We start from the raw sequence: 72,089 nt of genomic DNA, 5'->3' as shown, positions 1-72,089 counted from the left end.
AAGGACCCCTCTACCCCACAATTCCTGTGATCCTTCATCAGGGATGACTTTACCTTAGGCAGGAAAAACAACTTGGCAGGTGGGCCGTGGCACCAAGTGACACATTTGAGTACCGAGAAGAGAAACAGGTGAAGGTTAGTAACAAATTATAACTATCACGTTACTTATGTTTTAGTGCTAATGACTAACAACAGAGATGCAGTCTGTACAGTTAATCAGCAGCTCTAGTCAGGGTGTGCTAAACTGAAGTAGTGAGTCTTCAGCCGGGATTTAAAAGCTGAGACCGAAGGGGCATCTCTTATAGTAGCAGGCAGACCACTCCACAGTTTAGGGGCCCTGTAACTAAAAGCTTGACCTCCCACTGTTATTTTATTAATCCTTGGAATCAGTTAGCAGACCGGCATCTTGAGATCTTAATGTGCGCTCAGGTTTGTAAGTCATGATAAGTTCAGACAAGTAAGCTGGACCTCGGCCATTTAATGCTTTATATGTTAAAAGGAGGATTTTGAAATCTGACCTAAACTTAACTGGGAGCCAGTGTAAGGATTTAAGAACTGGAGTTATGTGTTCGTATTTTCTTTTTCTTGTAATAATTCTTGCAGCAGCATTTTGGATTAACTGGAGGCTGTATAAAGAACAGTTTGAACATCTAATGAACACCGCATTGCAGTAGTCAATTCTACTAGAAATAAATGAATGAATTAGTTTCTCAGAATCCTGTTTATTTACAAAGTGCCTTAATTTCCCAACATTTTTTAAGATGGAAGAAACATGATTTGGACAACTTTGTAATATGCACTTTAAATGACATGCTAGCGTCAAAGAGAACTCCTAGATTGTGGGCTGATTAAGTAAAATTAATTGGGATTCCAACTGTGTTAAATGATGACCGAATATTGTTGTGATCAGCAACAATTAACATCTCTGTTTTATCGGTGTTTAAAGACAAGTAGTTATCATCCATCCACTCCTTTAATTCGCTAACACAACTAATTAAAGACAACATTGGAGAAACTTCATTTGGTCTAAAAGAAAGGTAAAACTGGGTGTCATCTGCATACGAGTGAAAATTAACATTATGTTTCCTAATGAGAGATCCCAGTGGAAGCATGTAAAGTGAATACAGTAAAGGTCCGAGTACTGAGTCCTGCAGGACACCATATTGAACTTCTGTGTATAATGATGGGGAGAGGAGCTACAACTGCGCCACCGTGCCATAAAAGTTTATTAGCTATTATTAATTTAATTAGCTATTATTGATTTATGTGACTTATCTTAGGTATTAATGATTTCCACTGATTTCTGTTATTCCCCAAATTCATCTAGCCAGGAATCTTTTACGTCTTTTTAGCCCCAAAGGGGGGACATATTTAGAATACACACGTTTTATACAGACTGGGAATAGAATTACAGTATGAAACTGGTCCTTGCAGTTTTAGTGGGGCTTTACAAGTCCCAAAGGAGGGGAGTGTGGAAGAATAATTTCCGGGTAACATAGCATTCATCTTAAAGAAATAGCATAAAGGGTTAATATATGTCATAAACCTGTTCAGATACACCAGGAAACCAGATGAAGTTCAAGTTAACAACAAAATGTACACGGAAATATAAGAACTGGTTTAGGAAAAATACTGAGATGGTCAAGTAAATAAAGAATGTGCCAGAAGAAAGGTTGATGTGATATACAAAATGTACTGAAGGATGACTAAGAGATGACTGAGAAATCAGCAGATGTCCTATAAACGGGTATGGACAGTTGTGATATGCACAGACATTTCAAGGGTGGTGGTGTATCTTAAAAGTATATGAAGAACCAGAATCCATATTACTAACCGAGAATGCTAAACCGGATGATGGACGCAGACACATCCGGCCATGGGCCGTGGCTGCAAAAAGACGTACTGCGCAGGCGCAAGAAAGGGCCGCGAGAGGCGGATGAGGGGCCACGAGAGGCGGACAAGACCACAGAAAAAAGGAGTGAGCAAAGAAACAAGAGGACAAAGAAATGAGACGCCGCAAGCACAGAAAAAGGGAAAAGGCAAAGAAAAATGTAGTCAAAGGCAGGCACCGCACGAAACCCATTGCACACGAAACTAGCACACAAAAAAAAAGAAGACGCTCGCGCACAACGGCAAGGCTCCCCCCCTACAGGCACCGGACGGGATACACACCAAGAGGGGGATTTAACAAGCCCCTGGAACACAAAAAAAAAGAACACAAAACCACCCCACAAACCCTACAAGCAACGGACGGGATACACACCAAGAGGTGTATTCAACAAGCCCCTGGAACACAAAACGAAAAAAGACGTGCGCGCAACAACAATCCTCACCCCCCCCCCCCCCCCCCAAATCAATAAGAAGTGACACCCAAAGCCACATATCTAAAGGAAACGTCCATATTAAACATACGTCATCTCAAAACCTTCACACTAGGCAGCATAGGTGGATCTCATTAAAAATAAAGCACTATTAACCGTTCAACTGGAGAAAAGGCTCCATATTAACAGTGAGTGCGATCCTCCTTATTACTTATCCATATTTCGCACGCTGAGGAACAAACAAGTCATGCATACACGGTCACGGGTACAAAACGATTCGGATCGGATAATGGGACCAAACATACGAACACGAATGAAACCAAAACAATACACGGCGGCGCATACATCTCAAAGTGCTGCATCGAAACAAGCACGATTTCAAAAGAAAGAGCTCGCGACTCAGACATACAAAAAAGGGAGCAAAGCAACGCGCATATGACCGGCCAGAAAACAAGCAAGCGGGACTCAAAAAGCAGAAAGCTCAACTGACCGACATACAAAACCGGACAACGCACGATACAAACAATGCACGACGTAGAGTGAAACGGACTTTGCGCAAAGCGGAGGCGAATCAATTAAAAATCAAAAATAGCGCGTCACAAATAATGGACATGCAACAACGCGGCACTCAAACGCCACAAGCAAAACATGCCCGTCGCAGACATCAACGCCAGACGTCTGCTAAACGCTTACGCCAGTTGGCTGACAACGCTTTCAATAATGAGTCCACTATTGAGGAAAATTCATTGGGATTAATGAATGTCATTTGCAATCATTGTCATTCACTTAACTTCACAGAAGAAACAACTGGCAATACAAATAATGAATTTACACGTTGTTGTCAAAAGGGGCAGATTAGAAAGCCTCCTTTACATTCATATCCTGAATATCTACAGAAGCTTCTAACTAACGATGTGCCTGAAAGTAAAAACTTTATGAATTGCATTAGATCCTACAATAGTTCATTTGCTTTTCCATCTACCGGAGAACATAACAGGACACCAAAAGGCAATGGCCCATACTGCTTTCGCATATGTGGTTAAAACAACGCACTATATTATGTCCAAAAAAATATTAATGTTAATCACATTATTAAACAGGTCATTTCATTAATTCCTGGAGAGACACGGCTCTTTCTAAGCTCTGACAAAGTTGACTCTGATGACGACAATGAACATCTGAATTTCCCCTTAGAATATTTGAACACTATTAACCCGGACGGATGACCACAACACAACCTTACCCTTAAAAACGGAACAATAATCATGCTATTAGGAAACCTTAACACTAAATAGGGTTTATGCAATGGCACACGGTTAGTCGTCGACACCATAACACACAATGTTATTCAAGCAACAGTTCTTTCAGATTCACATGCTAACAATACTGTTCTCATTCTTGGAATTGACCTTATGAGTTCTGACCTGGAATTATCTTTTACATTGAAACACCGACAGTTCCCTATTAAACCTGCATTGGCCATGACCATCAACAAATCACAAGGACAAACCATGGACAAAGTTGGGATCTGCCTCTCTGAACCCGTTTTTGGACATGGACATCTTTATGTTGCCTTCTCATGTGTTCGACGTTCATCTCACATTAAACTTAAAGTTAAAAATGATCCATGCCAAGGAAGACTCATTCAAAGACATGACACCATCTTTACTACTAATGTTGTATACAGAGAAATATTCCAATAAAACATTACTCTATGCCAAACACTCTATTTTGTATTTATATAGGCATCATCCAAACCTGCACACTATTCTATATCTAATTCATACATTTCACTCTTTATCATGCCCCAACGCCAGGGGTTGGCGAGCGAAGCGAGCAGGGGGCGGAGCCCCCTAGTATAATAATAATAGACTTTTATTTTATATAAACCATTTGGGTGTAAACCAATGAACCAACCAGAGTGTATGCATTGATTGACACTATTTGTTAATTCTTTTCTTTCTAGTGCCATACTTCTTTTCAGTAAGGAATGTTAGAGCAAAGAGTAGAGGTTTGATATGCGTCCTGTAACCATTTTTGTGTAAAGATGCATTCTCAGACGGCCTTTCCTCAACCAGTCTCATCTCTGTTTGTTTTATTTCATTCTGTCTGTTATTAGATGCAACTGAGAAGGCAAATTTCATGTTTTCTTGTGTAAATACGACTAAATTAAGCAACCTTGAACCTTGGAATTGTCTGATGTATTCCCTACTCACCTTCAGGCCTTAGAGGATGCAATGCTTTACATCCAGGTTTCATCCTTATCATTACAGGATTAGCTGATTTTACAAGCCCTGCGTCAGTTTCATGTTTTGACCAAAGTCTTATTGGGATGTTTTCTTCCATTTCTTTCATTATTTGTTCCAGTTTTTGCTCTACTACTTACATTGTTGCTTGTGTCAAGGCTGATACCTCTACAGGTTTTGGTAGACCTTTCATTACAGTAGTACACCGGATTTTTATGTACCGATTATCTCCTGACCAGTAAAAATGTGTGGGTTGTCTGTTTCTCTATTAAACCACTTTAGATGATTTCATCCTAAGGCCCAGTTCTTTTTCTTTATTTCTTGGGGATAAATGCAGTGTCACATGTGCTATTGATTCTGGAACCCTGCATCGCTTACAAGTCACCTCATTTTGGTCGTTCTGCATAGCAGCACCTTGCTTTCCTATCACTATATATTGTGAAACAAGCTGTACAGGTAGAGAACCTCCTGTAGCCCAGTAAGCCAGTCATTTTCTAGTTTCCGGTCACACTCTGAATCCTAATTCATTGCACAGTGATATACTAAAGTGTGTTTTCCAGCCTTATGCAGAACAACTCTAAGAATCAATCCCGATTTTTCCCACAACTCAGACAAATCTATTCATTTCTCATTTCTTACACACAGAAGCTCCTCCAGTGTTCATTACCATTTGTTGTTGAACACCTCTGGGGTAAACACGATTCTCATATTTCATTTACACAAAGCATTCCTCACTAAGAAATATATGGGGAATTGTCCGTGATAAGTATGAGGATTTTAACAACTAATCCTTGTGTGCTGAGGTGCACTGTTGCCATTAAAGGAATCAAATGCAGTTGTCCTGAGAATCCTACTGTCTCAACATATTTGACAAACATGGGAAGGTGGTTTGTGTCCTTCTTTTTGACACAAGTGTATGTGGCTCCTGTATCTCTCATCACAAGGATGTTTCTCCCTTCAATTCCAGTGTTTGTCATTAGGTCTTTATCTGAGCACTCTGTTAACATTGGGTGCTGTCCTTCTCCAGTAGGACACTCTGGGCAGCTCTAGATTTCTTGATTGAACCCAAACCATGGGCTGGATGGTTGCTGCTGGTACTGATTTTATTGTCTCCTGTTTCTAGCTAATTGATTAGAGCCTTGTGGTGGTGGGTTTACTGGACAATTCTTTTCTTTATATCTGTACGATACTTTTCCACAGTGTGAGTGACATGGTCACAGAATTCTCTGTGTTTTAGAGTTCAGTCCCACTGTATCTTCCAGTTTACTTTTTACTGGAGCAGGCAGCACTTCAGGTATTGTCATTCTAAACACTGTACAGCCATTTGAGGGTCTCCTTCTGGATCTTTTTTGGCTTTCAGTTTCCATCTCTGGAGTAGCTTGTGGACATAAGCAGCTGGATTCTCAGACTCCCCCATTGTTTCTGCTTGTAGTGTTTTCATGCCAAACTTCTGCTTCTTTGCCCTAATTTATACTTAGAACAATTTCCTCTTCATCATTTCTCTCTTGATCACTTTCATCGATATCTTCTCTTGGTATTGAAACCTTTTGAAATGTCTTACTCCTTCCTGAAGGTCCTTCTCATCCACACTCCCGTCTCTGTACTCTCTCCTGACATTTTGTCCCACACTCATCTAATGCCCTTCTAACTTCTACATAAATGATTCCCCCTTTATTGAGTTCTTCTTCCATTCTCTTATCTTTTTCTCCATCTTGTTCTTGCCTAAATGTCTTTGTGCTGACTCCCTCGTCTAATTCTTACCTGCTTTCCTCATCATCCATTGGTATTTCTCCTTTAAATCCCACCCTTCTCGTTATTCCTGGATACTCATGTACCTCGTATGCGGGTGGTGCGGGGGGTACAGTCGCTGCCTCTCATCTATTCCTTCCCTACTCATCTAGGCAGCTGTCTGATCGCACTTTGGTCTCTACTTCTATTTAGACCTACCTGTTTCAACAATTTGAACAGACCTAACTCTATGTGTCTAACTCTTCCTCTTTTGGCTTATGATTCTTAATAAACGCTTTCATCTCCTCAGACGGTGCTGCATCAAATGAACCTTCCTTTGGCCAATTTGCATTACATATTTTAGTCCTTTCATACCCTTTTGTTGACACTATTCAAATCCTTTCCTACACACAGGACACTTACTGTATTTCCTGATATTTCTACAGGGATTTCTTTTTCTGTCATCACTAAGCAGTTGTTTTTCTTTTTTTATGCAGATCCCTACCTGGGTTCGGTTCTATTTAAGAAGAGTCTTCCTTAACATTGTGTCTTTTATATCAACTGGTCCTTTTCTGCACTGTGCAGAGAAAGTGGGGGCCTGACACAAGGGTAACACCTACTCAACCAATATTGGAGACTCATTTCTTCCTGATAACGTCGATACAATACAATTTATTTTTGTATGGCCCAAAATCACACACTAGAAGTGCCACACTGGGCTTTAACAGGCCCTGCCTTTTGACAGCCAAAGCTTTGACTGTCTAAGAAGATAAAACTCCCAAAAAAAAACTAGTAGGGAAGAAAATGGAAGAAACCTCGGGAAAGGCAATTCAAAGAGAGACCCCTTTCCAGGTCGGTTGGGTGTGCAGTGGGTGTCTAAGAGAAGGGGGTCAATACAATACAATACACTGAACAAAACACAAGTAATCCTCAATGAAGCATAATAGTAAAATAATCACCTAATATAAATTCTTTGCACAATTTGAGTTAAGGGTTAAGGCTTCACACCTTATACACATGTTGTAAATGTAAGAAGGACGGTCCTTGGGTGTGTGTGTGAACTGTTAACATTTGAATCTGATGATTGTATATAGCGCCGAACTGACCTCTCTGTACTATTCTGTCCTCTGCATCTCCCAGAGTTCAAAAGAAACAGCACCATGCAGCAACATGTGGACACTGGCCAAGATCGGAACAAAAAACAACCAAACGCGGTCACTGACTACAACCGCATGAAGGTATGCAAATGAATATAATGTTGCATTAGTGCAACAACATTTTCCAAAATGTACAATACGGGTCATAAAGTGAATTATTCCAAATGTCATATAATACCGAAGTCTCTCTTTATTGTCAGTGCGGCTTTGACATAATGGATCAGAAGGTGCATACTAATTCAGCGTGAGCAGGAACACTCAAGAATAAAACTGAATAAAAAAAAATTCTCAGTCACGCACACCACTCACATCCATGTCCACAGTTTCCCAGTCCCAGTCTCGTTCGCACACAAGATTTGACACGGTTTTCAAATAAAGAGGGGGTATAACAAAACAAGTTTGTTTGTTATACCATGTCTTTAACTGAAAACAGCATCAGATCGGTGTGTGGGAGCATGACCGTGAGTGAGACAATAAAACTGAAAAAAAACTTCTAACTTTGACAAGTACTGTAAATTTATAGACGCAAATCAAATGTATGTTTGTATTGTATGATATTAACAATAACAGCAGATCACTACTCAAAATAGTAAATTTGTGAAGCAGCTGATATCGAAACTGTGACCTCTTGATTGGGAGTCAGCAGTTCTTAGCATTGCACCACACAAGCTGTCGTATCAACCGCCTACCGTAACCTGCTTTTTTTTTTCTTCGGTTATATTCTTGAATAAAAGTGCACTTGTTCTGTTACACTTATACCTTTTGTGAAAGTGTTTATTTCATATTTGTATTTCAGGCTTCACACATTATACAATTCATGTCTACATTTTGTCAATTGTTACTAAAACATGAAAAACATTTCTATGTTAACGGCGTTTTTACAGAGATTGTTGACGACACTGAGCACACATGAAATGCATGTACTGTATTCCAAATGACGATGTACTTTTCTACCCTTAAAGCTCCAGCACTTTACTCGAAGATAAACTCTGAGCACTGAGAAACTTCTTTGCGAATTGAACTGCGGCGCTGGGTAGGATGATGAGATACCAGGCTGCTTGCTGCTTATTGACACATTTACAAGACAAAAGACGCTGACAGAGAGGTGAGAAAGGATTTAAGCTGGGCCGGATTTACGAGTTTTCTTGTAGGCTCTGGTAATTCTAGTGTTAATATGTAGACCCTTATCATCTTAACCAGTCAGCTACAGCCACAAATAACTTCATATACAGTACATGTCGATTCTCACATTATTCCTAACACCATCTTTTTAATAGGGGATTTCAGCGTATTCTCCCATCGATGTTATCACCGCTTCTTACGAGGGGTGTTTGGGCTTCCCCATCAGTTTATATTCACTTTCTAAAGGGGTGTTCATTACTCATTTGCCTCAGTTTAACCTTGATAATGACTTTGGTGGCTCCTCTAAGATGAGGCAAAAACCTCATGTGCCTAAGCTTCAAACAATATTTAGTTAACCCTTTAGTTACATATAGTCCTTGTCTTTGCTTAATTATCAATAAGTATATACTTGTATTAGATTGTACAAATTATATATTGATTAACAGTTCTCTACAAGCTACAGTAGCTAACAACAGATAGACTGCATAAACAACAACTCTTGTTTGAGTGGCAAAGAGAAAAAGACGCATTGGACATCTCCTCTCGAGTTTACCACAAGGCACATGGGAGACTCAGACATCAACTGGAAGAAGGTTGGTTTAAGATGGCTTAATGAGGTAACAGTTGAGCTTTTTGGCCATCACACTTAATGTCAGGTTTGTTATAAACCAAGCATTGAAGCACACATTCACCACCATGAAGAATGAGGATGGCAGCATCAGGTGCTGGGGATGTTTCTCTGCCGCAGACCCAAGAAGGTTTATGATGACAGATGGAAAAATGAATACATCAGAATACAGAGAAATCCTGCAGGAAAACCGGATGCAACCTGCAAGAAACCTGTGCCATGAGAGAAAATTTGTTTTTTTCCAGAAAGACTACACAGCAATGGTTTCAGAACAGCAATGTTCATACCCAGGAGTGGCCACGTCAGAGTCCAGGTCTCAAGTCACTTGACAATTTGTGGTTGGACTTGAAAAAGACTGTTCACTCACAGTCTCCATGACACCTGATAAAACCTGAGCAGTTTAGTGATAAAGAATGGAGGGGAAATGTTCAAAACTGAAAGAGACAGAGAGACCTGTGCACATAGAGTCAAGGATGTCATGGTGGCCAAGGGGGCATTCACTAAATACTGACATGAAGGGCATGAGAACTGATGTCACCACTGATTCTGTGTTTTATATTTGTCATGAATTTAGATCACCTTGCAGAGATCTGTTTTCACTTTGACATGAAAGAGTCTTTCTCTATTGATCAGCGTCCATAAAGCCAAATATAATCGTAAATTCTTTAAACTGTAAAAATATCAAGGTATTGAAATGACCAAAGATCTATGTAAAACACCACATCACTTCATCCAAGAAAGGGAGGAGAGAATGGAACATTTGGCAGTGCAGGAGACAACATGAAATGAAAAATGTCAGCGAGCAAAAGTTACTGCAGCAATTCAAATATGTAAAGTGTGACATATCTCCTAGCACAGAGAAGTTCATTCTCTCAAAGTCAGAATACAAATAAGGGCTCTGGTAAAGGAAGGCAAACAAACTTTATTAAGCAATTCAGATTTATTCTGCACAAACAATCACAGAGCACAGCATCTCAAGTTAAGAATAAAATGGAAATCAACACAGCAAAACATGACAATGCAAGATCATTTGTGAGACGGATACCTAGAACAAATCTGCAAAAGTATAAATACATACTGGACTATAAAATAAAAACCACTGAAGATCAAAGTATAATGAGAATTAAAATTACAGAGTTCAGCACCTGAGACACAAGCAAAAGAAAAAAGAAAAACCATCAATATGAATAGAAATAAAAATATCAACTCAAGTGACAGAATGGAAAGAAGAACATCACTCTTAAAAAAGTCAAATCATCAGTAGTTGGCTTAAGAGAGTTCATAAGTTATAAAACTTGTGTTAAGACATTAATAATACAGAATAGACGTCAAGTCATGTGGTAGTAAATGCTCTTCACGATGGCAGCTCTGATTCAGATAAAAGCTCAGTGATGTTCAGTTTTTGCTCCCTTCCTGTTGTTCTCAATTTTTGTATTTTTGTCATAACGAATGCCTTCAGATCTTTAGACTAAATGTAACATTAGATGACAGGAATCAGAGTAAACGTATCACACCATTTATAAGTTTCTGCCTGACTATGATATTGAAGTAATAAAGTAAGCCCACAGCTGTATCTCCATGTGTAAGAGAATTGTCTCTCTAGCGAGTCACACAAACAGCTGATCAAAGATAACTGATAACAAGACACAGCCAGCCTTACTGAATCTAAACCTCGCCATATGTTGTCACTTACCATGACAGTGAAGTTGTCACCGTAAGGTTTCCAGAAGATCACTGAGTCTTGAGATCGAAGGAAATCTCAGAAGAGATGAAGAAAAACACAAGTGAAATCAGGAAAGTGTTAGCCATTGCTAAGGCTTTGTGACTCCACTGCACCACAGTGATGGCCATCATCTCAAAGACATTCAGAAAAGAGCAACATCTACATAGGAAATGCTGGTCGGCCAAAACGGTGCAGCAATGCCTGAGTCAAGAAGTCTCAGAGGATTCCAGAAGAAACATCCAAAGACCCTCAGGCTTGTCTACCCTCCTCTAAGGTCAGAGATCATGACTCTGTGCTGTGAAAGTTGAAGATTAAAAGCAAGACTCATGGGAAATCAGTAAGACAAACTCTGCTATCCAAGAGCAGGTTTGGTGCTCGTCTCATAACTGCACAGAGTCAGCTCGATCATCTTCACACCTCTTGTAATAAAGACAGAGATGGCACAGGTCCACTAGGTCTGCAGTAAAGTAACACAACATTCAACAATAAGAACTTCATACCTACAATAAAACATGGGGGCAGCAGTGTGATGAAGAGGGGGCTTTGCTGCTGCCTCAGTGTGTGAAGACTTGCCATTTTGAAAGAACCTGAATATTCTGAAGGAGAACAGCCAGTCCTCTGTCCATGACCTGAAGCCAAGTTGTAGTTGGATGACGCAGCAGGTCAATGCTCCACCACAAAAAAGAAAACCTACAGCTGAATGGCTCAGAGGACACCGAGAGTTTCAGAGCCTCGTCAAACTGCTAACTTGTACTAATAGAAGTGCTGAAGTGAACAGTTTAGGCTCGTAAACTCTGTAAATGTATCTGAATGAAAGCAAAGACCAGTGGGCTATCACTCCTCAACAGTAACGTTAAAGTGTAATCTCAAATTATAAATTACAGAGTGTTAAGTTCTTATTACTGCTGCTAACGTTGCACCAACCAAGTACTGAAACTCTGGGGACAATGACACCATCACATCGGTCACTGAGGTGTTGGATAAGAACTTTGTTCATTGAATTAAGAAAGCAGAGATTTAAAAACTGAATTATGTCTTTCCTCAGCTTTCCTTTTTCTAAGATTGCATTTTTATAAACGTCAGAGGCCATGAATTGTGTAAAATATACAAAAACAGAAAATACTAGGAAGGGGGTAAATACTTCATCACATCACTCAAGACAAACACAGGTTAGTGACATATCTTCATTTACTAAATGCTGAAAGGAATTGCATTGCTTGTTAAACGAATAGAAAATTGTTTTATAAAAGTCAGAACCATGCATTTCTTCTCATATATAAATGAAGCTTTATCATTTCATCAGTTATCTATAACCACCTTGTGCAGTTCAGGGTCCGGGGGTCTATTCAGTCAGAGCAACACTGAGATTACAATAAGATGGCAGCTTTCATTTCCTCCCAGTCCTGTATGTAGAGTATGCTGTCACTCACTACCTCTGTCACCTACATGACAAAGTGAGGTGACCGTCTGGACTCGGCTCAGACCAGCAGCTCTATGATTTACTGATGAAGTGATCCTTATGATTCCTGAAGACAGCGGCTCTGGCAGGTGGCTGGAACTCTTGATAGGAGTTTAAATACGATGAGGAAACGGAGCAGACTCACAGATCCATTGATAGTTGACTTCACATGGAGCTGTATATATTTTCATTAGCTTTTTTTCTTTGTTCGGACAGCCTCTACATGAAACTGTATATGTTTCCTTTTCATCATGTTCTATCACCGGACAGTCTAGTATGAAGTAATTTCTGCCTCTGAAATACAAGAGGAGCTGTGAGAGTTTCTCCTGACCTGACTGACCTCATAGCCTCACACACATCACCTGACTTCAGACATTAAACAGATGAAAGGCCACCAGGCTGTGCAGCACAGAGGATTGTAAGTCAGCAGTGTGGCTAATAAATTGAAATTCAATACTCACTGGACACAGGCAGGCTGGGCCTGACTTAGCCATGGTGGGTGAATTAAACTAAATTATAAAGGACACTCATAATAGAAACCATACTGGACGATGACCCCCACACCCACCCCACCCTGAGTCAGGGTTGTCATTGTTGAAGATTGTATTTCAGCTGACAAACTCTTCATTCGTGTATTCTGAAGCAAATGAAACAACTTTACTTTTAAAGATATATACTGTATAAGGTACTGTATATTAGCACAAGGTCTCTGAACATTAGCAGACACACTTTTGATGGTTTCTTAGATATTCCACTACATTAAATTAGTAATACTGCGTTCAAAAACCACTTAATCTTTGTAAAATGAATGAATACGTCAAAGCCTTCATTGTGATTTGTGTAACTTGACCGTTTTTTTCCGTGTTGATTGACGTGACTTTGAGGCTGACGTCTAGAAATGCTGCCATTGCTTCCTGCTTTCTGCCTGAATACACTTCTGCTAATCTGCAGTAGCCGTCCTCAGACACACGACTCACTAGTTCACTTTATCAGGCCTCTGATGACTCTGAAGACTTGGCCTTTTCTATTCTACTAAAGCCTCATGGCCTCGTTAGCCTTTATTACAGAGTGGCAACTGCTCTTCCCTGAGCGGCCATCAGTGCTGCGGTGTCTCTTGTGACCCTTAACCAAGCTGATGACCTAATTTAAGAGCTCATTAGACACTACGGCTAAAAATCGTTTGAACTAAACTAATACAGTACATATAAATACCATTTAACATTTGTTGACAATTCAGTTTAAAAATTAAGACATTTGAACTCATCACCTAAAAGATCTATTGGTCCCTCCATTTTCTAAACCCACTTCATCCTGAACAGGCGCCCAAGGCAGGAACAATCCCTGAACAGGGAGCCAGTCCATCGCAGACAGAGAGACACACACTGCAGGGCCAATTTAGCATCGCCAATCCACTGAATGTGTGTGTTTGTGGAGCACCAGGAGGAAACCCAAATGGAGAGAACATGTGAACTCAAAGCAGGGAGGACTGGGGAACCGTTGTCTTCTTACAGCAGCGAGGCAGAGCTACCACTGTGCCACCATGACATCCAAATAAAGAACCACATTTGCGTAACTGTATCTTCCCTTACTAGCAGATGAAAATCTGTCACTAGGTGTCCTTTAGAGAGATAGTGTTCACCCTGAACTTGGCTTGGGAGGAGATTCCAGACCAGACTGGTAGAGATAGGTGGGTCAAGGTCACAAGGCGTAAGGTAAAGGGTGCACACTATCCAGGGAGATCAACCCCAGAATTAGAAGTGTCAAACTGTTATCAAGTCCTTGCAGAGCTGGACGGTGTCTCTGATGATTCTGAGGTGGTAGGCAGAGATAAGGAGCCCCAACAGGCCATCCCAAAACCAGTTCCCAAAAAGAGAGAGGTAGTGATAGTTGTGGGACTCAATCATTAGGGGGATTGAAGCGCACATGTCCTCCAGAGAGAGAGAGTCTCTCACGGTGTGTTGCCTTCTGAGTGCACAGGTGGGGGACCTCCCTGGAAGGGTGGATAGGCTCTTGGCCAGTGTGGGGGTGGATCCAGTTGTCATTGTCCATGATGGAACAAATGACATACACAATTGTAGTCTGTCAGTTCTACAATTCAAAGAGTTAGGTGCCAAGCTGAGGAGCAGAACTGACAAGGTAGTCTTCTCTGAAGTTCTGCCTGTGCCACACACCAGTCCAGGTAAGATTGAGGAGATCAGAAGGCTTAATGCATGGCTCAAATCTTGGTGCAGGGTAGAAGGGTATAGGTTTAGGGGGCATGGGACTCGCTTTTGAACAGATGGGACCTGTTCCGCCGTGACGGGTTACATCTGAACTGGAGGAGCACCAATATATTGTGGAGGCGAATGTGTAGGCTAATCGAGGATTGTTTAAACTAGGGAATGGGGGGTTTGAGGGTGTTTAGGACAGGCCAGGTTTAGATACATACATGGAGGTACAAACAACAGTGTAGAAATAAAAATGTGTAGTAATGTAAATTCTAACCCAACATTTAAATGTAGGAGTAACACATTAAAAATAGCTTGCCTTAATGCTAGAAGTATCAAAAATAAGGTAAGTAAGTTTGAGTTGTATGTAGCAGAGCATAATTATAATATTATAGCAATAACGGAAACCTGGCTAAATAACAAAGAGTGGGATGAGTGTAGGAAGTGGGGTTGCTGTTTATGTCAAACAGAATTTAAATGTAAGTCCTCTTCAGTTGGACGATGAGCCCCATCTTAGCGAGGACATGTGGATTCGCCTGGAAAGCATTAGGGAAAGAGGTCTTATTTTAGGAGTGTGCTATGGACCACCCAATTCAGACAGTAATTTCAACACACATCTTTTTAGTAATATCAAAAAGGCAAGTTTACAGGGAGATATTATAGTCATGGGGGACTTTAATTGTCCAAATATTAACTGGGATAACCTTGCAGATGGAGGAGTTTATAGAAGTAATCAGTGACTGTTTTTTAACACAGCATGTTAAAGCACCAACATGGGATGAAGCCTGTCTAGATTTAGTATTTTGTAATAATCAGTATAGAATTGAGAGTGTAAAAGTGATTGGACCACTAGGGTCAAGTGACCATAATATAATAAAATTATCAGTATTTTGTAAGAGTGCAGATGCAAAGGCTAAAATTATTAAGTTTAACTTTAGTATGGCAAATTTTGAGCAGATACAGCAAAGTCTAAGGAGAATAGACTGGGATAAGCTTTTATCCCAGTGATAAAATCCGTGCTGAGACTGATAAGCAGGGATGATGAAACAGCATACCGAGATGAGGTGGAACGGCTGTCCACATGGTATGAAGACAACAGTCTATCTCTCAATGTCGACAAGACAAAAGAGATAATCGTGGACTTCAGAAAATCAAGTCCTGCCCACATCCCACTCAGCATCAATGGTTTAGATGTGGAGACTGTTTGGAGTTCCTCGGTGTGCACATAACTAAGGAACTTACATGGACACATAACACCTCATCACTAATCAAGAAAGCCCAGCAGAGACTACACTTCCTGAGGCGGCTGAAGCGAGCATGTCTTTCCCCTTCCATCCTCACCATGTTCTACAGAGGCACCATTGAGAGTGTTCTGACCAGCTGCATCACGGTCTGGTATGGCAACTGCAACATATCCGACCGCAAGCGCCTGCAAAGGATAGTGAAGACAGCAGAGAACATTATTGAGGTGCCTCTCCCTTCACTACAGGACATATTTTACAAACGCAGTGTCCGCAAGGCCTGTGCAGGACCCCTTACACCCCTCACATGGACTTTTCACAGTTCTGCCATCCAAGAGAAGATACTGCAGCATCAGAGCCAGATCTCCCAGGTTGTCAGACTCCTTAACACCATGTTGCCCCCTGGGATCTTCCACACGTCCTCAACCACCTCTAGAAACAGAACTTTTATACATGCAAGCCACTTTCCTGCAAAGACGAGTGTGCATAGAGAAAGGAACTGAAAATCTGTAATTGTTTACATATGTCTTAAACAACTATTATCATACACTGATCAATTCTGCATTATCTATATCTATTATTTATTTATTTGTTTATTTATTTATTATATTACATATCTATTGACTATATTTATGAATCTAGATGGCGGCATGGTGGTGCAGTGGGTAGCGCTGCTGCCTCACAGTTAGCAGACCCGAGATTGCTTCCCGGGTCCTCCCTGCGTGGAGTTTGCATGTTCTCACCGTGTCTGCGTGGGTTTCCTCTCACAATCCAAAGACATGTAGGTTAGGTGCATTGGCGATCCTAAATTGTCCCTAGTGTGTGCTTGGTGTGTGAGTATGTGTGTGTGCACCCTGCGGTGGGCTGGCGCCCTGCCCGGGGTTTGTTCCTGACTTACACCCTGTGTGGGCTGGGATTGGCTCCAGCAGACCCCTGTGACCCTGTGTTAGGATATAGCAGGTTGGATAATGGATGGATGGATGTATCTAGATTGCAAATACCATACATTGCATCAATTTTCACATTGCTAAGTACATGTCAATATTGCTGCTACTTCTCTGTCTTGTCTTGTTTGTGTTTTAATTGTAAATTTTAATTTTAATTCTATTTTTAATTTATTTTAATTTTTTATTTGCATTTCATGTTGTTACACTGTGGACCCTGACCTCTGCAATTTGCATCAGTATACTTGTATTGTATATGGTTGAGATGACAATAAAGTTAACTTTGACTTTGAAATGTGGAGACAGTCGAAGAGCAGTGGAACAGGTTTAAAAATGTTTGACATGTAATGCAGGACAGATACAGACCTAAAATTGGAATTAATAGGAAATTAAAATAAACTCCACAGTGGATTAATAAAGAGTTAAAAAAGAAGATGCAAAGGAAAAAATAGACAAATAAGACATAAGACTAATGACTGCAAAGTGAACCGTAGAGCGTATGAGAAGATGAGGGCAACCATTAAGAAGGATATCAGGGAGGCTAAAGGACAGTTGGAGAGGAATATAGCAGATAAGGCGAAAGACAACCCTAAGAGATTCTTTCAGTATTTTAGTAGTAAAAGAGCAGTCAAGGAGGAGGTGAAGTGTATCAGAAATAGTAAAAGGGAATTAAAAGATACAGACAGTGAAATAGCGAATGCCCTAAACTTATATTTTTCTGAGGTCTTCACAAGTGAGCAAGTGGATAACCTCCCAGAGGTAACAGGGACTACTAAGGAGGTACTGAGGGATTTGGAAACTGTACAGGGAGAAGTGCTGCTCAGATTAAATAAGCTGAAATAAAACAAATCACCAGGACCAGATAATATTTACCCTCGAGTTCTTAAGGAGGCTAGCGAGTACAGATATAAACCCTTGACACATATTTTTAGGAAGTCACTGCACACTGGAGAGATTACAAAGGACTGGAAAATGGCAAATATCATCCCATTATATAAAAAGGGTGACAGGGAAGATCCAAGCAACTGTAGGCCAGTAAGCTTAACATGCATCACAGGAAATGGCAAATATCATCCCATTATATACAGTACCTGTACGGTGGGGAAAATAAGTATTGAATGCATCAACGATTTTCTCAGTAAATATATTTCTAATGGGGCTATTGCCATGAAATTTTCACCAGATGTCAGTAACAACCCAAGTAATCCACACATACAAAGAAATCAGTAATAATAATAGATTGGACACCATACCTTTCATCATTGCAGATCAGTTTAAATACCTAGGGGTAAATATCACAAGTAAACACAAAGCTCTTTATTAACACACTGAGGCAGACCAGGCTCTGAGAGACTGCTTTGGAACTACGGACTGGGATATCCTGCAGAGATCATATAGTGAGAACATTGAGGAGATTGTTGACTGCACTACTGACTACAACAACAACAACAACATTTATTTATATAGCACATTTTCATACAAAAAGTAGCTCAAAGTGCTTTACATAATGAAGAGAAGAAAAATAAAAGACAAAATAAGAAATTAAAATAAGACAACATTAATTAACATAGAAAGGAGTAAGGTCCGATGGCCAGGGTGGACAGAAAAAACAAAAAAAAACTCCAGAAGGCTGGAGAAAAAAATAAAATCTATAGGGGTTCCAGGCCACGAGACCGCCCAGTCCCCTTTGGGCATTCTACCTAACATAAATGAAATAGTCCACATTTTAGTTCCAGTAAGAACAGTACACTGCTATGCTAACAATAAGCCATGGATTACAAATGACATCAAGGGCCTTTTGAACCAGAAGAAAAGGGCTTTTAAAGGCAGTGATATGAGCTGAAGTGCGTGCAAAAACAACTCAGAGTCCAGCTCAGGGCGGCGAAGGAGCAGCACAGGAGAAAGCTGGAGCAGAAGATGCAGAATAACAGTATGAAGGAAGTGTGGGATGGGATGAAGATCATCACTGGCTGCAGCTCGAAGCGGGGTGCCACCATCGAGAGAGACGTGGAGAGAGCAAATCTCTTTAACAGGTTTGACCACCCTAACCCACTCTCACCTCAGAGTACTGCACCCTCCACCCATCCTTCTGCTGATACCAGCATAGGAGAGACATCACCACCAACAATTACAGCAGTCCAGGTAAGCAGAGAGCTGAGGAGACTTTGTGCCAGCAAAGCAGTGGGTCCAGATGAAGTATCGCCACGACTGCTGAAGGCCTTGTGTGCTGGAGCTGGGGAGTCCTCTACAGCACATCTTCAACCTGAGCCTGGAACAGGGGAGAGCCCCGAGGCTTTGGAAAACATCTTGCATCACCCGAGTCCCCGAGCCCTAGTGAGCTGAATGACTTCCGGCCTGTCGCTCTGATGTCACATGTGATAAAGACCATGGATCAGCTGCTGCTTCACCACCTGAGGCTACAGGTCCACCACGCCCTCGACCATCTGCAGTTCGCATACCAGGAGAAGGTGGGAGCTGAGGATGCCATCATCTACATGCTACACCGATCCCTGTCCCACTTGGACAGAGGTAGTGATACAGTAAGAATTATGTTTCTGGACATCTCTAGCACCTTCAACACCATCCAACCTCTGCTCCTCATGAACAAGCTGACAGAGATGGGAGTAGATTCATACCTGGTGGCATGGATCGTGGACTATCTTATAGACAGACCTTAGTATGTGCATCTCGGGAACTGCAGGTCTGATATTGTGGTCAGCAGCACAGGAGTGCCGCAAGGGACTGTACTTTCTCCAGTCCTGTTCAGCCTATATACATCGGACTTCTAATACAACTCGGAGTCCTGCCACGTTCAAAAGTTCGCTGACAACACTGCTATTGTGGGCCGCATCAGGAGTGGGCAGGAGGAGGAGTATAGGGACCTAATCAAGGACTTCTTAAATGGTGTGACTCAAACCACCTACACCTGAACACCAGCAAAACCAAGGAGCTGGTGGTGGATTTTAGGAGGACCAGGCCTCTCATGGACCCTGTGATCATCATCATCAGAGGTGACTGTGTGCAGAGGGTGCAGATCTATAAATACCTGGGAGTGCAGCTGGATGATAAATTGGACTTGGACTGCCAATACTGATTCTCTGTGCAAGAGAGGACAGAGCCGACTATACTTCCTTAGAAGGCTGGCGTCTTTCAACATCTGCAATAAGATGCTGCAGATGTTCTATCAGACGGTTGTGGCGAGCGCCCTCTTCTATGCGGTGTTGTGCTGGGGAGGCAGTATAAAGAAGAGGGACGCCTCACGCCTGGACACACTGGTGAGGAAGGCAGGCTCTATTGTAGGCACGGAGCTGGACAGTTGGACATCTGTGGCAGAGCAATGGGCGCTGAGCAGACTCCTGTCAATCATGGACAATCCACTGCATCTACTAAACAGGATCATCTCCAGACAGAGGAGCAGCTTCAGCGACAGACTGCTGTCACCGTCCTGCTCTACTGACAGACTGAGGAGATCATTCTTTCCCCACACTATGCGACTCTTCAATTCCACCCGGGGGAGTAAACATTATACAAAGTTACTGTCTGTCTGTTATACCTGCATATCTCTCTCTCTCTCTCTCTCTCTCTCTCTCTCTCTCTCTCTCTCTCTCTCTCTCTCTCTCTCTCTCTCTCTCTCTCTCTCTCTCTCTCTCTCTCTCTCTCTCTCTCTCTCTCTCTCTCTCTCTCTCTCTCTCTCTCTATTTCACCATCTGTATGGAATAAATTAAGCAAGACTTGCACAGATGGTCAACCCTTCATCTCACTCTCACCGGAAGAATTAACATTGTCAAGATGAATATTCTTCCTTTCAAAACATTACAATATACATTTATTAAGCAATTAGATTCAACAAGAACCTCATTTATTTGGAACTCAAAACATCCACGTATCCAAAGAGCGACCCTACAAAGACCTAAGGCAGAAGGTGGCATGGCTCTACTTAACTTTCAGTTTTATTACTGGGCAGCAAACATACAAGCTATAAAAACCTGGACACAAATAAATGAACATACACAGTAAAATTACGAAGTAAAATCCTGCAGTCATTCTTTATATTCCCTGTTTTGTGCCCCAATAAATGCAAGTTATCGGCAATATACTAATAACCCAATTGTGCTTCACTCACTCAGAATATGGAACCAATTTAGAAATCATTTTAAGATAAAGAAGCTTTTTATCTGTGGCACCTCTACAGGAGAACCACCTCTTTCAACCCTCGCAAACATATGCAGTTTTTAATATCTGGAAAAGATTTGGGATTAACTTGCTTAGAGATCTTTATACAGACAACATCTTTGCATCCTATGAACAATTACATTCCAAATTTAACTTTCCAGCTACACATTTCTTTCACTATCTTCAAATTAGAAACTTTGTTAAACAGAACCTGCACGATTTTCCTATCTTGCACCCTCCTCCATGCCGGAAAAATACTGCTCAATTTCAAGGACTTAGACACCATCTCTAAAATATATAAAATTATTTTACAGTCCCTCCCTTTCAAAGATCCAAGAGGACAATGGGAAAAAGATCTCTTAATCAATATATCAGAAAAGGAGTGGAAGGTAGCAATGCAGAGACTTCACTCGAGCTTCATATGTGCAAAGCATACAATTATACAACTCAAAATTATATATCGAGCACATCTGTCTCGCCTAAAACTGTCCAAAATGTTTCCAGGGCAAGATCCAACCAACCAAGTCAGTGGGTAACTAATGTGTTGTACTATTTGAAAAAAATCATATATTCAGTTAGAGGATCTGGACAGAATTTTTTCAAAACCTGGCAGGATCTAATCAATAATATTTTAGAATAAGCTCTTAAAGCACAGAGGAAGCAATTATCTTCGCATTTCTTTTTCTTCTCCATTCATCCTTATTGACCTATTAAACTCATCAATTTAGGTACGTTTACAAGCCTTAATTACTCCATTGGCCATGCTCTCTCTCTCAGGGATGGGGGTCAACTTATTTTCAATCCTATTTTTTGTAAAAATTGATCTGTTTGTATGGAATGATTACAATAACATTAATAGAATTTAAAAAAAAAAGAAATCAAAACAATTAAGTCCACAAATTATGTGTAATACAGTGAAATGACACAGGAAAAAAGTATTGAACACATGAAGAAAAGGAGGTGCAAAATGCACGGAAAGCCAAGAAAGCAGCAGAAATCTGTCAGTATTTAGAAAGCAATCCTGATAGTCCTCATCAGTGCAACTCAATATCAGCTGGTGTAGTCCTAATTGATGGCCTATTAAAAGGTTTCTCATTACCGAGGTGTCACACAAGAAGCATCTAATATTGGGTAACAACAAAGAGCTCTCTCAAGACATTCACAACCTTATTGTTGCATAACATACTGATGGCATCGGTGACAGACATACGTTCCAGTGAGCTCTGTTGGGGCCATAATCCAGAAGTGAAAAGAATATCATTTCACCACAAACCGGCCACAACCAGTTGCTCCTTGAAAAATTTATAAGAGAAGAGTCAAAAGAATAATCAGAAGAGTTGTCCGAGAGGCAATGACCACCACTCACGGAGAGCTTCAGAAAGACCTGGAATTAGCAGGTCCAGTGGTTTCAAAGAAAACAACAAGTCATGCACTCAAGCGCCATGGCCTCTATGCACACCACTCACTGTGCAAGACTCCACTGCTAAAGAAAAAAGCATATTGAAGCTCATTTAACATTTGGACAAGCCAACGAAATGCTGGGAGTCTGGTGAGATGAGACCAACATTGAACTCTTTGGATGTTATTGCATACACCATTTTAGAGGAGAAATGGCACTGAACATCACCCCCAAAAACACCACACCAACAGTGAAGTTTGGAGGTGGGAACATCATGGTGTGGGGTTGTTTTGTCAGCATATGACACTGGCAGACTTCATATAATTGAAAGAAGGGTGAATGGAGAAATATACCAAGACATTCTTGATAAGAATCTGCTGCCATCTACCAGGATGCAGAAGATGAAACAAGGAGGGACATTTCAACGAGACAAGGATCCCAAACACACAGCAAAGAAATTTCTCAATTGGTTTCAGAGAAAGAAAATCAAGCTGCTATAAAGGCCAGAACAATAAACTGACTTGAATCCAATTGAAAATCGATGGAGAGATGAACTGAAGATCAGAGTTCAGAGTAGAGGCTCCCGGAACCTTCAAGATTTGAAGACAGTTTGTGTGGAAGAACAGGCCAAAATCACACCCGAGCAATGCATGCGACTCATTTCTCCATACAGGAGGCGTCTTGAAGCTGTGATTACCAAGAAAGGCTTTTCTACTAAGTATTAAATTCATTACACTAAGCGTGTTCAGTACTTATTCCCTGTGTCATTCCACTTTATTCCACATAACTTAACACTAGAATTACCAGAGCCTACAAAAAAAACTCATAGATCCGGCCCACCTTAAATCGCTTCTTAAAATCATTCTCACCTCTCCGCCAGCGTCTTTTGTCACCTAAATGTACTGATAAAGACAAGCTGCCAGCAGCCGGCTATTCCAAGTGCATGTGTGTACTGTATAATATTAACAAAAAGAGCAGCTTACTACTGAAAATGGCAAATATAGGAGTGAGTGGGGATCGAACCGGGACTCTTGATCACACTTGGTTTGCATCTGTACTTGTGCTGTTATATAGAGTCAGATGGGGGGAGGGGTGATGTTAGAGCGGGTGAGCTTATTCAGTGCAGCAGGAACAACTCATACATGTTGATCTTTTTTTCTTTCAGTACATGTGCCTTCCCTGTTGAAGCAGTGACTAGTGACTTCTCTGCCTGTCTGTCTCTCTATTACACAGTGCTCTGTCTGTCTGTGTGTTATGGATCTTAAAAATAACAGTTATAAGGACACTTGTTCATGTTAATTGCAGTCTCAATTGTTAAAAAATATTTTAAAAGGAGCATCACACATGAAAATATAACGATCTCATTAACTGACAGTGCGTACCAATTTATAAATTTTATGTCCGTTTGAGGTTATAAAGAAAAAAAAAATACCGCTTTCTCCCCAGCGGGGAATTGAACTCAGGTCTGTGAGGTACAGCAAACTTGAAAGGCTGTGAGTCTGCAAATCTTACCACTAAGCCACAGAAGCTGCTGTATCATCCTTGAACCTTTTGTGAAAATGTTTATTTGATGTTTGGACTTCATGCTTCACACATTCTATAGTTTATGCCTACATTTTGTAATATTTATTACTAAAATATGAAAAAGTTTCTGTTTTAACAATGTGTTTACACAGATTACTGTAGAAATGGAACACACAAATTATTCCAAATAACGATCTATTATTTCCACTCTAAAACTCCACTTCACTCCCAGATAATCAATCAAGGCATGAGCTGGGAGAAGTTTGTGCACGTTCTAAGTCGGTGGGGGGATGGAATAGCCGGCTGCTTGCAGCTTGTCTTTATCAGCACATTTAGAGGACAAAAGACACTGGTGGAGAGGTGCGAATGGTTTTAAGGTGGGCCGGATTTATGAGTTTTTTCGTAGACTCTGGTAATTCTAGTGTTAATGTATGGACTTATTTGTTTTGATTTCTTTGTATGTGTGCATTACTTAGGTTGTTACAGACATATGGTGAAAGTGTCATCTCAAAATCTCCATTAGAAATATATTTACTGAGAAAAAACGTTGATGCTTTCAATGCTTATTTTCCACGCTGTAAAAAGAGTATCAGGGCAGATCCAAGCAACGATAAGGCTAGTGAACTTAACGTGCATCACAGGAAATGGAATGAATTATTAAGGATAAGATTTGGCAGCACATGGCAAGAGCAGGAGTTTTTCAGAACAGTCAGCCTGGGAATGTAAGTAATAAGCATTAAGTTTGCAGATGATACCAAGATAGGTGGATTAGCAGATAATTTGTCACAGGAGGTTCTGCTCAAGCTTTATAACACACTGGTGAGGCCTCATCTGGAGTCCTGTGTGCAGTTTTGGTCTCCAGGCTACAAAAAGGACATAGCAGCACAAGAAAATGTCCAGAGAAGAGCAACTAGGATGATTCAGAGCTACAGGGGGTGAGTTATGAGGAAACATTAAAAGAGCTGAGCCTTTACAGTTTAAGCAAAAGAAGATTAAGAGGTGACCTGAGTGAAGTGTTTAAAATTATGAAGTGAATTAGTCCAGTGGATCGAGACTGATATTTTAAAATGAGTTCATCAAGAACACAGGGACACAGTTGGAAACTTGTTAAAGGGAAATTTCATACAAACATTAGGAAGTTTTTCTTTTCATAAAGAATGATAGACACTTGGAATAAGCTACCAGGTAGTGTGGTAGACAGTAAGACTTTAGGGACTTTCAAAACTCGACTTGCTGTTTTTTTGGAAGAAACAAGTGGATAAGACTGGCGAGCTTTGTTGGGCTGAATGGCCTGTTCTCGTCTAGAGGGTTCCAATGTTCTAATGTACACGTGACAGACACATGCTGATGACAGCCCACCTGTTTCCATTATCGTTCATCTGCTGTCACATTTCATGTGTTGTGTTGGACTCCTCGTCTCTTCTTGGTATTGAACTGTTCTCACTGCTCTATGGGATACGTGGATTGTGAAGAGTGCACATGATAATAACATGAACTAAAACTTGACAAGTCATCATATTGTACTTACACCAATAATAAGACATGAAGATGAATTTGGGGCAGCATGATGAAACTCTACCCAAGCTCTGCCCAAGCATATGGTATTTAAGAGTTTGGCTGCCCTGTGCCAACCTGGCTTTTGGGCAGATTTTGGGCTCTTTCCTGTCTGGATGGTGTGCAGCTCCCTCAGTTGGATACTGCAGGCAGGAATAGAGTTGTATGGATGAGTGGACTCTTTATGACCAACAACATCCCATAATCTGCCTATTATATAATAATAATAATAATAATAATATTAATACATTTTATTTATTTGTAGGCGCCTTTCTAAACACTCAAGGACACCGAACAATAGATAAAACACAGATTATAAACAAAACTAAAATACAAAAATTAAAATCGGACAGAGAAATTGTAATCAAAGAGAAAAAGCAGTCTTAAACAAATGAGTTTTAAGTTTAGATTTGAAAAGTGAGAATGATTCAATATTTCTAAGATCAGATGGTAGTGAGTTCCAGAGCTGGGGAGCAGAGCAACTGAATGCTGTGTTCCCCATAGTGGTAAGACGGACAAAGGGGACAGTCAAGTGGATGGAGGAAGAGGATCTAAGGGTTTCGGGAGGGAATGGCAACATGGAGGAGGTCATTCAGATACGGAGGGACGAGAGTGTGGAGAGCCTTAAAAGTTAATAGGAGAATTTTGAATTGAATGCGGAACTTAACTGGAAGCCAGTGAAGCTGCTGTAAAACGGGAGTGATATGGTGAGTAGAGGGGGCTCTAGTTATGATGCAGGGAGCTGAATTATGGACCAGTTGACGTTTATAAAAAGATTTGCAATAATCCAGACGAGAAGTGACAAGGCTATGAACAAAGTGGTGTGGGGAGTGAGGGAGGGGCGAATACGTTTAAAGTTACTCAAGTGGAAAATACGCAGACCAGGAGATGTTATTGATGTGGGACTGAAAGGATAAAGTACTGTCAAGGATGGCACCTGTGGGGAAGGGGAGACAGAGGAATTATCAATAACACATGAAAAGTGATCAGTTTTGGATAATGTTGATTTGTACCAATGAGGAGAACCTCAGTTTTGTCACTTGTTATTTAACTTAAGAAAATTTGAAGAAAACCAGGATTTGATTTCTGCTATGCAATTAATAAGTGAGGAGGGTGGAAAGGAAAAAGTAGGTTTGCTAGTGAGATAGAGCTGGGTGTCATTCAGCATAACAGTGAAAGCTAATGTTATATTTACAAAAGATATTACCAAGGGGGAGAAGGTAAATAATGAAAAGGAGGGACCCCGGGACAGAGCCCACCTGAAGTAACAGCGGTGGGTTGAAATGTGAAAGTTTTAAGCTGAACAAACTGAGTGCGACCTGAGAGGTAGGATCTGAACCACTCTAGTGGAGTGTGGGTAATGCCAATCGAAGATAATCTAATAAGAAGAGTCGTGTGACAAATAGTGTCAAAGGCTGCACTCAGATCAAGGAGGATGAGAATAGGAATTAAACCAGAATCAGCTGCCATAAGGAGGCCGTTAGTCATTTTTAGAAGTGCCATTTCTGTACTGCGGAGGGGACGAAAACCAAACTGGAACTGTTCATACTGATTATTTTGAGATAAATGAGAATGAAGTTGAATGGCCACTATTTTTTCAAGAACTTTGGAATTGAAGGGTAGATTAGAAATAGGATGAAAATTACTGCAATTAGTCGGATCGGCACCAGGTTTTTTGGACGTTGCATCAAATTGCATCAGTTTTAAAACATGAAGGAACAGTACCAGTAGTGAGAGAAGAGTGGATTATAGCAGAGATAAGGGGGACCAGCGAGGGGAGGCAGGCTTTGACCAGAACTGTAGGGAGGTGGTCCAGTTGACAGGTGGATGGCTTAGACTTACAGACGAGATCTGAGATTTCTGAGAAAGTAGGAAGTTGAAAAGAGGAAAATGAGTGAGTTAGTGGGTGAAATTCAAATGAAGTACTGGAGGAATCTGTACCGAGAGACTGATGATATATATGTCAGCTATCACGCCTGCAGTAATCCACTTTGTGTCCGTTCACACTCCTACCTCAGCCGCTTCGGCTCATCACTTTCCCTGTGGCACCTCAGCCGGCTGTTTAAGTGAAACAACATGACTACATGTGTAAGGCCAGCATTACTGGCAGGATTTAGGGAAAGGAGTCAGTGAATGTGAAGTCAGCAGTCATCAGCCATATTTATGTGATATTTATACAAATATGGCTTGTGATTCAATAATATCAGAAAAGCACAAATTATTGTGATGTCCATTCATCTGTTTTATGTTACCAAATAAGACAGCAGTGTGTTTGTCTCCTCTAATAACAGTAAAGTGTCATCTGTAGGTAACCCCCTTTCTGCTCCTGCCTAATACAGTTTTGTAGCTCAGTCAATCAAAGTAAAACATCTTGGACTGAAAGGAGTCTTCTTACCTCTCTGCCCAATGACGTCTGACTGGAGTACTGGTAATTGTGTATTCTGCTGTGACGTAAGATAGGCCAATCCAATATACCCGTGGCAAACCATTGATAAGAAAATTTTTTTTGACAAGGCCCTGATAGGAAAACAGGAAATGAAGAAGTTGATGTACAGTTGAACCTGCATGTGTCTTTATTCTATTGAATTGTCTTCTCTTAGTCACAATCAATCAAACACATTTTACCTCCTTATTTTTTTAATATATACTGGCCTGAGTCTCCACTTATAAATGCAACAAACAGACAAAACTCTCAGTATGTCACCTGCTTTTATAATAAATAGAGCTATTGTGTCACTTATTGTGTTACTTGAGCAGATGGCAGTGATGTCCAACACTAATAATGTGTCAGTGTGCTTGCTAACAGAGATACTGGATACTAAATAAGACATCCCTGGGGGAAATCTCACAAAAACCCCAGCACCCCAATGGATATCAACCAGTGATAGAATTTGTAGACATTTGTACTGATTTGGGTCTTAACAGGGGCCTATCACCTGAGAATGGCAGTTCAGTGGCATTCTGGGTTTTATTTGGAGTGATGCAATGGTCAAATGGGGCCTTATGTATAAACAGTGCGTACGCACAAAAATGTTGCATACTCCAGTTTCCACGCGATGTATTAAACCTAAGCTTGCCCTAAAGCCATGCACATTATCACGGTAACTCAAACCCTGGCGTACGCAAGTTCTCTGCTTGGTTTAGCAAACTGGTGGTACCCAGCATCAAAGCAGTGCTTTTGTTCCAGTGTGATTTCCTTTTCTTTTTTAGATCCACATTCCCGACGCAGCTTTATCAAATACACTGAAATTAACTGCATATTGATGATTAGCTTAAGGCATCTGGTTGTAATTAACCTGTAACAATATAATGGTTCACGGAATGGCCAAACTATTCCAAATACCACAGCTGCTTTAGCTTTGTTACTCTCACCGCACCTTCTTCTTCTTCTTTCAGCTGATCCCATTAGGGGTTACCACAGCGGATCATCTTTTTCCATATTACTCTCACTGCACGACTCGGAGTATTTATGTCACTGTATCTGACTGTGGAATCACAGCTCTGCAGCAGCTGATCTGACAGAGAATCATTGGTATACAGCATCAAGCACATGCTGCCACAGCCATGCTGTCAATTTGAACTGCTTCCATACGGCAAACGCTTCAGAGCCTTTCCTGTACGGACCTCACAGTTCAGAAACAGTTTTATCCCAAGAACTCTAAACGCACTCAATCAGTCCATCAAGTGCTCCTTGTAGAAATGTTTGTACTTATTAGTACAATTACCTCACTGTAAATTTGCGATACAGTTATAATATTGCACAACCTGAGCCACTTTATAAAGCGTGTCTTTACATATGATGATGATATCATTTTATGATGAAATGCAGCAAAATATGTTTATTATATTATACAGATAAAACTTTAACTTCATTTAAATAATCTATATTGTTAATAATTAAACATGTGAGGACATGGTGTCGCAACACTAGCAAGGAGCTGGCGCCCCGTTCAGGGATTGTTCCTTCCTCGCACTGTATTCTTACTGGGACTGGCGTGACACTGGATGGAGAGATGGATAGAATAATTAAACATGTACTATGAAAAAATTTCAATGTTCTTTAAAAGTTCTGAAGAATCAATGTTCTCAGCTTACAGATGGCTTGACATCTATTACTGCGCTGATTATGTGGCAATTGAGTACTCGGAGAAAGAAAAGGAAGGACAGGTATTGGGGGTTAGTATGTTTGAAAGAGACAGTACTGCTGCAATAAATTATTTCATCGAAGGTCGTGCATGGCGCAGCAACCATCTTGCGTGAGGCAGGAACAATCTCTGGAGAGTGTGCCAGCTCGTCACTATCACTGTGTCACGGTGTTCCCATGTTTAATAACATGCTTTAATTCCTATCATCATGAAAATGATATCAAGTATACATCTCAGTATTTAAGTTATTCAGAGAGCTGTAATATCACGAATGTAATGGATTCTGTGTCCTGCCAGCGTACGAGAAAGCCTGTTGTGATAGACGGCCAGGAACCCTGCCCCACCACAACACTTGGAGGAAGGAGGAACCGGGGCACCCGGACGGTCCTTGATCCCTGGGGGACAGTGCTTCCAGGACCGAACATGTGCTCCCGCAACACACACACAGTTGGGAAAGAAGAGCAGTCATTTGGTTGACTGCATTAGGACCCTGTCGACACTGCAATTCCCGATGTGCAAGAAGACAGCTAGGCACGGCCTGATGACAGCGGGCGACCCAAAGAAGCCCATTGCCGACAAAAGGATCGGTGGGCCTAAAGAACTGGCCAGGCCATGGAAGCTACCTCTGGACGAGAGTTTTCCAGAGGTAGGTACCGGACCCCAGGCGTATCACAAAATGTATTTTTCTGGGTGCCTACCTCGTAGGAGGAAACCATCCAGAGGTGTTTGGCAGGCCGGAGGACGTTGCTTCTGGAGCTGACGGTGAGGCAAAGTCCTAGGAGGACCAGAGCCTGCTGTTACAGAGAAGATCCCGGTTTCTTAAGGAGCGTCCGGAGTGGGGTGTGGCCTGAGGGAGTAGGCTGCAACGAAGGGTCTGGAGGTCCCTTGTTACACAGGTAAAGGTGCGGAGGATGTGTGCCGTGGCCCTGCACGTACCATAATGTGAGCATTAGCAGGGAACCTTTTACCCTTGTCAGGGCACTCGAATGATTTGGCACAGGAAGTGCAGCGTTTGTGTGGCTCCCAGCCGGCAGGTAGGAGCAAGCGGTAAGCAAGATTTAGTCTCTGTGCTGGCAGCCGAACATGAGTTGGAGGAGGTCCTTCAGTCCATCCGGTCATTTTCGCAGGTGATCCATGGCCTCCGAGAGATCATCCAGAAGCTGGAGGAGAAGGCGCTTGCGCCTCTGAAAACACTGCGGGCAGAGTGTGGGGCGAGTGGCCGATGGTGGCATAGGGGCGAGTCCGGTGTGGTGATATGCAAGGAGCCAGCTGGTGAGTGCCGGTTGCCGAAGCATACCGCTCCAAAAGCCAGCGGCAGCCTCACTGAGGTCCACAGGGATGCAGACGGCATAGGGTCTCTTTAGTCAGACGGCATGGGGTCTCGTTTTGTTCCATAAGGAGACTCAGACCATCATTGTGTCCCAGAGTAGAAAGAGGAGGAACTGGAGAAAAAGGTCCGGGCCTCCTGACATGGAGCAGGCTGGGCCTGTGCGCCCACCTGCTGTTGAGAGCCGCGGGTGCAGAGGGAAGCCCTGAGCCTGGCTGGGAACCAGGCGAAACACTGAAACCTGTCTGGTTGCCATGTCCGGAGGGCACAGGGGAATGGAGGGAAGCGCCGGTGTTTTAACTGCAATAACCGTGGTCACAGGTGGAGGCGCTGTCCGTATACACTTACGGATGACGCCATGGAGTGGCGTCACAGACGTGCCTCCCCTAACTTGTTTTGCTTATATTTTCTAGGGCGGAACTGTGACCCAGGACATGCCGGCGCCCCAACCTGTCGAAGGACAACCATTCCGGGACGGGCCGTTTCGCCCTATGGCCTTCAGCTGGGGGAGGGACAGTGTGATAGATGGCCAGGAACCCTGCCCCGCTGGGATATCTGGAGGAAGGAGGAAACCGGGAGAACGACACTTCTTTTCCCTGGGCACCTGGATGGTCCTTGATCCCTGGGGGACAGAGCTTCCGGGACACCAGGAAGTGCAGACAGACCAGGGATGGTTTATGCCCGGAGTGCTTCTGGGTGCAAGGGCAGCACTTCCGCCATATTAGGGAGTGCTGCCGGAAATTCATCGTCAGGCACCTGGAGCTCATCCGGGACAAGATAAAAGGGGCCGCTTCACTCAGTTGGGTGGAAGAAGGACGGAGCTTGCAAGACAGGAGTGGAGGTGGCCGAAGGAACCAAGGACTGGACATTGTAAATAAGTTGTAAATAGTTCTGTGAATAAACATGTGTGTTGTCAACACTGCGTGGTCATCTCTGTCTGTGGCCGGGCTACCTCTTAAACCATTTAAGAAGCACGTAGTGATTCACACACACAGAGCACATAGAAGAACAAATACAAAACAAAGCATTTAATGTGCTACTTTAATTGCGATTGGATTTGAGAAGCTACTTTAATTACGATGGGATTTGAGAAACTAGTAAATTAAATGATTTTAAGATGAAGTTTATGATGTTCTACTTTAATGACAAAATAAACTATGTGATTAAAGTGAAAATTTCGAGATTAAAGTTGGCATTCCCAGCTTTTTTCCCCTGTCCCTATGTTTTTTTTTCTCTGAACCCTAATAAGCTTCCATATGACACTCAGACGGTGGGCTACGACTCACCTTTTCACGGCGACTTTAATATCTGACAACTTTTTTATTTCGGGCACTGTGCAACTTTGTGAACTTGAGCTTTCAAGTTTCTCCGACACTCTATGATACTCAATTTCCTTTTGTTGCTTATACCACTGTTTAAACCAACAAATACTAAGTTTACCTTTGCCTCCACTTGGTATTTGCTGAAATTCTTCTATATTCCCTTGTGCTTTTGACCTTACCTTTTCACAGAACGCTGAGCTTAAGGGCTATTTATATTGATTTGCATATTCAAAGAGGCGTAATTCTGGGAGGAGTTGGGGTGGGACAGCAGGCGTGTGCACGTGTGTTACTTGTTACGCTGACTGGGATTATGGAGCAGAAGAATGTGGAGCAAATCTTAAATTGCTTTATATACTAATTGACTAAATCATCACCAGTGACCTTTTTGTTCATTACGTATCTCCCACACATCCAACCAAAAACCAGAAATGCATGTAAACGTAATTTTAGAAATGGCAACTCTAAGAGCTCCTGGAGCTAAGAAAGAAGAAACAGCAATCTAGAATTCACACCACGTCTGATGACGTCAGTTATAGCAAATGAAGAAAGATGGAAAGAGACCTCTGACAGAATCTTTACTTTCTCACACAGTCAGCACTAAACAAAGGGTCACTGAGGCTTTGATTAAAATGGCAGTCGCTCTCAGCCTTTGAAATGTATTGACAGACTCTCCAGATCCATTGGAGGAGTCTGCTAAAGAAAGACATTCCTGCTTTAATAACATACTGAGCTGACTTTACTTCAGCTTAGGTCTTTTCGGATTGTTCTTGTGATGCACTTTCAAAGCTTTTTTTTTTTTCTTTTAAATGCTCTTGCCCTGACAGTTTAACTTACAGTATACAGTTTATCAAGACAGTCATTTTAAATCCACCTGTGTAAATGACATACCCACTCCTCTAAACTTTCTAGAATTGTTAGTTGTGCACCCCTTGTCAGGCACCATTCATGGCTGTAATTCCAGGTCATCATATTAGGGGAGAAGTAGTAACAGCTGGAACCGAGGAGGACCCAGCCCATTTTACATACAGAGCAAATGTTTTCTGTGGAAAATGAAAAAAAAGAGCAAATGAAAAATTAAGGATTAGATGATCAAGGAGCCCCCAGTCTGCTAACCCTGCAGCAAAGCACTCACCGGGAGACGTGTTTGTAACATCACAGTAGAATTCATTCAGACCACTGAACTCCTTAGACACTTCATCATGTTTCTCATTCAGAGTTACGTACTGAGACTGCAGGGTATCTCGACTTTCTTGAAGATCACTGTAGTTTGTGTCACATTCAGAACTTACGTTATCGAGTCTTTCTTGCAGATTACTGTAGTTTGTGGCGTATTCAGACTTTAGCATATCATGAGTCTTCTGGAATTCACTGTAGTTTAAGCTAAGGTCATCTAGTCTTTTCTGTAGTTCAGTGTAGTTTCTTTCACTTTCAGACTTTACGTTATCGAGTATTTCTTGCAGATTACTGTTGTTTCTTTCACATTGGGACTGTGAGGTAGTTTGGGCCTCCAACAGATCACTGCAGTTACTGGTCAAGTTGTAAATTGCATTTCTTAACTCCTCCAACTCTTGCTCCTTGTGATTTAATTTAATGAAATCTAACGAAAACAAAATATTTCGTACAATCAGTATTACAAAATATATCTTTTAGGTTTGAGTTAAGAAATGCTCTCAGTTTTGCAGTGAAAAAGAATCACTTGCTATGAAGGGTCTCTTCTCATTTATCACATTTCTTATGTTTCTATTCCTGCAGTTTCTCTACATTGTAACATTAGTGACGTCTATTGAGATGACAGTCGAGCATTTTGTGCTTATTTTTGTTATGTTTCTTCAAAACAGTAAAGGATAATTTAGTGCACATTACATGATAAATACAGAAAGTGACACAACAACACAGAGAAATGCACTCGTCTCCTACACTCCACCGGTCTTTAAAAGTAAAGCATAACTTAGGCTGGAGGAGACTGATGAGGACACCGGACAAGAGCAGTTTAAAGAGAGGGAATGGAGTCAGGAGATGACACAGACAGATAACTGGGAGACGAACATGTAAATAAGCATAGAAGGGGGAAGAGAGGATTATTGATTGTTTTTATTTTTATATACACTAGGGGGCTCCGCCCCTGCTCGCTTCACTCGCCAACCCCTGGCGTTGGGGCATGACAAAGAGTGAGATGTATGAATTAGATATAGAATAGTGTGCAGCTTTGGATGATGTGCATAGAAATAACAAATAGAGTGTTTGGCATATAGTAATGTTTTATTGGAATATTTCTTTGTATACAACATTAGTAGTAAAGATGGTGTCTTGTCCTTGAATGAGTCTTCCTTGGCATGGATCATTTATAATTTTAACTCTAACGTCAGATGAACGTCGAACACGTGAGAAGGCAACATAAAGTTGTCCATGTCCAAAAACGGGTTCAGAGAGGTAGATGCCAACCTTGTCCATGGTTTGTCCTTGTGATTTGTTGATGGTCATGGCAAATGCAGGTTTAATGGGGAACTGTCGCTGTTTCAATGTAAAAGGTAATTCTAGGTCAGAACTTGTAAGGTCAATTCTAGGAATGAGAACAGTATTGTTAGCATGTGATCCTGTAAGAACTGTTGCTTGAATAACATTGCGTGTCATGGTGTTGACGACTAACCGTGTGCCATTGCATAAACCCTGTTTTGTGTTAAGGTTTCTTAATAGCATGATTATTGTTCCGTTTTTAAGGGCAAGGTTGTGTTGTGGTAATCCGGCCGGGTTAATAGTGTTCAAATATTCTAAGGGGAAATTTAGATGTTCATTGTCGTCATCAGAGTCAACTTTGTCAGAGCTTAGAAAGAGCTGTGTCTCTCCAGGAAGTAATGAAATGACCTGGTTATTAATGTGATTAACATTAATATTTTTTGGACATAATATAGTGCGTTGTGTTAAAAGGGGTATTTGGTCTAATGTGATTGCTGTTCCAAATATCTCTTTTACTAAGTCGTCGCAGATAAAGGATTGTGGAATTGTAATAATATCTGTCTGAAGTCCATCTGTATTGGTGAGTGTACCATTTCCCAGTTGTAATAGCCAACTGTTATATTCTGGATCTGGACATCGCATGTTTTGTACCAACTGTATTGTTTTAAAGCAATGCCAATTGTCTGCGTATTTTAAGGTGGACTGAACAATAGCTGAGCGCATGGCATGTGGAACAATAGCCAAGCATTGTCTAAAATCTCCTCCTAATAAAAGTACTTTTCCTCCAAAGGGAATATTATTATTCATCAACGTTTGTAGAAGTTTATCAATGGTGTTGAGTAAGTGACTGGATGCCATTGTACATTCATCAATAATTATCAGTTTTGCAAGACGGATGTCTCGGGCATTGCTACTGTGAATGTTCATAGTGGATACTGATGTCTCTGTAATTGGGACCGGTATTTTGAATATTGAGTGACATGTACGACCATTTATTAACAGATTTGCTGCCACTCCGGTTGTAGCAGATGCGATAATCATCTGTTGTCTTGCAGCAAAGAAATGTATAAGTGTTTCATAAAGGTATGTTTTTCCGCTTCCTCCAGGGCCGTCAAGAAAGAAGCATTTGGGTATAGGGCTGTTGTCCTCCGTGGCATGAATAATTTTGTGAAAAGCATCAGATTGTAATTCATTTAAAGAGGAAAGCATAGTTTGTGCAATTCATTCTTCTTGTTGTAGATCAATAGTTGTGGAATTTATATCCGGTAAGGAATCTGGAACATTTGGTAAATGGAAGTTATCCAATGTATACCCAAGGAGCATAAGAGCCAATCGAATGTCGTGTAGTGCATAGGCTTCACAGTCGATGCAGGAATCATTTGTATCATGAAGCTTGTGGCAAATATCTTCAATCATTCCCATTTTGTTTGTATTCCAGAGGGTGAATGGATCTGATGGTGAGGAGAAGGCACAGATATAAGCAAATAGTTGTCGAACTTGACATGGCATTGAATAGGATATCGCATCGTGTAGAGTTTTTTGCCAAATTGTATCATCTAATAAATATCCTTTGTCATTTACTGCCTGTTGGAATGTCTGACAGAGTTTGATGGTGCAGCCATCTCGGACAGTTTTAATGTCGTGAAATGATGTAGCTCCGGTTTCATGTTGAAGAAGTAATCGAAGGTAAAACCTTTCAGGTTCTTTAATACTGACAGTATACATTCGTCCTATGACATTATCACCGTGGTGATGTCGTTTTCTCCAGAAATTGCCATTGTCAATCCAAACATAGTGAAGAGGAATTTCCCAATATTTCCAACGGTGAGCGTTGGGATCATTTTGATTGAGTTTAAACCACGCGGTTAGTTTAGTATCTTTTGTGGCTGCTCTCTTTGCCGCTTGTACCTCATCACCTGCATGAAAACAGACAGTTTGTTCGTTCTCCAAATGAACTGGTAAGCGACATATTGTGTGGCTCTGATGGTGCATAGGAAAGCAAAATATTCTCCAAATGGCCTCTGGAGCACTGACGTACCGTGAATCAACATACAATCGAGTTTCATCGTGATCATTCGTTTCAGATATGGAGACATTAGCACAATCGTGTCCTTTGTATACGTATTTGAATAGATATTTAACGGTTTTTACTGTAGCGCAGATCTCCACATTTATATGGCAGTTGTAGCGTAAACATAAATAAGGATTGTATGGTACGACCCAGCTATTGTCAATTGAATGACCTTGACGAATTTGTAATTGACTTGTCTTTCGTCTTCTATATTTAGGGTATCCATTTATATTACCAAGTGTAACGTCTTGGAAGTCTTTGGGGAAGCCTTTTGAACATTTGCCATTAAGCATACATGGACTGTTTGGATTTGTAGCGCCACATGGTGAATGAATCATATTTTTTATAACAATTTGAAAGAGGCGTGGAGAGGTGTCACGGTCTGGAATTTCAGCTTTGACTATTTTATCGATGTCAGATTCAGTGCGTATTTTGGAATCCTCATCAAGTATTAGTAATATATGGGCGTGTGGTAAACCTCTCTTCTGAAACTCGATAACGTGGATAATGGCTGTGACAGTTCCAAATAGAGATTTTTGTTTGATATCTTGTAGGAGGTTATTCAGTTTAAGTCTAAAGACTCTTGCAACTAAATCAGGACGATGTTCGACTCTCTGCCATGGCTTAAGATTAGTTGTAATTTCTGTCCATTTAGGATTGCAGGTCATAGTGATAAACAGATCCGGTTTTCCAAATTTTCTTACGATAGCCATGGCATCTTGGTAATGTTGTTGCATATTGCGTGGGCTGCCTTGAAAGGATGATGGTAGAATAACAGGTTTTCCAGCCGGGTGCTCCATGACGTCAGCATCCCGATTAATGTAGTCCAGCAGTGATTTGTATTTATCGGCTCTAAGTGAAGGCTGGTTGTTTTTTATCCATTGCAGATCATTTGATTCCGCTCGAACATAAACGTCAATGATGTATTGTTGAGTCAGCTTTCCTGCATTGAGTAATGGATTAAAGTCGTCCCTTACTGAGAGTCTGTAGGAGAAATATTCTTTCATGGATACACGTGATCGTCTCTGTGCCTGATGTTTTTTAATTCTTGAAATTGTAGCACTCCATCCTTCCTGTCCAGTTGGAAATAATATGGGGTATGTTAAAGTATCAAGAAGCGGAAAGCAAATGTCTATGCGTTGGAATGTAGGTGTGTTGTTTTTATCAGGACGTAAATGTAGAACAATATCTCTGTAAAATGGAGGCTCACCATCTTTACTTTGAAAGACAATTGCCACTTCATTAACGACGGGCAGATTGTATCGTCTTGGATCTTGTTCTTTGTCCTTTATCAAGACCAAAGCAATTGTAGTTGCTGCTATACCTTCTGCATTTGCTTTTGTATTGGCCTCCTTTTCAACTTCATAGATAGATAGATAGATAGATAGATAGATAGATAGATAGATAGATAGATAGATAGATAGATAGATAGATAGATAGATAGATAGATAGATAGATAGATAGATAGATAGATAGATAGATAGATAGATAGATAGATAGATAGATAGATACTTTATTAATCCCAGGGGGAAATTCACATATTCCAGCAGCAAAAATATTAAAGAGTAATAAAAAATGCAGATAAAAAAACAGACAATAACTTGAATAATGTTCAACGTTTACCCCCTCTGGTGGAATTGAAGAGTCGCATAGTTTGGGGGAGGAATGATCTTCTCAGTCTGTCAGTGGAGCAGGACAGTGACAGCAGTCTGTCACTGAAACTGCTCCTCTGTCTGGAGATGACACTGTTTAATGGATGTAGTGGATTCTCCATAATTGATAGGAGCCTGCTGAGTGCCCGCTGCTCTGCTACGGATGTCAGACCGTCCAGCTCTATGCCAACAATAGAGCCTGCCTTCCTCACCAGTTTGTCCAGGCGTGAGGCATCCTTCTTCTTAATGCTGCCTCCCCAGCATACCACTGCGTAGAAGAGGGCACTTGCCACAACTATCTGATAGAACATCTGCAGCATCTTACTGCAGATGTTGAAGGATGCCAGTCTTCTAAGGAAGTACAGGCGGCTCTGTCCTTTCTTGCACAGAGAATCAGTATTGGCAGTCCAGTCTAATTTATCGTCCAGCTGCACTCCTAGGTATTTATAGGTCTGCACCCTCTGCACACAGTCACCTCTGATGATCACGGGGTCCATGAGGGGCCTGGGTCTCCTAAAATCCACCACCAGTTCCTTGGTTTTGCTGGTGTTCAGGTGTAGGTGGTTTAAGTCGCACCATTTAACAAAGTCCTTGATGAGGTTTCTATACTCCTCCTCCTGCCCACTCCTGATGCAGCCCACGATAGCAGTGTCGTCAGCAAACTTTTGCACGTGGCAGGACTCTGAGTTATATTGGAAGTCCGATGTATATAGGCTGAATAGGACCGGAGAAAGTACAGTCCCCTGCGGCGCTCCTGTGTTGCTGACCACAATGTCAGATCTGCAATTCCCGAGATGCACATACTGAGGTCTGTTTGTAAGATAGTCCACGAATGTAGCATTTTTATAGACTTAGCTAATGGGTGATTGTTTATGACATGAGTGACGTTTCTCATTATAAGCTCTGTGCATTGTTTGTTTTCAGGAAGGTTCATTCGTTGATAGATTGCGTCATGTGGATCTAGGATGTAGATTTGTGCATATTTGCGTTGTTGATTTGTTTCAGGGTGCACTGTTCCAATGCGATGCAATATTTGTCCACATATGCGAAAGCAGTATGGGCCATTGCCTTTTGGTGGCCTGATATGTACTCCGGTAGATGCAAAAGCAAATGAACTATTGTAGGATCTAATGCAGTTCATAAAGTTTTTACTTTCAGGCACATCGTTAGTTAGAAGCTTCTTTAGATATTCAGGATATGAATGTAAAGGAGGCAGTCTAATCTGACCCTTTTGACAACAACGTGTAAATTCATTATTTGTATTGCCAGTTGTTTCTTCAGGGAAGTTAAGTGAATGACAATGATTGCAAATGACATTCATTAATCCCAATGAATTTTCCTCAATAGTGGATTCCTTATTGAAGGCGTTTTCAGCCATTTGGCGTAAGCGTTTAACAGGTGTGTGGCGTTGATGTCCGCGACGGGCATGGTTTGCTTTTTGCGTTTGATTGCCTTTTTGTTGCATGTCCATTATTTGTGACGCGCTATTTTTTTCTTTTTTTTTATTCGCCTCCGCTTTGCGCAAAGTCCGTTTCAGTCTACGTCGTGCATTGTTTGTATCGAGCCTTGTCCGTTTTTGTATGTCGGTCATTTGAGCTTTGTGCTTTTCGCGTCTTGCTTTTTTTTTTTTCTGTCAGTTCATTTGCGCGTTGTACACGTCTCCGTTCATTTATTCTGTCTCTTCGCTCCCTTTTTTGTATGTCTGAGACGCGAGCTCTTTCGGTTTGAAATCGTTCTTGTTTCGATGCAGCACTTTGACACGCGCGCTGTATGCGTCTACGTTCATTGTGTCTGTCCATTTGGGCACGTCTCTGTAACGGTGTCACTTGTGCTTTGCGTTTTTTGATCCGAGACATTTTTTCTCCCGGTGTTTCAGAAGCGCGTTTTATGCGCCGCCGTCTATTTTCTTGTTTCTTTCGTGTTCGTGTGTTTGTTCCCGTTATCCTTTCCGAATCGTTTTGTACCCGTGACCGTGTATTCATGACTTATTTCTTTCTCAGCATGCGAAATATGGATAAGTAATAAGGAGGATCGCACTCACTGTTAATATGTAGCCTTTTCTGCAGTTGAACGGTTAATAGTGCTTTATTGAAAGGACATCCACCTATGCTGACACCTATGCTGACACCTATGCTGCCTAGTGTGAAGGTGTCGACGTTCACTTTAGAATATGTGGCTTTGGGTGTCACTTCTTATGGATGTGTGGGGGGGGGTGGGGATTGTTGTTGCGCGAGCGTCTTCTTTCTTTTTGTGTTCCTGTGTCTTGTTGAATCCCCCTCTTTGTGTGTGTCCTGTCCCTTGCTTGTAGGGTCTTTGGGGTGGTTTTGTGTTCTTTTTTTTTGTCTTCCATGGGCTTGTTGAATCCCCCTCTTGGTGTGTGTCCCGTCCCGTCCCGTCCCGTGCCTGTAGGGTGGGGGGGGTGTGGTCGTGGCTTGCTGTTGTGCGCTCGTCTGTTCTTTTTTTTTGGGGTGTTTAGTTTCGTGTGCAATGTGTTTCGTGCTTTGCCCGCGTTTGACTACTTTTTTATGTGCCTTTTCCTTTTTTCGGTGCTTGTTGCGCCTCATTTCTGTGACTCCTTTTTGTGTTCTTTTTTTTTGTCTTCCATGCGCTTGTTGAATCCCCCTCTTGGTGTGTGTCCCGTCCCGTCCCGTGGCTGTAGGGAGGGGGGGGTGTGTGGTCGTGCCTTGCTGTTGTGCGCTCGTCTGTTCTTTTTTTTTGGGGTGTTTAGTTTCGTGTGCAATGTGTTTCGTGCTTTGCCCGCGTTTGACTACTTTTTTATGTGCCTGTTCCTTTTTTCGGTGCTTGTTGAGCCTCATTTCTGTGACTCCTTTTTGTATTTGCTCACTCCTTTTTTCTGTGGTCTTGTCTGCCTCTCCCGCCCCCTCATCCGCCTTTGTCGCCCTCTTTTGTCCGCCTTTCTCGCCGACTCTCGCGGACTCTTTTTGCGCCTGCGCCTCTCGCGGACCCTCATCCGCCTCTCTCGCCCTCTTTTGTCCGCCTTTCTCGGCTCCTCAGCCGACTCTCGCGGACTCTTTTTGCGCCTGCGCAGTACGTCTTTTTGCAGCTACGGCCCATGGCCGGATGTCCCTGCGTCCATCCGGTTTAGCATTCTCGGTTAGTAATATGGATATTTTTTGAGCTTGTATAAAATGTTAATTTCCCCTTGGAAACAAATAAAGTATAATCTAATCTGTTATTCTTATAGAACACTCATGTTAACTAATTTTACATATGCTGTACTGCGATTACTTATGCAAGATGATATCTAGGTGAAGATCAGAGGAGAAATGGGGTAGGAGTTATTCTGAAGGAGCAGTATGTCAGAGCATTTTGGAGGTGAAAAGAGTGTCAGGGAGAGTGATGATTATGAAGCTGGAAATTGGAGGTGTGATGACGAATGTTGTTAGTCCATATGAACAGTGTACCCAAGGGACAGAAAGTGGTGATTGGAGCGGATTTCAATGGACATGTTGGTGAAGGGAACAGAGGAGATGAGGAGGTGATGGGTAAGTAGATAGATAGATAGATAGATAGATAGATAGATAGATAGATAGATAGATAGATAGATAGATAGATAGATAGATAGATAGATAGATAGATAGATAGATAGATAGATAGATAGATAGATAGATAGATAGATAGATAGATAGATAGATAGATACCTTATTAATCCCAAGGGGAAATTCACATACTCCAGCAGCAGCATACTGATACAAAAGTATGGTGTCAAGGAGAGGAATGAAGAAGGTCAGATGATAGTGGATTTTGCCAAAAGGATGGACATGGCTGTGGTGAATACGTATTTAAAGAAGAGGAAGGAACATAGGGTGAAGTACAAAAGTGGAGGAAGATGCACACATGTAGATTACATCCTATGCAGAAGAGTCAATCTGAACACTTCAAAATGGTGGCAGGGGAAAATGTAGTTAGACATCATAGGATGGTGGTCTGTAGGATGACATTTGAGATCAAGAAGAGGAGGAGAGTGAGGGCAGAACCAAGGATCAAATGGTGAAAGTTGAAAAAGGAAGAATGCAAGGTTGAGTTTAGGGAGGAGGCGAGACAGGCAGTGGGTGGCAGTGAAGAGTTACCAAACAGTTGAGCAACTACAGCAGATGCAGTAAGGGTGACAGCAAGAAGGGTGCTTGATGTGACATCTGGACAAAGGAAGGAGGAAAAGGAAACCTGGTGGTGGAATGGGGAAGTACAGGAGAGTATACAGAGGAAGAGGATGGCAAAGAAAAAGTGAGATAGTTAGAGAGATGCAGAAAGTAAACAAGAATACAAGGAGAAAAGGCGCAAGGTGAAGAGAGAGGTGGTGAAGGCTAACGAAAAGACGTATGATGAGTTGTATGAGAGGCTGGACACTAAGGAGGGAGAAAAGGACTGGTGGGCTAAACAGAGGGACCGAACTGGGAAAGATGTGCAGCAGGTTAGGGTGATAAAGGATAAAGATGGAAACGGACTCACAAGTGAGGAGAGTGTGTTGAGCAGATGGAAAGGGTACTTTGAGAGGCGGATGAATGAAGAGAACGAGAGAGAGAAGAGGTTGGATGATGTGGAGATAGCGAATCAGAAAGAGCATCGGATTAGCAAAGAGGAAGTAAGGACAGCTATGAAGAGGATGAAGAATGGAAAGGCCGTTGGTCCTGATGACATACCTGTGGAAACATGGAGTTGTTTAGGAGAGATGACAGTGGAGTTTTTAACCAGATTGTTTAATGGAATCTTGGAAAGTGAGATGATGACTGAGGAGTGGAGAAGAAGTGTACTGGTGCCGATATTTAAGAATAATTGGGATGTGCAGGACTGCAGTAACTACAGGGGGATAAAATTGATAAGCCACAGCATGAACTTATGGGAAAGAGTAGTGAAAGCTCAGTTAAAAAGTGAGGTGATGATTAGTGAGCAGCAGGATGGTTTCATGCCAAGAAAGAAAACCACAGATGCAATGTTTGCTCTGAGGATGTTGATGGAGAAGTTTAGAGAAGGCCAAAAGCAGTTGCATTGCATCTTTGTGAACCTGGAAGAAGCATATGACAGGGTGCCTCAAGAGGAGCTGTGGTATTGTATGAGGAAGTCGGGAGTGGCAGAGAAGTATATAAGAGTGGTACAGGATATGTACGAGGAAAGTGTGACTGTGGTGAGGTCTGCGGTAGGAGTGACGGACATATTCAATGTGGAAGTGGGATTACATCAGGGATCGGCTCTGAGCCCTTTCTTATTTGCAGTGGTGATGGACAGGTTGACAGACGAGATTAGACAGGAGTCCCCATGGACTGTGATGTTTGCTGATGACATTGTGATCTGTAGCGATAGTAGGGAGCAGATTGAGGAGACCCTGGAGAGGTGGAGAAATGCTCTAGAGAGGAGAGGAATGATGGTCAGTAGGAACAAGACAGAATACATGTGTGTGAATGAGATGGAGGTCAGTGGAATGGTGAGGATGAGAGGAGTAGAGTTGGTGAAGGTGGATGAGTTTAAATACTTGGGATCAACAGTACAGAGTAATGGCGATTGTGGAAGAGAGGTGAAAAAGAGAGTGCAGGCAGGGTGGAATGGATGGAGAAGAGTGTCAGGAGTGATATGTGACAGACGGGTATCAACAAGACTGAAAGGAAAGGTCTATAGGATGGTAGTGAAACCAGCTGTGTTATATGGGTTGGAGACAGTGGCACTGAGCAGAAAGCAGGAGACAGAGCTGGAGGTGGCAGAGTTAAAGATGTTAAGATTTGCATTGGGTGTGACGAGGATGGACAGGATTAGAAATGAGGACATTAGAGGGTCAGCTCAGGTTGGACAGTTTGTGGAGTCAGACAGGTGAGATTGCGCTGGTTTGGACATGTGCAGAGACGAGATGCTGAGTATATTGGGAGAAGGATGCTAAGGATAGAGCTGCCAGGGAAGAGGAAAATAGGAAGGCCTAAGAGAAGGTTTATGGATGTGGTGAGAGAGGACATGCAGGTGATGGGTGTAACAGAGCAAGATGACGAAGACAGGAAGAGATGGAAAAAATGATCCGTTGTGGGAACCCCTAACACGAACTGCCGAAAGAAGTAGATGAAGAAGACTTATTAAAGATGATACCTCAGTGTAATGCAGGACCACAGCATAGCATCACAGAAGTAAACCCAGTAGATCTCATATAAGAGTAGTTTCAGATATTAAACTGGGATTATCTCACAGACGTAATAGAGCATTGTAGCAGCTAGCTAAGTGCCCTGAAGATGGGAGGGGCTGGATGTCTGATTGACAAGTGACCTGTCACACAGAGATGCACTTTCAGGAGGGTCTGCACTTCATCCATCAAGCCTGGGAAGATTCAAGAAGGCAGAGGACCAAATAAACAGCAGTCTCATGAAGGAGGTTACGATGCCTTTATGTTGATTGCTATGAGAGAGCATCTTGGTAGGAAGGACCTTCAGCGATCCTAGCTGTGCTACACCATGGGAATAGCACAAGATCAGTAGATCATAAGTGTGGCAAAGTGAAATTGTTAGGCTTCCTGAGATTTGGAAGTAGATTTGTCATTATTACTTTAACACACCCGGTTTGCGACTTAACTGGTATTTGTTATGTGCGTTAGCCTCTACATCTTAGTATTTATAATGCCACATTTAACATGAGAGTGGTTTTAAATATTAGCTGGTCAAAAGCACATTCTCTATAACTAGTTTAAGAAGGTTTATGCTATGATTGAAATGTAAGAGTGATAAAATATCTTTTGCCATTAAAGTCATCCCCTGGTTATTTTATGATATTAGGGGTCATGCATGTGTGTCAGAGGATCACCTTTCAGGTTTATCGGAGGTAAGCGATACCACTGCAGGGTGAGAGGGGACACAGTTGCTAACATTATTGTCTGTTTTGTCACCCACTGCAGTGAGAAGATGCCCCCTGAGGGCAATTGATGTGACCTCTAATGACAAGAAGATGATAAAAGAGTGGATACCCCAGAGAATGGCATCTCATATCAGAACTGCAAGCAGCACGGAGCTCCCAAAGACGACCCACACTACCGAGCTGATTTTCATTATAGAGGTCAAGTAGGCTTCTTTTTCTTTTGCTTACATTACTTGTATATGTCATTGAATGTTCTTTTGTTTAAGATTATTTACATTAGGATTAAAAGGAGTAACATCACTTCTTCTATGTTTGGAGTGTCCTTCCAATTGTTCATATATATTGAAACGCAGCTGCACTTATTTATTTATAGTTTATATCTGCCTTTACATGAATGCACACTTTCATCCACGACACCAGTGTTTTAGTTCTGTGGACCCACTGAATGGCACATTTTAAAAATGTCTCTATGCCAGCACACTCTGCTTTGCACCTCCGGCCTCAGACCTCTAATGACATCACAGGGTCCTCTGATGTGAGCAGCCAGAGAGGGACCTGCCACTGGAGGTCTGCAGTCAGACCTTTCTGATTGAAACCCCAAGGTTATTGTGAGGAACTGTGCGGAGCTTCAAGCCTTCTATTAATTGGTAAGGAATGGGCTAGGAGACAACCCACCTACAGCCAGTCTCATGTCATTTATGTTCTGCATCAGGACGGAAAATAAGTAGGCCATAAAGGCAAAAGAATAAAACATCAAGATATGAAATATTAAAAATAAAAGAGTTACTAAGTAACAAGGTCTTGTCATGGACTGTGCTCAACCAACAGAATAATACGTTAAGGCAACAAAACAACAACATGTTGGCACCCATTGAGAAACAACATGGCATCACGGCCAAATGAAATCAACACATTAAAATGCCATAATAAGCCACAGAACAAAAATATGAAACATTTTAAATGAGTAGACATCACAATGTTCCTCCAGACGCTCCTGTCTGTGAATATAATGCAGTGGTCACTTGATGGGTGGGCAGGGGGAAGAAACGAAGAAGCTAACAGGAGACCTTTACTCACACGTGGTGGATTATTAACCCCTGACACAGCCGTCCTCTGAGCTTCTCTACTCTGAAGTTAGTTTAGGATTCTTTTTTTATTTTTTCTTCTTTCATTAACCTGAATTTTGTAGTTGTTTTTTTTTCACTCATTTTGATTTTGTTGCTGTTCTCTAAACTGCCTACATATGACCCTCCGTCTGCTTTTTCACAAGTCTTTGTGGTATTTGGACTTGTAACAATAAATGGCTTTATTAAATCTCATTGCCGTGTTTAAGTAGCTCGTTCAGATTTCTAATCCCCTTGAACTTTGTATAAGGTCACAGTTGCTATTGCTATGCTGGTCAGAGGCTCACCTTCCAAATTCTTCCCAGGTATGTGATACCACCCAAGGCCAGGAGGGGACGCTGTGGCTAACTGTCTTGTCCTTTTCTTCCACCAAAGTACAGAGAAACACCCAGTGAGGGCAACTGACTCCACCCCTTTGGGTCCCTGACCTCTAAGAACTTGACGTCCCACAAGGAAGTGTCACGTCTATCCATAGCGACCAGAGCTAAGGAACTCCATGACTTTCAGATGGCAGACAAGAAAGCTGATTAATGCCAGTCACTTTATTACTGTGGCAATAGTTTTGTTTCCTTTTACGCCATCGAGACTTTGTTTCTGTTTGGACTTAGAAGTAAACAGGGATGGCCGGGTTGGCACCCCAGAAATTCATCTTCATTTGAGCCTGTTATTCCTTCAGAAGACCCCACTATGTGCACTGAATTACAGCTTCATGATCAGCTGTTTTGAGGTAATGAGCAAGTCCTCCTAATAAAGGGGCCAATGACTGCGTATATAAGAAATACACAAAGCATTCACATTTCATATCAGTACAGAGGATACTTACAGTAAACAGAAAAGAATATGAGGCTGGACAGTAGGAGAACACAGAAGATCACCAGCATCTTCACAGGGTTGACTCTCCTTTCTGCTATAACATGAGGCACTGGAGCTGCAATAAAAGCAAGGTGGAGTGAGATCAGAGACTGAAGAGCACATGAACTACCTGATGAAGGGCAAAGTGGGCATTGGCCAGTCTTCTAGGCTTTAGCGGCCCACCAGGCCTGTTAAGGTAGAAGATATAGGGGTCGTCCAGCTGTGCCTTCTCACACTTACAGTCCAAACTATGAGACTGAACTCCACCAGAATCTGCCTGTAGTTCATCTTTCCTGAGGCCGCTCTGCAAACGTCGAGTCACAAGGCATGAAATGGACTGAAGGAAGAACAAAGAGCTGTAATTGAAGGAATGAGCGCTGAGATAAACAGAATAACTTGACTATGAGCAGGTCCTGATTTTGTGACTGGAAGTGACTTTAAACCAATCATGAGGTGTTAGAATTCCTTTTTAAAAATGAGCTGCACCCTCGTATTCTGTCAGAGAGAGGCGCACACACTCACTGATCTCTAAGGAGCGTTCTGAGGGGACCCAGGACCCCCACTCTCCAAAATGACTGAAAATCTCTACAATGGCTCTCTTAAAGTAAAAAGCTGAGAAGTCACAACCACTTTCTCTTTGTGGATCTGAAACCACAGCACCTGCCCTTCAGAAGAGGTCACCCACCTGAAACTAAGCATCTTCAAGCCTGGCCAGGACTTGGATGCGAGACCATCTGGGAAGAGCTTGGGTTGCTGGTGATGGAAGAGGCATTGATGAAGCCAGCAGGGGGAGCTTACCCTGTGGTCTGTGTGTGGAACCCAGTGGCCCTGTGTAGTGACGGGGACACTGTGCAGTAAAAATGGCGCCACCTTCAGATGAAATGTAAAACTGAGGTCCTAACTCTCTCAGGTCATCAAAAACTCTGAGCATCCTTCATGAAGAGCGGGGTCTATCCCGATGTCCAGGTCAAACTGTGATCCATGGCCTAGTCACTCTGACCCCCTAATCATCCCCTGTCTCTGATTGGCTCACTGTCTCTCACCCCTTCACTACCTAACAGCTAATGTGTGGTAAGCGTAGTGACACAATAATGGGGGCCATTGAATCACCCAGGAGCACATTAGTGGGGGTGTAAGTGGCTCTCCACTCACTATGTAAAGCGCTTTGAGTAGTGAGAAAAGCACAATATAAATGTAAAGAATTAATCATTATTATTATTATTATTATTATTAATGTCTCAGCCAAGCCAAACTTTGGGCCAGTGGGCTAAAAAGGTTAAGAAGTAGCCATTACTTCAAGAAGGGAATTTCAGCAGCTAACCTCTTGTGCCACAGACAGTAACGCTCTTCTCCATGAAGCTGCACACGACACAACAAAGGGCCTAACAGCACAAAGGAAGATGAGAAAGCAGCACCACAGAACACCACAAATGAAGGACCCTGCAGTAAAAAGAAAGAGTGGACGCCAACAGAATCCTCCACATGAACCCGGGGCAACAACAAAGCAACAACTCCACACAACATCAGACATCATCCATAAAGACTTGGCATCGTTAAACTAGTTCTGTGTGCCAAGATAAATTAAAACTCTAAAGAGCAGTAAACAGCCAGCCTGTCTGTCTTATATGTTCGTCTGTCTAGTCCTGGTGCCCCACCATCAACGGGGCCATTAACTGGTCTCCCATTCACTCCCACTTGCTGTTGTCACATCGACATTCCTGTTCTGTGTCCTCATTACGTGTTTTCTTGTCCGTCACCATGTCCAGATCTCAGCACAGGCTCACCTGATTATTATTTTCACAACATCAGGTGTTGTCAGCTTACTTGTCTTGTGTTTGTATTTCGTTACGACTGACTTACCTGTCACTTGGCACAGTAAACGGAAAACTTATTACTACCTTGACAAAAGTGGCAACAGTCTACAAACTGGTGAGAAAACGAAACCCAGCAATGTGTTTTTATTTTATTTAACTTTTATATTTTTTTATTCATTTTTAAGATTTTTTTTTAAATTTTCCCTTAACTGCTGAAAGTGCCTGATAGTGTGAAGTTGGCAGAATAACATTTTGAATTATGTTTCCCTTCACGTCCCTTTCTCTCTCTCAGAACAGATAGCTGACAGATCAGAGTCTCTGTGTTTTACGATCAGACATGGCATACTGTGCTCTGATGGCTCTCACGTATAATTCTAAGCGCTGACAATGCATACTTTGTCCCTCTTCTTGTGTCGCTCAGAGTCACAGATGACATTTTTGCGCCTTTGCTGCTGTTTAAGCGCACAGCTAAAGACAGGAATTCAATCTAAATGGAGTCCAAGTCAAGTGCATGGCCGTCTCCCAAGCCTGGCCTGCTCACTTTCTGTGTGAGGTCTCCACATTGTCACCGTCTCTTTGATGCCTCAGAGACACACGGGCCCTGAGATGTATGAGCCACTGTGGCTCTGTGAGGGGCGGCTGTTTATGAGAAGGCTGGCAATGGCCTTTAGTGCCGTGCTTCTGAAGAACCACACAATATGGGGCACCTCTGTAAATGCCTGATGTCACTCAAACTGTTTCTTTTCTGCCATGTTAAATTAGCACTCTGAGTAGACGACCAAAACTTGGCTTTCTCAGATTTAGTCACCAGTGTGTGACACGGACAGGGAGAGCTGTGACAAGTTCACTCTTAGCTTTTAAAAGAGTTTGCCTATATTACAAACAAGAGCACAGCAAGAAAGTGTGAGCAGACTGTTCAACTACATGAAGGTTCAAAAATAAAAATCATCAATTCACACAGAGAGGGGATCAATAAACTGGGAATCTGACTGAAAGGCTCATCGTAAGAAGGTGAAGCAGACAATTCATTCATTAACGTCAGCCATCCATTCCACTTCCTTACACTTCAAAACACCACAATACATAAAAGTCCTACTTTGCCTGCCTTGACAGAATAATAATTGTATTTAATTTAAGTGTATAAAGTAGGTGTACAGCGCCTACCTGTGTGCCCATCTGCTCCACTGCCATGTGCTGATTCTTCAATGGTACAGAAGTCATCAGCGAGATTCACTGATACTCGGAACTTGTCAGCCATCTTTATGAACGCTGCAGAGGGAATGAAAGAGAAAGAAGTTCCAGTTATTTCTAATCCAGGATTCAGTTGTTCTTCTGATATCTTCAGGTAGGTCAGCTAAGCAGAGATCACCAAGTACAAACAAGTAGGAGCTCGGAACTTATATTGTTAAAAGCCTTGTGCTTCTCCTAGAGAAGGAGGCGCATGATTTTGTGTTTTAGCCAATCAGTGAAGTGTTACCAAGGTGCCAATAAGATGAACCAGGCTGCCATTCCTACCACACTCCTCACTGCAGACTAACTGTCCATGTCGACATCTCTCACCACTTGGAAATGCTTTTCTGCTACTCGGAAATTCCTCATACATATGTGTCTCTCTCAGAATCCTGTCAAACACTTTATCTAATTAATTAAATTAAATCTGTTATTAAAGTAGTGCATCCATCTATCCATCCATCTGTCCATCTACTGTGTGTATAGATGAATCCTGACTGAAAGTCTGTGGAGTGACTTGAAGACTGCAGTCCACCAGCGGTCACCATCCAGTCTGATTGAGCGTGGACAGTAAAGATGAATATCACACAGTCTAGATGGGCACAGTGGGTACAGAAGGATCACAACAGACTCAGGGCTGGCATCAAAAAGAAAAGGGGGTTTGGAAAAGGACTGACACACTGGGGGGGCACATGGTCCTTTAACCAGCTCAGGGATTCTGGTTTTCTATTTATTTATTTATTAGATTTGCTTTGGGTGTGATGAGGATGGATAGGTTTAGAAATGAGGACATTAGACGGTCAGCTCAGGTGCAGAGGAGATGTGCAGAGGAGGGATGCTGAGTTTATTGGTAGAAGGATGTTAAGTATAGAGCTGCCAGGGAAGAGGAGAAGAGGAGGGCCTAAGAAAAGGTTTATGGATGTGGTGAGAGAGGACATGCAGGTGATGGGTGTGACAGAGCAAGATGACGAGAACAGAAAGATATGGAAGAAGATGATCCACTGTGGAGACCCCTAACGCAAGCAGCCGAAAGAAGAAGAAGAAGAAGATTTAGTCAGAGAGGCTGTAACGGCAATTTATAAAAGTCAATTCATCTTACAATATCTCAACCATCTAAAAATAATAAAAAATATTTTGCATCAATGCAACCAAAATCTTGAAACAACAGCATATCTGGACTTATGAGTGTTTTGGATTTTTATTTTCAATAAGTAATTTTAATGGACATTTCTGAACTGTTCTTACCAGACAGCCTGTGGCCCAAATTCAGTAAAGCACCTCAACTGAAGTTTCACTGAGCTCACAAGTTTGGACAAAGCCATTGACACTAATCAGCCTCTCTATGGCCTGCTGCCTGTTGTCTCTCTTACTACTCACAGTCTCTTTAACAGCGCCATCTACTGTCCAACATGAATAACTCAGCACTACACCCTCAAATCCTAAAAGACATTTTGAGGTGCTGCGCAGTAAACAACATTCGTCTAGTTCAGGGTGACAAGTATTCAGCAACCATCCCAGAAGCAAATAGTGACAAAGATTCTTTGCAACATTTATCAATTTTCATAAAACATTCAACTCAGTTGATTGAGTTGCCCTGTAGGACATCTGGAGACTTTTCAGGATCCCCCCAAAGTTGCTGGATACCATGGCCAGTCTAGTCTGTACACTGGTACTGTGAGTGCTGTGCAGAGTGAAGGTAGAGCCTCTGTGTGTTTCCCAGTTGATTCTGGGGTCTGTCTGCGGTGTGTGTTCTGCTCCTACTCTGTTCAGTGCTTGCATAGACTGGGTGTTGGGCAGAGTCGTGGGGTACATCAGCTGTGTCTGTTGGCGAAGAGAGATTCACTGATCTTCACTTTGCTGAAAATGCTATGATCTATGATCTACACAGAGTCAATGGAGGCTCTGATCGAGGCCATTGAGAGACTGAGTGAGCAGTCTGTGTGTCTGGGCTTGCGAGTGTCCTGTTATAAACCAAGAGCCAGGCCTTCAATGACCTCTTAGGCATGGCCATCAGCAGTGTGTGTCTGCAGAGAGAGTGTTGACCTTGTCAAGAGGTTAACTTACCTCAGCAGTGACATTCATGTCTGTGGTGACTCTTCCTATGAAATCAGTAAACGGATTGAGAGAGCATGGGTGGTCATGAGGTTGCTGCAAAGGGGTGTGTGGCGCTCAAGATATCTATGCAAAAGGACGAAGGTCCAGGTCTTAACAGTCCTGGTGCTTCCTGTCTTGCTATATGGCTGCGAGACATGGATGCTATCCAGTGGCCTAAGATGAAGACTGGACTCCTTTGGTACTGTGTCTCTGTAGAGAATTCTGTACCACTGGTCTGAGTTTGTGTTGCTCTACCTACATCTACCTACATTGTGAGGAAGTGTCAGTCACAGCACTGCGGCCATATGATGAGATTCCCCAAGGGTGATCCGGCTCTCAGGGTCTCCAATGTTGAGGACCTGACAGGCTGGACCAAGCCAAGGGGATGCCACGTAACACCTGGCTGTGGCAGATAGAGGGTCATATCCGGAGGGTGAGACTGGACTGCTTGTTTGTCTGCCTTGGGGGTTTCCAACCTGGGATCCTAAGCGGTATTGTTCTGTGGTGGGAGCAGCAATGAAAGAGAAGGATAAGGAAGTTAAAACTTCATCAGAGTTTAAACAGGGCTCAAGTTCCAGTTCTCAATACAGCCTGCCAGAGACTGACTTGGAAACATAGGCGAAGGAACGGATCTGCTGGGATATCATGTTGTAGAATCGGCTCCAGTCAAGAGAGAAAGTGGGAACAAATCTGCGAGTGAGACAGGCAGGGAGAATTTGCTGATCTCAAGCAGATTAATGGAACTGAGCACGGCCTCTCAATCCCCACTGTCAAGTACTCACGACACCCCCAGTAAGTCAACAGCATCAACTCCAACTGACTCACAACTAGAGAAGATGGAAACAAACTGTCTGAGCTGAAAGTAATGATTACCACACTCGGGGGATATATAAATGACATAAAGAGTGAGAAAGATAAGTGATATAAAGAAGGATATGCACGAGAGACATGACAAGCTGCTTCAGGATATTAAAGACCAGGAGGTACATTTATGTAATAACTTTAGTGGAACCTTCAAAGAAATTCTAGCAAGAATGATGAAAAATACAGGAAAGTATGAATAAGATTGAGAATAACATTAGTGTACTTGGTGCTCAGCTTGAAGAGGTAAAGCAAATGTTTATAACACGTATTTAGGATGTTTAACAATTGACATCAAAACAGCAACTGCTGTAGAATGTGAAAGCAAAAAGCACCCTGGAAGACAGAAATAGAAGGAAAAACATCAGAATCAAAGGTCATCCTGAAAACTGTGAAAGTCTAAACCCAGTGAAATTCATAGCTGAACTATTCTCTAAAATAACTGGAGAGGACTTTAAATCGGACACTGAGATCTCAGCAGCTTACCACATACGTGGTTTGAATTCTTCAAAGTCAAGTAGTCTAAATGTCCATTTTGACAAAGTATGGATTAAAGAAAATTTGATATTGATTCTTAGACACAAATTGGAGAAAACGGGTGGGATACAGAGTAAGTTACTTCTCATTTATGCTTTTTACCCCGACAACTATTAATGCCAACATAATAACAGGCGACAATATGGAATCAAGATTTAAAGCTGTAGTATGAAACAACGTACTACTTTTACTGAAGTTTACAAAATGTCCTTAAATGTTCAGAAGCAGTGTCTCCAAGAACAAACAGTGAACTTTGTGAGATGGAATGTCAAAGGTCTCAGTCACATTCTAAAGAGAAAAGAAAATTATTTCCTCTCCTAGCAGATCTCAAAGCCAAGATAGTATTTTTACAGGAGACTCACTTAATAATTAAGGACCAGTTTCAGCTGCAAAGAAATTAGATTGGGCAAATGCTATACATAGAAAACTAGAGAGGTGGGAAACTTAATATACAAAAAAATCCCATTGGCATTATCAGATGTAATATCTGATTGCAGAAGGCCAATATGTCAAGGTGATGGGTGATTTATTTCAATCTAATCTAATTTTGATGAATATCTATGCACCTAATGTGGATAATAAGAGATTTCATCCAAAATGTTTTTGCATTTAATTCGTAATGTGAACACTCATACAATTATAATGGCTGGAGACTTTAATTGTGTATTAACTTCAAACATGGATCGGTCTTCATCTAAAATGGCGGTAACATCTAACACTGCAAAAATAATCACCCAGTTTGTAACGGATTGTAACAGAACCTTGGAGATTTTAAAAACCAAACTCCAGAGCCTATTCCATCAGTACATCACAGTTTCTCAAAAACTGATTATTTCTTTATAGATGTAGATAATAATTCTTGCCCACAATCACATAAAGGCGGCTCTTTTTATTTAGAATCCCTGACATATTTCCAATACTTCTTGATTGTGCTTTAGAGGCACTTCTGGGTTAGGTGGAAGCCCTACATATGAAGGCTCAGCAATTCCTGCAGCACCCCCTGGCAGCCCCCCACTAACCCTTCCCCCCAGGCACCCAACACAGCTCAACCAAGACATGCCAATTCCTATACAGCCCTGTGGAAATCCAAGGTGCAGTTGCAACCCAGGGGGGCTGCCAAGAAGCAGTTCGGGGGAGATAACGCCCATCAAAAGCCATCTTAGATGTGCAGAAAAAGCATTTGACATCTTTGAATGAGACGACCTGTTCATCACATTGGACAAATCTGGGCTTGGCCCTAATATAAGTCCATGGATCAAACGACTTTCTACTACTCCAGAAGACTTTGTTTATATTAACATTACTTCAAACCCTTTCAAACTGGATGCCATCTATCATCACCTTTGTGCTTTGCAATCACCATGGAGCCATTGGCTGTTCACATTCGAAATGTATCAGAGATAAAGGGGATTATCAGAAAGGCCTTAAACAGAAAGTATCAGCATATGCAGATGATACGGTACTGTATATATCTGACCAACAGCATTCTGGGCCAGCAGTCCTAATAGCACTTGTATTGTTTCACAAGATATCCGGACTCAGATTAGTTTGAATAAAGTGTGCTTTTTCCACTGAACTCTCTAGAACCCAATACTAGACTGGGCACCTTCTCGTTTATTTTAGCAGATTAGTTTAAATATCTAGGAGTTAACATGACAAGTAAATATAAAGATCTCATTCATAACATTCTGCTTTACAAACTATAAGGATCTGGACATGGACACTAATTGATGAACATACACAAGCCTGGTCTGCAATAGAAATAAACTCCTGCTGTACTTCTTTATATGCCCTGCTCTGTGCCCAGTAAATACAAATTATCATCAATATACTAATAATTCAATTGTCTATCAATCACTCAGAATATGGAGACAATGTAGACAGCACTCTAAGACAGAGAAGCTCTAATCTGTTGCACTTTTCCATGATAATCCTCTTTTTCTGCCCTCTGAAACCTACACAGTACTTGATGTTTGGAACATTTGGAGGAAAATAATATCAGAGAATATATATATATATATATATATATATATATATATATATATATATATATATATATATATATATATAAATATATATATATATAATATATAATAATAATATAGATAATATCATTGCATCTTATAAACAATCACATTTCAAATTTAACTTCCCAGCAACACACTTCTCTCTTATCAGAATCTTTGCCATAATGAACCTGCCCCCCCAGTTGTCCTCACCTTCCACCCATTTCCATTCCAGAGTCAATACTGATCAGTCTAAAGACTCCGACAGCATCTCAATAATATATAAAAGCATCTTGAAGTCTCTTCCTCTCAAAGATCCTACGGTATGTTTGGTAAAGGATCATTCACTTATCTCTGAAATCAGAATTGACTCCAACTCCAAATGCACAAAGCACTCAATCATTCAACTTCAAATCTTTTATTGAGCTCATTAATCTCCTTTTAAATTGTCCAAAATGTATCCAGGCTAAGACTCAACCTGTGAACATTACAATTGAGCTCCAGTGTCACTGGGCCACATGATCCATCATTCTGGACCAAAACCTCTGACTGCCTCTCAGACATCCTCGGTGTCACAGTCACTCCTAACCCATTAACAGCTGTGTGTGGTGGGCTCACAGAGGGTCTTCAAGTGAAGGACAAACTAACTGTAATTGCCTTTACTTCACTACTAGCCTGTGTGTAGACTTATCTTACTCAAATGAAAGAATTCTAGCCCAGCTCTGTTAAGTCAGAGGGTAACTGATGTTCTGTAGTATTTGAAATTGGAAAAAATCAAATTCTCACTTGGAGGATCCATTCAAATCTTTCTAAAAATATGGCAATATGGTAGGATCTAATTAATTAATCAAATCTTAGAATCACCATTTATATTGGAAATAGGACATTCTCCTGTCTTTCTTTTATTTAAAGATTTTCTCATGTTGTATTATCTGCTCTTTCTCACAAGGTTGAGTTATTTTTGGTTTGTTAACTTTGAGATGATTGTATGGAATGTTGTTTTCTTCAAATATCAATAAAATTAAATAAAAAAGAAAACAACAAGAGAACAGAGAAAGGAGAAAATAACAAGTGAGATGAATGAAAGTGGGCCAGCACTTGTGTGAGACAGTGACACACACGGTCACACCAATGGAGGACATGAAGTGTCAGAGATACACGCCAGGACCACCAAATCATTAAGAACACAAACTCACCTGTAAAAACTTCTCACCACTCAGAGGTTCAGGCGACTGCAGGAGGAGATGGAGCTTCAGTACCTGCACATGAAAAGAGCAGAATGGGGACTGTGAAGATGGCATTTGATGACATCAGTTCCATTCACTGCGCAGTCATTACTAGAACAGGAGGTTCAAATGTAACACAAAACCGACGAGCCGCTAAAACACTAAAACACTGAACCCACTAAAGTACCAGTCAGTGCCCAGCATACCCACTGCTATGTAACCCACTGGGCTCACTGGTGTTTACAGACTTTCTGAAGACTTAGCAGCTCTCACTTTATGTCTTGGCTGTTCCTCTTCACCACAGATGGTCTTCAGGTCCTTGCAGTCAGAGAAGTCAGAAGTGAGGAGTTCAGCTGGACAGCTCACCAAGAATGAGCAGAACACACTGTGCTGAGTGTCTTTAAAGGCTTTATCCATCATGTGCCTGGGGGGCTAAAATATTTCTATCTATGACTTTGTATCCAAACAGAACCTTTCACAGAGTTTGACTCTCCAGTTCCACATGAAGAGAAGAGCTGCAGGGTTACAGTGGTCAATGTTGGGGGTCTTTAAACAGGGGATGTCTTATAAGATGCCATCAGCTGTTTGGTGAGGTGGCCTGTTGGTCACTTTACATGTGTGTACATCACAGGTGTTCAGCTCTGGTCCTGGAGGGCTACCCTGCCTGCAGGATTTTATTCTAACCCTCGTCTTCATCAGTCACCAATGTCTGCTCTTCATTGGATTCTCTTCACTTTATTTTAGTCACCTTGATTTTTTAAGAGTCGGCCCTCTGAATTGCTTAAACATCACCCAAAAAGAAATGAGATGTGAAGTTAGTGAGCCAACAGATGACCAGCTAAGTGGAGGCCTCAAACTCCAACCAGTTTCTTATTTAGCAGTTAATTCTTATTGTTAATTAAATTCTTTAATTCCATGGCTTGTTGGTGGTCTCAGGCTGTCACAGAAGATGATTTCCAAACTGTTGATTTTCATTTTTCTATGACCACCATCAAAATGTTTTGTGAACCTGAGCAGATCAACATTACTGAGCCTTTTAACTTTCATTATGTTCAGATATTGTATGATGGGCACAGGTTAGCTGGTCTTTTGTTGTATCTCACTATTGTTTGGCTGCTAATTAAGGAAAAAAGAAACAATTAAGGGGTCCACATCTTAAAAAGGCAATCATTTTAAAAGAATGCAAAATTAACATGATGCTCGGAATGAAAACCTGCAGGGCCCCCAAGAACAGAGTTGGACCCCCCGATATATGATGGAGATAGAAAGGTTGTTGAAAGTGCCAGTGCAGGTAAAGAGCCGCCATGTGCTGTACCATGTACTGAGTCATACAGTGGAACAACAATTTGAACAACAAGACCAAATCCATCTCTGAATAGCTGAGAATAAAACACAAAATGAAGGTTGTGACCCCATTGAGATATTGTGGTGAGACCTTGAGTGGATATTTCAAAGTCAAAACCCCTCGAGTTTGGCTGAATTATAACAATTCTTTATAGAAGAAGGGGCCACAATTTCTCCACAGGGATGCCAGAGATTGACCTCCTGCTACTGGACCTGTTTGATTACAGTTGGTGCTGCTGAAGGTGGCACAGACAAGTATTTAGTTTAGGGGCAATTACTTTTTCACACATTTGATAGAGGTGTTAGTGAACATTTTACATTCAATAAATCAAAAAATCATTTAAAAACAGAGTGTTATGCTTACTCAGGTTGTCTTTCTATTCTACTAAATTTGCTTAGAGATCAGAAACAATGAAGTGTTATGAAGAAGCAAAAATAGAAGAAATCAGGAGGGGCAAAAACTTTTTCACAGCTCTGTTCACTCACACATTTGAGAAGGTCAATGACACGAACCCTGAAAATGTGTGGACAAAAAATGAAAACTAAATGTAAAGAAAACTCCAACTCCATCAAAGTGACCTACTGATGAAGGGTCAGAAGGAATGAATTTCACCTTCTATGGTGAAGGGGTACAGAAGGGGCTGACTCTGTTATTTGAGGGTTTCTTATTCATAAAATGGTGGTAGAAGATGAAGCTTTGTGTGATTTTCATTATCTCAGACAGAAGCTATTTGACTTTATTTGGACTCCAGCTTGTAGTCTCAATGTGAAGAAGCTTTGTGTTAGATATCGACATGAAGAAAGTGCTGAACATGAACTGTAACATGAAGGAACACATTCTGAAGTTTATAGCGCCTTTCATACACCAGTCCAGAATACATTTACATGCATCAGTGTACCATTAATCATATTTTATGTTCATTTATACTTTTTAAAGCTGGATCACTGAGATCCTTAAGTGTGTTTGTGCCTGTTTATTTTACATTTATTTCTAGTCATGTGATGTCATTTTCATTTGGTATATGGAGTCTCATTACTTATATATATTTATATTATAATTTTCCCTTTCACACCTTAATAGATATTCCGTAAAGACTGCTGTCTTAAATCCCCTTGGCCCCTCACTGGCCCTACCATACTGTCAGTTTTAGTTGTAATTTAGATCCTCTTACATTCCCGAATTTCCTACTCATTCTTCACAAACAGCTTATGGATGTGTTTGTTTTGTAATTACTTTGATTTGCCCAAATTGACACCCTGAATTAGTGAAAATGTCTTTTCACAGAAGTGTCACACTGGACCGTATGCCAGGGTTCTACTAAGGAGGGTTTGACTGTTGGCTGAGCCTCAGATTCAGGTGAACAATGCAGATTTCATGCTGGTCATGGAACGCTGGGCCAGCATTTTATCTTCACAAGGATTCTGGAGGTTCATGGGAGTAGGCCCAGCCAATCTGCATGTGATTTGTGGACTTGGAAAAGGCAGATGACTGAATCCTATAAGGGGGTATTTCAGGGGGTGCTTCAGGAGTAGGGGGTACCGTGCCTGCTGTTGTGGTCTATTCAGTCCCTGTGCTACCTTAGCGAGAGCTTGGCTCACATTGGCAGCAGCAAGTCAGGCTCATTCCTGGTGGGTGTGGGACTCCGCCATGTCTGTGTCACCGATTCTGTTCATAATTTTAATGGACTTACTGACGTGCAGTATCACTTGACTATGAACATCTCTGTGCTACGTTAGTGTTTGAGGTTCACTGACTTTTCATAACAGACGACTTTAACATTATGGAACATGACTTGTTTAGCTTTTATTTTTTAATTACAGTAATTTTTCCTTTTGCCTCTTGCTTAAAAAACATCAATGGAGATGAATGTCATAAAAACTTAAATGTGACATATTATTAATTCTTGTCTTCTATTCTCTTTAATAAAATCCCTGTGTGCATCCAGGTGTCTGTGTGTGTGTGTCTTCTGGTGAAGTGCGCATGCACGGGGCACGGTGCGATGCGCGATATTACTGTCAGAGAAAGTTCCAGGCATTTTACAGAAATACAAACCAGTATTCCTGCGAGAGGAAATTAAAGGTACACAATACAGTGACTCATATTACAGCCACATACAGTGGGTACGGAAAGTATTCAGACCCCCTTCAATTTTTCACTATTTGTCAAATTGCAGCCATTTGCTAAAATCATTTAAATTAATTTTTTCCCTCATTAATGTACACACAGCACCCCATATTGACAGACAAAAAAAAGAATTTTTGAAATTGTTGCAGATTTATTAAAAAAGAAAAACTGAAATATCACATGGTCCTAAGTATTCAGACCCTTTGCTCAGTATTTAGTAGAAGCACCCTTTTGAGCTAATATAGCCATGAGTCTTCTTGGGAAAGATGCAACAAGTTTTTCACACCTGGATTTGGGGATCCTCTGCCATTCCTCCTTGCAGATCCTCTCCAGTTCTGTCAGGCTGGATGGTAAACGTTGGTGGACAGCCATTTTTAGGTCTCTCCAGAGATGCTCAATTGGGTTTAAGTCAGAGCTCTGGCTGGGCCATTCAAGAACAGTCACAGAGTTGTTGTGAAGCCACTCCTTCGTTATTTTAGCTGTGTGCTTAGGGTCATTGTCTTGTTGGAAGGTAAACCTTCGGCCCAGTCTGAGGTCCTTAGCACTCTGGAGAAGGTTTTTGTCCAGGATATCCCTGTAGTTGGCCACATTCATCTTTCCCTCGATTGCAACCAGTCGTCCTGTCCCTGCAGCTGAAAAACACCCCCACAGCATGATGCTGCCACCGCCATGCTTCACTGTGGGGACTGTATTGGACAATTAATGAACAGTGCCTGGTTGTCTCCACACACAAAGAGTGAAAAATTGAAGGGGGTCTGAATACTTTCCGTACCCACTGTATAAGCCAGTATTACTGTCAGAGGAGATTAAAGGCATATTAGCAACGCGCACGCCTGTATTACCGCCAGAGAAAATTAAAGGTATATTACGGACATACAAGTCAGCGGACGTACAAGACAGTATTACTGTCACAGAAAATTAAAGACACACAATACACGGCGGCAGCCCACGAAGAACGGTCAGCTCAGCAAGTAGACATCAACAAAAGAAAGGCTGGAAGAAAGAAAAATACGACCAACAAAAAGAATGAGGTCTCTTGCCATTTAATATAGACTGTTCCTACTAATGTTTATGCACATGTTCTAGCGCCTGTTATTGTAACGGGCTAAATGACTAGTATTCTATATTCTGTTTACTATTTTGTATTGAACATTTAAGATTAATTTAAATAGCAGGTGTCCCAATGATCCTAGGAGCTCTGTTGTCCGGGGCTTTATGCCCCTGGTAGGGCCACCCAAGGCAAACTGGTCCTAGGTGAGGGATGAGACAAAGAGCGGTTAAACAAACCTCCTATGAAGAAAAACCATTTTGGACGGCGTTTTCCCTTGCCCGGACGCGGGTCACCGGGGCCCCACTCTGGAGCCAGGCCTGGAGGTGGGGCTCGATGGCGAGCGCCTGATGGCCGGGCCTGCACCCATGGGGCTCGGCCGGGCACAGCCCGAAGAGGCAACGTGGGTCCCCCTTCCCATGGGCTCACCACCTATGGGAGGGGCCAAGGAGGTCGGGTGCAGTGTGAGTTGGGTGGTGGCCGAAGGCGGGGACCTTGGCGGTCCGATCCTCGGCTACAGAAACTGGCTCTTGGGACGTGGAATGTCACCTCTCTGAAGGGGAAGGAGCCTGAGCTAGTGCGCGAAGTTGAGAGGTTCCGGCTAGATATAGTCGGGCTCACCTCGACGCACAGCTTGGACTCTGGAACCAATCTCCTTGAGAGGGGCTGGACTCTCTACCACTCTGGAGTTGCCCCCGGTGAGAGGCGCCGAGCAGGTGTGGGTATACTTATTGCCCCCCAACTTGGAGCCTGTACATTGGGGTTTACCCCGGTGGACGAGAGGGTAGCCTCCCTTCGCCTTCGGGTGGGGGGACGGGTCCTAACTGTTGTTTGTGCGTATGCACCGAACAGCAGTTCGGAGTACCCACCCTTTTTGGAGTCCCTGGAGGGGGTGCTAGAGGGCATACCTTCTGGGGACTCCCTCGTTCTGCTGGGAGACTTCAATGCTCACGTGGGCAATGACAGTGAGACCTGGAAGGGCGTGATTGGGAGGAATGGCCCCCCTGATCTGAACCCGAGTGGTGTTTTGTTATTGGACTTCTGTGCTCGTCACGGATTGTCCATAACGAACACCATGTTCAAGCATAGGGGTGTTCATATGTGCACTTGGCACCAGGACACCCTAGGCCTCAGTTCGATGATCGACTTTGTGGTCGTGTCGTCGGACTTGCGGCCACATGTCTTGGACACTCGGGTGAAGAGAGGGGCGGAGCTGTCAACTGATCACCACCTGGTGGTGAGTTGGCTTCGATGGTGGGGGAGGATGCCGGTCAGGCGTGGTAGGCCCAAACGTGTTGTGAGGGTCTGCTGGGAACGTCTGGCAGAGCCCCCTGTCAGAAGTAGCTTCAACTCCCACCTCCGGCAGAACTTCGACCACGTCCCGAGGGAGGTGGGGGACATTGAGTCCGAATGGGCCATGTTCCGTGCCTCTATTGTTGAGGCAGCTGACCGGAGCTGTGGCCGTAAGGTGGTCGGTGCCTGTCGTGGCGGCAATCCCCGAACCCGCTGGTGGACACCGGCGGTGAAGGATGCCGTCAAGCTGAAGAAGGAGTCCTACAGGACCCTTTTGTCCTGTGGGACCCCGGAGGCAGCTGATAGGTACCGGCAGGCCAAGCGGAATGCGGCTTTGGTGGTTGCTGAGGCAAAAACTCGGGCGTGGGAGGAGTTTGGGGAGGCCATGGAGAATGACTTTCGGACGGCTTCGAGGAGATTCTGGTCCACCATCCGCCGTCTCAGGAAGGGGAAGCAGTGCAGTGTCAACACTGTATATGGTGGGGATGGTGCGCTGCTGACCTCGACTCGGGACGTTGTGGGTCGGTGGGGGGAATACTTCGAAGACCTCCTCAATCCCATTAATATGCCTTCCAATGAGGAAGCAGAGCCTGGGGACTCAGAGGTGGGCTCCCCCATCTCTGGGACTGAGGTCACCGAGGTGGTCAAAAAACTCCTTGGTGGCAGGGCCCCGGGGGTGGATGAGATACGCCCGGAGTTCCTCAAGGCTCTGGATGTTGTAGGACTGTCTTGGCTGACACGCCTCTGCAACATCGCATGGACATCAGGGACAGTGCCTCTGGATTGGCAGACCGGGGTGGTGGTCCCCCTCTTTAAGAAGGGGGATCGGAGGGTGTGTTCCAACTACAGAGGGATCACACTCCTCAGCCTCCCTGGAAAAGTCTATTCAGGGGTCCTGGAGAGGAGGGTCCGTCGGATAGTCGAGCCTCGGATTCAGGAGGAACAGTGTGGTTTTCGTCCTGGTCGCGGAACAGTGGACCAGCTCTATACCCTTAGCAGGGTCCTGGAGGGTGCATGGGAGTTTGCCCAACCAGTCTACATGTGTTTTGTGGACTTAGAAAAGGCATTCGACCGTGTCCCTCGGGGAATCCTGTGGGGGGTACTCCGAGAGTATGGGGTACCGGCCCCCCTGATAAGGGCTGTTCAGTCCCTGTACGATCAGTGCCAGAGCTTGGTCCGCATTGCCGGCAGTAAGTCGAACCCGTTTCCAGTGAGAGTTGGACTCCGCCAGGGCTGCCCTTTGTCACCGATTCTGTTCATAACTTTTATGGACAGAATTTCTAGGCGCAGCCAGGGTGTTGAGGGGGTCCGGTTTGGTGGGCTCAGGATTGGGTCACTGCTTTTTGCAGATGATGTTGTCCTGTTTGCTTCATCAGGCCGTGATCTTCAGCTCTCTCTGGATCGGTTCGCAGCCGAGTGTGAAGCGGCTGGGATGAGAATCAGCACCTCCAAATCCGAGACCATGGTCCTCAACCGGAAAAGGGTGGAGTGCCCTCTCAGGGTTGGTAGCGAGATCCTGCCCCAAGTGGAGGAGTTCAAGTATCTCGGGGTCTTGTTCACGAGTGAGGGAAGAATGGAGCGTGAGATCGACAGGCGGATCGGTGCGGCATCCGCAGTAATGCGGGCGTTGCATCGGTCTGTCGTGGTGAAAAAGGAGCTGAGCCGCAAGGCGAAGCTCTCAATTTACCAGTCGATCTATGTTCCTACCCTCACCTATGGTCATGAGCTATGGGTAGTGACCGAAAGAACGAGATCGCGAATACAAGCGGCTGAAATGAGTTTCCTCCGCAGGGTGTCTGGGCTTTCCCTTAAAGATAGGGTGAGAAGCTCAGTCATCCGGGAGGGGCTCAGAGTAGAGCCGCTGCTCCTCCGCATCGAGAGGAGTCAGATGAGGTGGCTCGGGCATCTGATCAGGATGCCTCCTGGACGCCTCCCTGGTGAGGTGTTCCAGGCACGTCCAACCGGGAGGAGGCCCCGGGGAAGACCCAGGACACGCTGGAGGGACTATGTCTCTCGACTGGCCTGGGAACGCCTTGGGATTCTCCCGGAAGAGCTAGAAGAAGTGGCCGGGGAGAGGGAAGTCTGGGCATCTCTGCTCAAGCTGCTGCCCCCGCGACCTGACCTCGGATAAGCGGGAGACAATGGATGGATGGAGGATACTAAAGAATGCAGCAGCATCAGATAAACTCAAAAAATCCTGTCACTGACAAGAATGGTGATAATTTATGACATCATTTAAGTGTTGTTTATTATTAATCTTTGCATATTCAATGGATAGATTAGTTTGTAATTTTATAATAACTATGTAAGATTTATTAAAGAAGCCTTCAGTGACATTAGATATCCTAAAAATACATTTCTCCAGCCTTGCTCTGAGGTTGTGTTTCTCATCAAATCGGAGTTTCATGAACTCTCAATACTCAGCATTCCACTAACCTTCATCATCACGCCGGTAAGGAGAGGGTTAACATGTGACAGTTGCCTTGGTTACCCAGCACGACTTGCCACAATCCTCTAAAAAATGAAAAACCTGAAGTGACTAAAATCCAACAATCATAAACTAAAGGCAGGACCCAACCCTGACATGACATCAAATGACTCACTAAAAACAAAAACTCCGTCATTATGGCCGCCATCTGACTGGGAGGTGAGTCCTCGTCTTCAGACATTCACAGTCAATTCATTCAGATGATGGACCACTTGAGTAACCAATGGAGGGGCACAACATGTCCAGTGAGAGGCCAGCACTCTAGTCACATCTGTCACTCTCTGCCCCTACACACAGTCATTATTCAAGAGCTCTTGATATTTAGTCTATATAGTGCCTTTCATTAGTGCTATTCCAGCAGGACCACATGCCTGTTCTACTTAACAGGTGACATCCAGGGGCCTCTGAATAAAAAGAAAATCAAGTGACGATGAGATACGAAGAAGGCAGATTCGCCAGCGAATGTCATCCCTGGTGGGGGGGGGGGGGGCTGGGGGGGATGGGTTGTGCTAGTATGTATCATGATACACTGCAGAGCTCTAGCGCCTCGTTATGTGGAAACAGCAACAGCAGAGGGGGGTTGGGGGTTATAGGGAAGGATCCTGAATGCGACTGAGGGAATGAAAAGTGAATTAAAAAAAAAAAACAAAGTTAACCTTTACAAGTATCATAAATTACAGCGGCTGTTACAGATTGAAATCAAATGTATGTTTTTATTCTAAAATAGTAAAAATAAGAGCAGTTCACTTCTCAAAAGGGAGTCATGCAGGATCAAACTCGTGATCTTTTGATTCCCACTCAGCAGCTGATACTGTTGCACCACGGCGGCAGTCATAGTAAATGTGTGTCAATGTCGCATATTTTAAATAAAAGTGCACTTGTTCTGTTATATTTGTACCTTTTGTGAAAGTGTTTCTTTGATATTTGGACTTCAGGCTTCATACATTATATAGTCTATGCCTACATTTTGTCATTTACTACTAGAATATGAAAAACGTCTCTGTTTTAAAAATGTGTTTACACAGATTACTGTAGAAACAGAACAGACATGAAATGCGTGTGTTCCAAATAACTTTATATTATTTCCACTCTAAAACTCCACTTCACTCCCAGATAATCAAGGCATGAGCTGGGAGAAGTTTGTGCACGTTCTAAGTCGGTGGGGGGATGGAATAGCCGGCTGCTTGGCGCTTGTCCTTATCGGCACATTTAGAAGACAAAAGACACTGGTGGAGAGGTGCGAATGGATTTAAGAAGCGATTTAAGGTGGGACAGATTTACGAGTTTTTTTGTAGGCTCTGGTAATTCTAGTGTTAAATGATAAAAATAAATGTAAAGTGTGAACAGGTTAAATATTGCTATATTAAACTAGACTAATTTCTTTCTCTATTCTTCATGTAAAACACAGTGAAGAGGGTTTACATATTTTGATATATGGCAAATGATTATTATCACTTCAGTAATTTTTAAATGTATTAGAACTGAATACTTGTATTCATTTGTGTGTATTAGTGATTCATTTTATGAAGATTTGCTGTTACAACAACGTATTAAGGTTAGTGCTCAGTGATAATGCACATAGCTGAATGGATTGTTAAGTCATTTATTACAGTGGCCAAGAAGGGCAAAATAAATTTACATTTCACAAAACAAATCTACAATCGTGAAGAGAAATTTACAAAGGAAATTTAAATTAACATTTCAGAAAACACATTTGCAATAGTGAGAACAATTTACAACTCCCGAAACAAATTAACAGTTCAGAAAACAATTTTACAAGTGGCCCAAAACAAATTTACAAGTGGCAAATCAAACGGTTATCATCTTGATCAGGAATAAAGGATTTCAAGAAAATAGATTTATTTTTATTATATGTATGGGTTTTATATCTCTTACTTTAAGGAAAACAGTGCAAAGCAAAGCAAAGTTTGTAATGCATTACATTTTATAAGTAACTATATAACATATTTGGTTATTTTTTTGTAAGTAATGAGGAATGTGACTAAGTTAATTTTAAAAGTAACGTACCCCAACACTGGTCCCTTGTAAATATTTGTTTTCTTTATCTTAATATCATCTCTGTAATGAATTATTATTATTATTATTATTATTATTATTATTATTATCTCTTGATCCAGAAGTGTAAATAAACTGGTATGCTTAAGCAAATGGCAGAATTAATATGAAGTTTAACCCAGTTACTTATATACGTCTCAATTCTGGATGGAGTTATTTGCAGACCTCAGAGATGCAGGACACTTTAATGGAAGTCGTGAACATCAAGATTTTGCTTTAAGGATGTCATACAGAAGGACCTGGATGAATGCAGGACTCTGTGGGACAGTCACCAGATTCGCCCTTCTACAACCGCGCCATGTCCTGGAGGAGTGCCCAATGAACTGTACTGCTTACCACACAGGTATTGGATTATCATTTCCCAGTAACTTTTTTGTTTTCTTTGTAGCTTAAATGTAAATAAATGCTATTACTCAGATCCATTTCTCAATCTAGATTTGGCTCCAGAGACTGTGGATTTAGGATTGAATGTACAGAACTGGATACTCTCACTGAATCAAATCAGCCAATGCATTCATGTGGTGACCTGAACATTCAGGAATATTTGGACTTTGTTATGGAGCACAGTTACCTACAGAAGCCAGAGAACTGTAAGTCTGCATCAGAACTGTACATACGTCTTAAAGAAATTGCTCAATTTTAATTTGTTCTGTGTACTACAGATCTAATAATGTACACATTAATGAAATAATGTCTCAAGCATGTGAAGAGTAACTTGTGCTGTCCATGAATTTTAAATTTTACTGGAAAAACTTCCACATCTGCCCTAAATTATTGTAAATAAAGTGTGAAATGAAATAAAGTGGAGTAAAAGTAAGGCAAAGTATAAAATATTTATTACACTATTATTAAGTATGGAAAATAAATGTTCAATTTCAAGTACTCTTGAATAGGCTTTATTACTAGGAAATCTCTCTTTGAGAGCTCAGGATTTGATGAAACTATCCGAATGTAACATAATATAAACAAGAACACATTAAAACATCTTCAGTTGTAGCTTAAATAAACAGTAATCAGACATGTGGTTTCTTCAAAAATCTCAAATATACAAATGTAGCAGAGTTATATTACAAAATTAAATAATAATAGTGCAAAAGTGTGTCCACCAGTGCTGATGGATGTGAGTCCTCTAGCTGCAGTGATTTAAGGCACACACCTACATTTAGTGGACCCAATCACACCTGATTTAAAAACAGCCAAATCCTGGAGAATTCTGAATTCCTTGATCCATATGTGATTTAAACACATTGTATGTATCCAGCAGTGGTAATTTCATTGTGTTTGAACACGTGTATGCCATTGGGAATGGTGAATCTTTCAGGAACTCAATCCGCGGCAGCGGATCCGTACCAGATGGGGGAAGTGAAGTTAGCCCAGTTGCAAACATGAAAACATCTTCCATGCGAACAATAGCCTGACCTTCTGTAAGGAAACAGAACTGTTCATGCACATCTTGGCATATTGTTAAGTATTATTTTTAACTACTTGTAAAATACATAAATAAATAATTATGTAATCTATTTTGCAAATCTTCACAATCAAGGAGATAGTCAGCCCAGTAGCCAAATGTTTGTCCTTCTCTGAGTCTCCTGTTGCTCCCTGATGGACAGCGGTCAGAAATGAAAAGTCCCTCAAGTTCAAGAGCAGTGACCTTCTTTTCTGAGTGGCACAGCACAGTGATCATCAAAGAAGGATGCTGCTGCTGCAGTGCAGCCACAAACTGACCATTTTTAAATCTAAAGAGTACAAAATACATTGTTACACAGCTATAAAGTGCTAATCACACAGTGTATGTGTATGGACAGTATGTTAAAACATGATTAGATAGATAGATAGATAGATAGATAGATAGATAGATAGATAGATAGATAGATAGATAGATAGATAGATAGATAGATAGATAGATAGATAGATAGATAGATAGATAGATAGATAGATAGATAGATAGATAGATAGATATTTTTATTAATCCAAAGGGGAAATTCACATACTCCAGCAGCAGCATACTTATACAAAAAACAATATTAAATTAAAGAGTAATAAAAATGCAGGTATAACAGACAGACGACAACTTTGTTTAATGTTAACGTTTACACCCCCGGGTGGAATTGAAGAGTCGCATAGTGTGGTGGAGGAACGATCTCCTCAGTCTGTCAGTGGAGCAGGACGGTGACAGCAGTCTGTCGCTGAAGCTGCTCCTCTGTCTGGAGATGATCCTGTTCAGTGGATGCAGTGGATTCTCCATGATTGACAGGAGCCTGCTTAGCGCCCGTCATTCTGCCATGGATGTCAAACAGTCCAGCTCCGTGCCTATAATAGAGCCTGCCTCCATCACCAGTTTGTCCAGGTGTGAGGCGTCCCTCTTCTTTATACTGCCTCCCCAGCACACCACTGCGTAGAAGAGGGCGCTCGCCACAACCGTCTCAGAGAACATCTGCAGCATCTTATTGCAGATGTTGAAGGACGCCAGCCTTCTAAGGAAGTATAGTCGGCTCTGTCCTCTCTCTTGCACAGAGCATCAGTATTGGCAGTCCAGTCTAATTTACCATCCAGCTGCACTCCCAGGTATTTATAGGTTTGCACCATCTGCACACAGTCACCTCTGACGATCACGGGGTCAATGAGGGGTCTGGACCTCCTAAAATCCACCACCAGCTCCTTGGTTTTGCTGGTGTTCAGGTGTAGGTGGTTTGAGTCGCACCATTTAACAAAATCATTGATTAGGTCCCTATACTCATCCTCCAGCCCATTCCTGATGCAGCCCACGATAGCAGTGTCATCAGCGAACTTTTGCACGTGGCAGGACTCCGAGTTGTATTGGAAGTCCGATGTATATAGGCTGAACAGGACCGGAGAAAGTACAGTCCCCTGCGGCGCTCCTGTGTTGCTGACCACAATGTCAGTCCTGCAGTTCCCGAGATGCACATACTGAGGTCTGTCTTTAAGATAGTCCACGATCCATGCCACCAGGTATGAATTTACTCCCATCTCTGTCAGCTTGTCCCTAAGGAGCAGAGGCTGGATGGTGTTGAAGGCGCTAGAGAAGTCTAGAAACATAACTCTTACAGCACCACTGCCTCTGTCCAAGTGGGAGAGGGATCGGTGTAGCATATAGATGATGGCATCCTCTGCTCCCACCTTACTGGATTACTCCAGTAATTTTCAGCATCTAAGGTTTTAAGATTTTTCTGCTGTTGACAGAGTCAAAAATGTGTTTTAGTGTATCGGGTCATATTAGAGAAACTTAGTGTTGCTTTTGCATTTTCCCTTTAAACATGAGTCAATGGGGTATGCTCTTAAAGCCTTTCTGAGTTTTTGGTTTTAGATCACTTATTTTAGATGGTTTGAAGACTTGACTAGCATGCCTGCCCCCATGTACTACTGTTGAAATGAGACATGAAACTGCAAAAGGACCAGGGCGTTTCCCTAAAATCACTATCAACTAAAACATTTTTAACCCTGACTCATCACCAGAAACCCTTTTTGAAATAATATATGTTGAAAAATATTGGAACTGTCCTTCACTAATAATGCGGTAGTTGTAAGTTGCTTGTTAACAACTGAATTGCAGACTGACATCATGTTTGCTTTGAACGTGGCAATGCAACTTACAAAAATTGTAAGACTAGGATATGATGGTACCTGTCAATTACACATGAGTTACGGTCGATAATATACCATTGGAGGTAGTCTGACACAATTGTTCTCTTTTCTTCAGGAGTAGCCACATATCTCAGACAACCAGTTGTCTGTAACATTGTGTTATGTTTTAAAGTACATTCTCGCAAAGCTTTGACAGAAGTTGCATGGTCAATCTTAAACACAAAAAAGGGGCATATACAGTATACACAGTTATCTCATAAATTTCTGTTCCGTTACCTATCTAGTTTAACCCTATTTCTTGTGCAATCACTGAACAATAAATGTATGTTATCAAAGAAGTAATGATTTTTTCAAAGCATTGCAGAAACTAATAAATAAACCCTGCCCTACTACAGCATTATGCTTTTCCTACCTCTCGCACAGCTTTCTTTATTTCTTCTTCAGTTATGTCATTCTCTGTTGCTTTGAATGAAGGCTGGCCTGCAAGATACAAAACAAGATCTTCAGAGAGGCAATGCGGACCTGGGCCTCCATGCACAACTGCTACCACAATCATCTTTCCTGCCAAGAAGTAATAATTTAAATTTTTAATAATTTGTTGCATTTATATAGCGCTTTTCTCACTACTCAAAGCACTTAGCAATTGCAGGTTAAGGGCCTTGCTCAAGGGCCCAACAGAGCAGAGTCCCTTTTCTGGCATTTTACGGGATTCGAACCGACAACCTTCCAATTACCAGTGCAGATCCCTAGCCTCAGAGCCACCACTTATCCTCCCTGAAAGCTATGAATGAAAATCATTCATATTTTAGAATTTTGGGTAATTTACAATCGAACCACAATTCCAAATTGCTTTTAATGTTATTTCTACTGTTCCATACATATTTAGCAACATCTTTTGGAAACATTCAAATTTGTTTCATGATGCATTAAAATCAAGACAAACCTATGCATGTTGTTGCTAAATATCTCTGGAACAGTTCAAGTAACAAAGTGTATCAGTGATGTGATATATAATTACAAGTCACACATCTTAACACTATACAGGCATACAATTTGCATTGTAGACTAAGAGAAAAGCCAAGCACAATGACACCTTTTATTGGCTAACTAAAAAGATTACAACATGCAA

General features: G+C 42.1%; 1 protein-coding gene across 1 annotated transcript; it reads right to left on the bottom strand.

Annotated features, from left to right (window-relative positions):
• Positions 1-33,043: 33,043 nt before the first annotated feature.
• LOC127527262 (uncharacterized) lies at positions 33,044-47,407 on the bottom strand. The gene is made up of 2 exons (XM_051925375.1): positions 47,187-47,407; positions 33,044-33,816 (listed from the first exon to the last, which is right to left on the bottom strand). Exons 1-2 carry the CDS (start codon positions 47,242-47,244, stop codon positions 33,185-33,187), a joined length of 690 nt encoding a protein of 229 aa, XP_051781335.1. The 5' UTR covers positions 47,245-47,407; the 3' UTR covers positions 33,044-33,184.
• Positions 47,408-72,089: the final 24,682 nt, after the last annotated feature.

The sequence above is a fragment of the Erpetoichthys calabaricus genome, chromosome 3 (genome assembly GCF_900747795.2).
Source record: "Erpetoichthys calabaricus chromosome 3, fErpCal1.3, whole genome shotgun sequence".
In the NCBI taxonomy this organism is placed as follows: Eukaryota; Metazoa; Chordata; class Cladistia; order Polypteriformes; family Polypteridae; genus Erpetoichthys; species Erpetoichthys calabaricus.
The sequence above is the reverse complement of the archived record's forward strand: the minus strand, read 5'-3'. Positions and strand labels throughout refer to the sequence as shown.

Excerpts from the sequence above, each read along its gene's own strand:
- LOC127527262 (XM_051925375.1), bottom strand. The coding sequence starts at position 47,244 with ATGCTGGTGATCTTCTGTGTTCTCCTACTGTCCAGCCTCATATTCTTT. Across the intron at positions 33,817-47,186 it reads CATATTCTTTTCTGTTTACT|ATTTCATTAAATTAAATCAC; the intron begins GTAAGTATCCTC and ends TGTTTTCGTTAG.